The sequence below is a fragment of the Euphorbia lathyris genome, chromosome 8, assembly GCF_963576675.1.
Source record: "Euphorbia lathyris chromosome 8, ddEupLath1.1, whole genome shotgun sequence".
Taxonomy (NCBI): domain Eukaryota; kingdom Viridiplantae; phylum Streptophyta; class Magnoliopsida; order Malpighiales; family Euphorbiaceae; genus Euphorbia; species Euphorbia lathyris.
The window spans coordinates 14,982,740-15,054,828 of NC_088917.1; the positions used below are offsets into that span (position 1 = coordinate 14,982,740).

At 32.7% G+C, this 72,089-nt stretch overlaps 4 protein-coding genes and 1 long non-coding RNA gene across 7 annotated transcripts; 1 reads left to right on the forward strand and 4 right to left on the reverse strand.

Moving 5' to 3' along the window:
- Positions 1-22,005: 22,005 nt before the first annotated feature.
- Positions 22,006-23,909, reverse strand: LOC136203082 (uncharacterized). The gene is made up of 2 exons (XR_010674703.1): positions 23,316-23,909; positions 22,006-22,282 (listed from the first exon to the last, which is right to left on the reverse strand). It is a non-coding gene; the product is annotated as an uncharacterized lncRNA (long non-coding RNA).
- Positions 23,910-26,448: 2,539 nt separating this feature from the next.
- On the reverse strand, positions 26,449-29,566 carry LOC136202303 (protein TRIGALACTOSYLDIACYLGLYCEROL 1, chloroplastic-like). The gene is made up of 3 exons (XM_065992830.1): positions 29,398-29,566; positions 27,878-28,059; positions 26,449-27,754 (listed from the first exon to the last, which is right to left on the reverse strand). Exons 2-3 carry the CDS (start codon positions 27,925-27,927, stop codon positions 26,749-26,751), a joined length of 1,056 nt encoding a protein of 351 aa, XP_065848902.1. The 5' UTR covers positions 27,928-28,059; positions 29,398-29,566; the 3' UTR covers positions 26,449-26,748.
- A 3,570-nt stretch (positions 29,567-33,136) lies between these two features.
- LOC136202304 (uncharacterized) lies at positions 33,137-38,010 on the reverse strand. 2 transcript variants are annotated; one of them, XM_065992833.1, is made up of 6 exons: positions 37,541-38,010; positions 37,336-37,464; positions 34,737-34,996; positions 34,485-34,572; positions 33,965-34,031; positions 33,137-33,402 (listed from the first exon to the last, which is right to left on the reverse strand). In XM_065992833.1, the coding sequence occupies exons 2-6, from the start codon at positions 37,389-37,391 to the stop codon at positions 33,349-33,351; spliced, it is 525 nt and encodes a 174-aa protein (XP_065848905.1). In that variant the 5' UTR covers positions 37,392-37,464; positions 37,541-38,010; the 3' UTR covers positions 33,137-33,348. The 2 variants fall into 2 exon arrangements, with proteins under 2 accessions (XP_065848905.1, XP_065848903.1); XM_065992831.1 differs by having other exon boundaries at positions 37,662-38,009.
- Positions 38,011-42,584: 4,574 nt separating this feature from the next.
- LOC136202154 (phospholipase D alpha 1-like) lies at positions 42,585-48,887 on the reverse strand. Of its 2 annotated transcripts, XM_065992659.1 has the most exons (6): positions 48,877-48,887; positions 48,654-48,768; positions 47,498-47,560; positions 45,813-47,426; positions 44,723-44,966; positions 42,585-43,143 (listed from the first exon to the last, which is right to left on the reverse strand). In XM_065992659.1, exons 2-6 carry the CDS (start codon positions 48,741-48,743, stop codon positions 42,686-42,688), a joined length of 2,469 nt encoding a protein of 822 aa, XP_065848731.1. In that variant the 5' UTR covers positions 48,744-48,768; positions 48,877-48,887; the 3' UTR covers positions 42,585-42,685. The 2 variants fall into 2 exon arrangements, with proteins under 2 accessions (XP_065848731.1, XP_065848732.1); XM_065992660.1 differs by lacking the exon at positions 48,877-48,887 and having other exon boundaries at positions 47,498-47,575; positions 48,654-48,762.
- A 15,351-nt stretch (positions 48,888-64,238) lies between these two features.
- On the forward strand, positions 64,239-65,520 carry LOC136203094 (ethylene-responsive transcription factor SHINE 2-like). The gene is made up of 2 exons (XM_065994146.1): positions 64,239-64,460; positions 64,576-65,520. Exons 1-2 carry the CDS (start codon positions 64,381-64,383, stop codon positions 65,129-65,131), a joined length of 636 nt encoding a protein of 211 aa, XP_065850218.1. The 5' UTR covers positions 64,239-64,380; the 3' UTR covers positions 65,132-65,520.
- Positions 65,521-72,089: the final 6,569 nt, after the last annotated feature.

Below are 72,089 nucleotides of genomic sequence, written 5' to 3' on the forward strand. Positions count from 1 at the left end.
TGCGTTAAGACTAGGTATTCTTTCATTTTCTAACCTAGAGATATCCGGTCAGTTAGGACCAATTTCCTGTAAAAATCTCTCCTGTAGGGTCATTCACGTTTCTGCTTTTCACATGCACTATTCAAGTTTTTACTATTCACGTGCACTATTCATGTTGTTACTGTTCACGTGCATTAGCTAAGTTTTACTATTCATGTGCACTATTCAAGTTTTTACTATTCACGTGCATTAGCTAAGTTTTTACTACTCACGTTTTTTTACTATTCACATGCACTATTCACGTTTTACTATTCACGTGCACTATTCACGGCTTCGCTATTCACGTTGTTTTTACTGTTAGCATGCATAAATTCGTAGTGTCACTATTCACATGCATATAGCGCGCGTTCTTACAAAAAATAAATAGGTGCTACTTGTAAATAAAGGGACTCGTTTTTTTTTTTCTAGCTAAAGTCCTCTAAGGCAGTCTAGGGGTTAGCATGCAAATCATGTTCGAATAGGAACGCTAAAGCCTAGAGTTCGAATCAAATGAAAAGGAGAAATTACTTACCTCGTTGCAGCGTGTCCTGCTCAAATGCGTGGTAGGGTCGTGGAAGGTATCCACTCTATCCAGGTTTACGTAAACCTCGTCCATACCTCTAGTGCCATCCCATTCATCTAAATCCATCCCGAGAATAATCCAAATTGAAGTCTAGTGAGAGAAAGAAGAGAGAGAAGGTGTGGGGTTGAAATGAAACCCCACCACCTTATATAGGAAGAGTGAATGACATTCCCGTAAATAGTGAAAAAGGTACGATTTGACATGAAGATAAAAAGTAAATAATTAATTACTAGGGGTACAGACCTCCGATTTGCAGTCCGTTTCAGCCTGCATTTCTCCCAAACAGCGACCAACATTGTCAAGACATCAACTCCAGACGACAGTCAATTTTTACAGAACAGTGACACCAGTCAAAATACAGACGATAGTCAATAGAAAAACAATCATTAGTCTATATCATTTCAGACTAAAACACATTCCCATTGAACCTCCGAGATGACAGCTCCAGTAAGAAGATACAAACAATAGTGTTGTAAGAAAATCCAGAAATGATCCCCGCTTTTGAGCCATCTGACTCTCGGTCGCAGACCAGAATTGCTTTTGAGCCATCTGACTCTCGGTCGCAGACCAGAGTTGCTTTTGAGCCGTCTGACTCTCGATCGCAGACCGGAGTTGCTTTTGAGCCATCTGACTCTCGGTCGCAGACCGGAGTTGCTTTTGAGCCATCTGACTCTCGGTCGCAGACCGGAGTTGCTTTTGAGCCATCTGACTCTCGGTCGCAGACCGGAGTTGCTTCTGAGCCATCCGACTCTCGGTCGCAGACCGGAGTTGCTTTTGAGCCATCTGACTCTCGGTCGCAGACCGGAGTTGCTTCTGAGCCATCTGACTCTCGGTCGCAGACCGGAGTTGCTTTTGAGCCATCTGACTCTCAGTCGCAGATCGGAGTTGCTTTTGAGCCAATTTCCTTAAGATCGTAGACTAGGGTAGCTATTAAGCCATCATCCCCACGGTCATAGCCCAAATTGCTTTAGAGCCGTTCTCATCGCAGTCAGCCTGGGCCAGAGTCAAAAAGGGGGACATTCGCCAGCAGCCGGTTCAGAGGCAGCACGGTGTAACCCAAAACAGAGCCTGAAGGAATCAGAGAGCGACGCCAGAGCGCGCAGCGCGAAAGTCAGGTATGCTCTCTCCTACTCGTTACGTGTCTTTTACTTTTATATGTTTTACATTGCATGTGTTGCGTTAGCAAAAAAAAAAGTTTTCGAAACACACACATCACTGTCAAAATAGAAAAGTAGGAGCAACTGTAGACACCCAGTCGGAGGACCTGTGACGAAAACCTGAAAACAAGACGGTTGAAGCGATTGATTCCGGAAGTTTTTTTTGAAAAATATATAAAGAATAATAAACAAAGGAGTATTAACGCCACGACGCGGGTGCTTAGCGGCATCCGGCGCGCGCACGACAATGGTCGAACGCCCGCTCGATGGCACGGGACGTGCGCTCGGCGTCCGTCGGACGCCCCACGAGTCGCACGCTCTCGACGTCCGAGCAATGCCTGAGTTCGGTGGCACGGGACGCGCTCTCGTGGGCCGCTGAGTGTACGTGTCCGGTGGCGCGAGGCGCGCGTTCGGCGGTCGCGACGCGTAAGCGCCCGACGGCGCGGAACGCGTGATCGGCGGCCGCGGGGTACGCACGCCCGACGGCGCGAGGCACGCCCCGAGGGTCGTCGGACGGACGCCCAACCACGTCGGTCGAACGCCCAACGAGCGTTGGGCGAGCGCCCGACGAAGGTCGGGCGCGGGCGCCCAACCTTGCGTTGGGCGCTCGCCCAACAAATGTTGGGCGGCCGCCCAACAAGGTTGGGCGGTAGCCCAACACAAGGTTGGGCGGCCGCCCAACCCCAATGGGCGACGCCCAATTTCCGTTGGGCGTCGTCCATTGGTCCGGGGACCCGTTTGCCTATAAAAGGCACGGATCCCCATGCAAAAAAAAGGGAAGGAGGAAAGGAGAAGAAGGAAAGGAGGAAAGGGAGGGATTTTGGAGAGCTTTCTCACTCTAAACATTTTTAGAGAGAGAGAGTGAATATTTTTGAGAAAAATATTTTTTTTCTCAAAAATTCCGAAGTTCCTAAAGTTTAATTTTTACTAAATTTTCATAAAAAAAAACGGAAGCTCGCGGTTCGTGGAATCAATCGGCTTCGACTGTCAGATACCGAATTTAAGGTATTATCCGAGGACTAGACTCTTTTATTTCATTTAATTTATTTTCTTCTTCTAGTTATTTTTATATTATAGTTTTTATTTATTTAGTTATTCATTTATTTCGTCACGTTCTATTTAATTAGCGTATTTATTTAATTTTCGTTTCGTATTGAATAAAGTTCGGTTTTGTGTTAAAGTAAAAAACCTCGTTTTGATATCCGAATACGAACTGTGATCCGATAAGAAGGTAGTTCGGGTATCGAAAACGTTGTAATTATAAGTTTTTAATTTAAAAAGAAATTTTCAAATAATGTTTTAAAATAAAAACATCGTTTTAGGAATTTCCGTTTTCAACTATGATCCATTTTTGGTAGTTCGGAAATCCAAAACGATTGAATTAGATTTAATCAAAAGCTTTTGAATAAATCTGGAAAATATTGGATTGCTGCTGTAATTTGCCATTTCTGTCACTAAATGCTGTTTACCCACGGATTTTCCGTCGGTAAACCTGCTGGAATGTAAAAAATGCTGTTTTGGTCCCTGTTTCTTAACTTTTAAGCTTTTGGTCCTTTATATATATATATAGTTATGTAACATATATTTTTTTAAACTATTTTAGATATATAATGTACATAATTATTTAGAACATTTGTATATCATTTTTTATTCTATTTTCTAAATATAAGTATATGTATATATATATTTCCTTTTTTATTCATTTGAATTATATTAGATTTTACTTTGAAGGTTATTTATTTGGGTATTTTGGGAGATAATTAATAGTATATGTTATTTTTGATATTAAAAGCTATATTAGTTATGTATATATATAGTTTTGAGATATTTGGGTTATGTTATTAATTATTAAGTGAAACTATTTTGGACAAATGTTATTTTCTTAGTTATGAGATTTATTTACTATTTTCACATTTTTAAAGGTATAAATATATTGTATCTATTATTTTCATATACATATAATTTCTTTTAACTCTCATTTTCATATTCTCTTTTTGATTTAAATGTATATATATATGCTTAAACTATTTTCTTTATTCTCTTGGGCTATTCATGGGTCCATGTTTCGAATGGGCTTTATTTGAGTGTAAACATTAGTTTAAATGAGTTGATTATTGTAATTATAATAAGTAGAGAGTCCATTAAATAAGAGGGGAAAATAAATCACAAAAAAGAGAGTTTTCAATTGAATTATGTAAACTAATGAGTTTTTTTAAGAGGTTTCTAATGTAAATAAATAGAGTCATTTTTGTTAATATTTCAAATCGTTTTCAAAACACCACGTTTTAAAACCTTAATCCGTTCCAAAGGCGGATTAAAGGATCATTGTAATTAAAATCATTTTCTCTGCGAATAATAGATTTTTTTAAAAGATTTTGTACAAAATAAAATCGACTTGTATGTTTAACCACGTTTTCTCATTAAAAGGTTTTTATCTCAAACGTTTTCAAATACTCGAGTCGTTTCAACGGCGATTCGGGTAAACTCATCAAACGGGGTTTTGAAACGCACCTAAATCGTTCCAACGACGATTAAGGTGTGAACCATGTAAATAAACTCTTTTTGGGAAATAAGTTAGTGTAGAATAAACACACAACATAACATTTAAATACGGTTGTAAATAAATCACTTCTTTCTTCCCCCCTCTCTGTGTATGTATAACATAAATGGGTGATTCTTTATTAAGGTGGCTTTTCAATAATATATGCTCAAAACGGTTTCTAAAAAGAGAAAGAAAAGGGTTTCAAATGAATTTTAAACTTAAAGAAGTATACGATTAGTCCGTTATCGCCTAACATGCTGAGTAGGAGGCCGGTGGTTCATAACCGGGCGATGTCGGGGTGCCTAGTAGCCTTTCTCCGGAAAGGAACTAGCCTTCTCGGCTCGTACCTAAGTTTTCCGAACCCACACCGGTCTCCCGCAAGGGATCGGTGTTCATTTTCCCATTCGTGGGTGGCGACTCTTCCATATCTCCGAGCTCCGGTCCTGCCGAGCAGCTTGATTCCACGATTGGTTGCTTTCGGCGCCAATCACCGCTTACGTCGCCAATCACCGCTTACGTCGCCATGAGGTTGTCCACCCCCCGGTCCGCTCGGGAGATTAGGCCGCGACACCTCGTCTAACAATAGGCATATGGTTTTCTTCACAGTTTCGTTTCGTTTCTATTTGACCAATTATGTCTTGGTTGGTTAAAACTTCTTATAAATGAGGTAGTTTTGAATTATTTTGGTCGTTTCTTCCCTTGTCTTTAATTCTGCTGGTTAAATATTAAAATGTGTATTGTCTCTTTAACAAGTTGAGTTTTGTCTTATCTATTTGATAAGTTTTGCCTTTTGTCTTATGTCTTCATTTTTGTCTTACATTCCCATCATCACGAGTATCATGGCTTGGAACTGTCACGGGCTGGGCAACCCACATTCAGTTCGGGTTCTCTTGGATCTTATCCGGGTTAACAAACCAAGTATCATTTTTCCCATTCTTGCAAATTTTAGTGCCGAGAATTACTGTTTGTGGGTTATGGTTGTGTGGAATGTGTGGCTAAATAGAAACAATTCTATTTGGATTAATTCAAGGAATTCTGCAGATGTTTGTTTTTGTCTAGCAACATTAGGTTGAAGGAGTGGCAGGATGCTCAATTAAAGGGGATGAATGTTTGTGCCCAGGTTGTTCCAGATAGGGCAGGGTCTGCTCGGGATGCAATTTCCTAGTTACGACCTCCTTCAGCTCGCTTTAAACTGAATGTGGATGCCTCTATTATCTCGGGGTCAGGTTTGCTGGGTTTAAGGGCGGTGCTACGGGACTGCAATGACAAGTTTTGTGGAGCTTTTTCCAAACTTGTGTGGGGTGATTTCTTGCCTCGTGTAGGGGAAGCTATGGGCATTCGGTAAGCTCTAAGTTGGCTCAATAGAAAGGGCATGGATGGTTGTCTTGTTGAAACCGATGCAGAGATGGTGGTTTTAGATCTTAATCAACCTACCTCCAGGTCTTTTTAGGACCTTGTTCTTGATGATAATAATAGGTTGATTCATTCGTTTAATGATTTAGTATCATTTTTACTTGTCGTTCTGCGAATAGTATTGCCCATGAACTTGCAAGGGCATCCTATTCTATGCCAGGACTAATGGAGTGACATACTAGTCCTCCAGATTTCATTGTTCAAGCCTTGTATTCTGATTCTATTTAATATATGGTCTTTTCTTTTAAAAAAAAAAGTCCATAGGCATCTAAAAGGGTGAGGAGGCCTCTCACTTTGTTTTCCTTTACGTTCTCCCATATCTCACCATGAAAATGGGGATAAAACATCAGCTTCACTCCTGACCATAGTTTTTGTACATTGCTGTATGTCAAGTTAAGTTCAACTAGAATTTCTCCTGTAAAATTTGAAGGCATGGAGCTTAGTGGGTATTCTTCCCAATGAAGATAGCTCAATTTATCTGAGGTTATGCATGTTGGCAAAAGGCTTTGAGCTCAAATTCACTTCAGGAATTTTAGATGTATCTAAAAATATCCTTTCAACCTTTTCAGTTCCCTAAAGATCAAAGTAACAAATAAATAAGTTCCCTAAAGATCAAAGTAACAAATAAATAAGTTAAAGTTCCACATGCAATTCAAATTTTCAAAATTTATTTCAATTGTACTAGAAGAGGCATAACAAGTATAACAATAAGTATAGAGCTCCTTGTTTATGAGTAATACTAAGGCTATGATTGGATGGAAGGTTTTGAAGGGTAATTAAAGGGAGGGTATGGAATGGTTAGTGGAAACCCTTGTTTGGAAGATTAAAAAATAGGAGGGTAAGGGTTTTGAAGGGTTAATGAAGGGTTTTGAAGGGTTCAAAATCAATAGGTTTTTAATGGATTTTCAACCCACCAAATCGGAGGGTTTTGAAGGGTTTTAATGAACCCTTCCCTTTCTCCCAAACAAGGGTAAGGGTAATACCCTCTCTCCCCCTCCTTCCCCTTCCTTACCCTTCTCTACCCTCCCTTTAATTACCCTTCAAAACCTCTCATCCAATCAAAGCCTAAGCAGCATATTGAACCAAATTATGAAAAACCAAAACCACATACGTTGCATCCATTCATCAATATTCGAAATATTAAACATTTATAATTTAGAGCACCCTAATCAATTGAATAACTTGTATCTAGGATAAGATTCACAACTTTTGGGCCAAAATTAAAACTGTAAATTACAACTCTAAAACTAGGATATTCACTAACTCTAAGTTTAAACTTCACATAACGAGTATTCCATTTTCCACATCAACACAATTAGCTTTCAAAATCTTCTTCAATTGTGTTTCAACTGTAAAATTAATGCAAATAAGAGTTTTTTTTAATCTTTAATCAACAATATTAAGTAGTATTCATACAAACTAAACTCATATTCTATTGATTTTTAATCGTAACCAATTTTGGTGCGCTATTTGACTCCCAAATATGATAATCTAGAGAGGCGTTCAAATCAAAATCAAACTGAAGCCGCATCACTTGGTGTTCGCCAGATTTTGCTACCTTCTCAATTAGAGCTATCCACTGAAAAAACTAGCAGGGAACTGATTGCACTTGTAAATAGGATCCTTTTCTCCTCCATCTATATTTGAACCTTCTTCGATTTTAATCTTTACATCTGATATTGTTTGCACTTGTCCGCCAATAGCTCATAACTGGCAAATACTTCTTTACATTTTTGCATTAATAACTTTTGTTATCTTCTCCGACTAATTCTGTAAAGTTCTTCTTCTTATGCTTCATCATCATCATCATCATAGCCAAATTCTCCTTTTGTTTCTCCGATTTCACATCAAATTTTCTCTTCTTCACCCCATTGTTACAAATGGTATTTAAAACCTCCAACTTCTCATCTCCATCGATCCCATCATATAGAAGATACTAAAAACTTTCAATTTCGGTAGCAATCTTTTTATTCCATTGGAGCTTGTCTTTCAAAACCTCTAATGCTCTGTCTACACTACACCCCTTATCGACTTGTTCAAAAAAACTCATAACTTCTTCAACTAAGCTATCATTGGACTTGACTGGAACATAATCCTTAACCTTTTAAACTAAATCATTATCACTAGAACTAATTGGAAGGGAAACAGTTCTAGATCATTTTCTAGTTCTTCTCCAACGAAGCTCTGAGAAAATGAAAAAAAGATAAGGAAATAAGAGTCGCATATTCAACATCAAAATCATAATCATCATCATTGCAATTATGATAAGTGGGAGTTGAAATGGAAGAAAATGAACCAGACATGATTATAGTTTCATGAAGAGGAAAATAAGCCAAACGTGATAGAAAGGAATTTAATTCAATTGTTGTTAATAGTTGATACAACTTAATTAATTTTTTTTTTATAAAAATAATTGAATTTCCTTTTAAAATTGTTGTAGGTAGTTGTTTTTCCAATTCTAACTTAACTGGGATTTATATAACTCTTTATATATGTGAGACAATTCTCTTAGCAAGTTTTCCATTTTTCACATCAACACAATTAGCTTTCAAAATATTCTTCAGTTGTGTTTCAACTGCAAAATTAATGCAAATCAGAGTTTTTTTTTATGTTTAATCAGCAATAGTAAGTAGTATTCATACAAACTAAACTCATATTCAATTGATTTTTAATCACAACCAATTTTGGTGTGCTATTTGACTCCCAAATATGATCATCTAGAGAGACGTTCAAATCAAATCAAACTAAAACCTCATCAATTGTTGTTCGCCAGATTTTGCTTCCTTCTCAATTAGAGCTATCCAGTGAAAAAACTGGTACCGAACTGATTGCACTTGTAAATACATTCCTTTTCTCCTCCATCTCCATTTGAACCATCTTCGATTTTAATCTTTACATCTGATCTTGTTTGCCATTGTCCGCCAATAACTCAATAATCGACAAATACTTCTTTATATTCTTTGCATTCATAACTTCTGTTATCTTCTCCAACTAATTCTGTAAATTTATTCTGCTTCATCATCATCATCATCATCATCATCATCATCATCATCATCATCATCATCGTCGTCATCATCATCATCATCAGCAGTGCCAAATTCCTTCTGCTACTCCAATTTCACATCAATTTTTCTCTTCTTCACCCTATTGTTACAAATGACATTTAAAACCTCTAACATCTCATCTTCATCGAGCCTCTCAGATAGAAGATATTCCAAACTTTCAATTATGGCAACAATCTCTTTATTCCATTGGAAATTGTCTTTCAAACCCTCTAATGCTCTGTCTACACTACGCCCCTTATCGACTTGAAGATATTCGAAATAACTCATAACTTCTTCAACTAAGCTATCATTGGACTTGACTGGTATAGAATCCTTAACCTTTTAAACTAAACCATTATCACTAGAACTAATTGGAAGGGAAACAGTTCTAGATCGTTTTCTAGTTCTACTCCAACGAAGCTCTGAAAAATTTCTAAAAAAAGAAGAAGAAAATGAAAAAGAAGATAAGGAAATAAGAGTCTGAGCCGCATATTCAACATCAAAATCATAATCATCATCATTGCAACTATGATAAGTGTGAGTTGAAATGGACGAAAATGAACCAGACATGATTACAGTTTCATGAAGAGGAAAATAAGCCAAACGCGAGAGAAAAGAGTTTAATTCAATTGTTGTTGATAGCTGATACAACTTAATTAATTTTTTTTATATAAAAATAATTGAATTTCCTTTTAAAATTATCGTAGGTAGTTGTTTTTCAATTCTAACTTAATTAGGGAGTTATAGTACGCTTTATATATGTGAGATAATTTTCTTATTTCGTGTACACCCTTTAAGCTCAATATGCATTTGGACTAAGTTTCAGTTTTTCATTTTAAAAACCGATGGTTAACCAAAATTGAAAAGTAAACTAATTATGTATATATAAAAATATATCTGATGTGGGAAAATTTAGAGAGGGGCCGAGAACCAACGACCTCACTCTAATATCTAAATTAGCAAAGTGTCGAGGATGAATAAAATAGGGTGATAGAATTCTAAGGTAGAAGAATTATGTACATTGGTTGGGTAACTGTTAATTCTATTTATAGGGCTCTATGGATATTTTCAAAATGTATGCATTTCTTATGCCCTGATTGAAATTCACGACAGATGTGGGAAATATATCCTCTAGCGGGACTACTCAAATTTGGAATGTACCAACTCATAGTGACATATTTTGGAATCAACATGCTCATCTTATTGTCCCATATGTATCAAGTAATTATATATCTTCCATCATTGCATTTGATTGGGACATACATATTCATTGGTTCATATGACATTTCTATTTTAGTTCCTTATTATTATGTCTCCCTTTTCAGACTATCGAAGTTCTTTAGGATTTCGACCAAGTTTTACATTTTTGTGGTTTGGTGAACCAATGATATATTTCCAAAGTCTTTATTTCATAAGGGGCCAAAGCCCTGAGTTTATGTTGTGTTGGATGTCTTTAATATAAATATGATGAAATGATGGATTTGGGGAACAGTAGTGAGATGACATTTGATTCTTTGAAATCTTAGGAAGATAGACAGTTTTGGGTTGGCATGTGATGGCATGACATACGCTCTCAAATCAAATTGACATCATTGGAATGGTCGCCATATAACGACTCGGCCTGGTGTGGGTGGCACCGCGGTAGAAGGTCTAAGCAAGGAGCGACCTTAAAGGATGATAATGGGGATATAAATTAACTGAATCCCACATCGAAAATATAGAGGATGTGTCTGGGGCTTATTAGTAAGGTGAGAATCTAGTACATATATACGTTTTTTAAAGCCGTGAGGCTCAAGGTGTTGGATTTAGGCCAAATAGGGCGATATCTACATAGTATTAGACTAGGATGTTACATGTCCTTGAGTATGGCATCATTTTGAAGCTTTGACCACTTAAAAGTTTTTTATTTTATTTTTAATATGGTTTTTAATTAGGGTTTACGAGCGCCACTTTGGAGCAATTATGTCTTCTAGCCATTGTTTTAGTGTCCTAAGTTCACAGGCATATAAAAGGGTGAGGATGCCTCTCACTTTGTTTTCCTTTTATGTTCTCCCATATCTGCCTTTTCATTTTCTTCTTTAGGCTTTCCAGACTTCCATGTTCTTTCTTCCATTAGATTAGTAAGTATGTTTTTTGTCGCTTGTTCTTGTTCATTTTTATGTGTGTAACCTTTAGTTCGAAAGAATTCATGTAAATCGCGAACCCAATAACAAATTGAATAAGTGACCCTTAGTGATACAGAGTCATAAGATCATCATCAAAGCTAGTTCCATTTCAAACAATTAAATCCAAAGGTTTATAATCAACTTTACCTGATGTCAACATATGACATTCTAGGTTTATGCGGAAAAAATCTAGAACTTTAAAGAATCGTGTTCGTTCTTCCATCAAAAGGGTAATGCTCTCACATTGATCATGAGGGTCATCTAGTCGTCTTTGAACTATACTTAGAATAAGGAAAGAGGTTCCATCTCTCTTTTAACGTAGTAGATATATAAGGAATTCAATCCGTACCCTAGCCAAATTTCCGTTAATTCCTGGCTAGAAACGATGGCATGTGTTAAGACATCTAATGATCTAGACCTCTTATTAAACAGTGTCATGTTTCTCTCCTTCTAGCGTCCTACCAAAAGGGCAAGTGACAAGCTCTTCTACTGGGTGGTTAGTTTTCACTAAAAAAAATTCTAAGTAACAAAAATGACACCGTTAAAAACTTTAAACTCAAATGGTTTTTAATTGTAAAAAAAATGATGATAGATGTAAACTGAGCTGAAGACAGAAGCAAGACATCACAATCAAGTTCGCACCTCATACACACTAAACAAATCTATGCAATTTGTATCGCAAAATTTTTATGTGGGATTACATGCGATGGATGGAGTGACAATGTAGTCTCTCAATTTCCCCAATCTGATTCACAAATTTTATTTTTCATTCAATAAAATAATATTTTTTTTTTGGTTCATGTAGTTATGAGGTTCCTTTCTTAATTTATTATTATGAATTCCTTTTGACCAAGATAGGAAAAATGCAATGTCTCTATTCTCTTTCCTTAAAGCATAAAATAAAACTTTATAATTAATAAATAAATAATAATAACATAAAAAATTCCCATGACATCCATGAGCCCAATATTATATTTATATATATCAAAAAATTAATAATAAAGTATCCACCTCATTTTATCTCTCTAATGAAGAAAAACAACTCACCAAAATTTTGGGGAGGTGCATGCATATCTTACCCACTTGCATTTGATTTGATGATGCTTCATAACCACATTCTAAAATAGCTTTATTATTTCCTAATTGTAATTAACAATCATTAATTAGATGTCAATTATAAATAATTAATATTTATGTTATACATACCCATCAACTTGGACAACTTTCTATTGGATTATACATTATTGGCCCTTGAATTTGTTAAAAAAATTTGATTGGTCCTAAACTTTTAAAGTATCCTGATAGTTTCCTAAATTTACTTAAAATATTTCGACAATCCTTTTAATTTGCTTAAAATACGGCCAATTAATCATTCGGTTGCAAAGAATTAAGTTGCATATGGAAGATATGTTGCACATACCTTAGAAAAGTAAAAAGATCAATATCAGTATATGGGGGAAAGTTTTACATTTAAGAAAGTAAGAACTTCATTTTTTAATATGTTTTAATCTCGGTTTAATACATTATTTGCTTTTGGCTTAATACATCATTTGCTCCCTGAACTTGTCCAAAATGGTTGATTGGCCCCCTGAACTTTGAAAGTGTCTCGATAGCCCCCTGAACTTGCATAAAATATTCAGTTAGCCCCCTCAACTTGCGTAAAATGTAATCAATTAATCATTCGGTTGTAAAAAAATAAGTCAAATGCGGAAGATATGTTACACGTGCCTTAAAATGTTATTACATACTTCACAAAATAGATTAAAACATGTTAAAAAAGAATTTCTTACTTATTCAACTATAAAACATTTTCTTCTCTAATATTATAATCGCATACCCCGATCTTGGTCGTTTTACTTTTTTAAGATGTGTGCAACATATCTTCCGCATTTAACTTACCTTTTTACAACCGAGTGATTAATTGATTATATTTTACGCAAGTTCAGGGGGCTAAATGAACATTTTATGCAAGTTCAGGGGGCTATTGATACCCTTTGAAAGTTCAGGGGGCCAATCAACCATTTTGGACAAGTTCAGGAGGCAAATAATGTATTAAGCCTTTGCTTTTTGAACTTGTCTAAAAAGCTTGATTGACCACCTGAATTTTTAAAGTGTCTCGATAACACCCCAACTTGTATAAAATATCCAGATAGCCTCATCAACTTACGTAAAATATAACCAATTAATAATCTGATTGCAAAAAAATAAGCTGTATGTGAAAACTACATTGCACGCGTGTTAAAATGTTATTACATAATTTACAAAATGAATCAAAACATATATAAAAAAGAAGTTCTTACTTGCTCAACTCTAAAACTTATATTCTCTAATATTAGAACCAGATACCCCGAACTTGGTTGTTTTACTTTTCTAAGACGCGTCCAACACACTTTTCGCGGGTAACTTATTTTTTTACAACTGAGTGATTAATTGATTACATTTACGTAAATTCAGAGGGCTATATGAACATCTTATACAAATTGAGGGGGTTATCGAGATATTTTCAAAGTTCAGACCAATTTTTTGGACAAGTTGAGAGGACAAATGATGTATTAAGTCTTTACAGTAGTGCTCACTTGGACCCTGAATGACCAAATTAATTTGGTCATTCACTGTTAGATCCAAGCTTATTAGAATCATATGGTGGAGATTCAAACCATCCTAAGGTTTAGATTTAATAAGCTTGGATCTAACGGTGAATGACCAAATTCATTTGGCCATTCAGGGTCCAGGTGAGCACTACTGTAAGTCTTTAATCTATTATGTGAATGATGTAACAATATTTTAAGGTGCATGCAACACACCTTACGTATACAACTTTTACAATCGAATGATTCATTGATTATATTTTACTTAAGTTGATGGGCTATCGAGACATTTTAAATAAATTGAGAAGATTATTATGCTCTTTAAAAAAATTTAGAGACCAATCAAGTTTCTTAAACAAGTTTAAGAGTTAACCATTTTCTATTATTTTATGTTGTACTACTATATATGCATGCATTTACATAGAAAGATCTCATTCTTGGACTATTTCCACATGACAATGTACATTGAACTTTTTATTTTTTTATTTATAACATTGATTCATGGAATAGTCACAGTCTATGTCCTTATTGAATGATTAGTTTTCATACCTATATATATTTATACTAAAATAATTAATAAGGATGATGATATGAATCATATGATACAATGGATTTTCAATTACAAATTTGTAAAAATATTATATTTTTGAACTTTGGGTACTATGGATTGAACCCTCTATATCTTTTTTTTTTTTTGATACTTTTGAATTGTATAATATTTTAAAGCGTAAAATAATTTAGCTAAATTAGATTCAGTCAACAAGAATAAAGGTAACCTTATAAAAAAAACAAGAATAAAAGTAAGAAAATAAAATAAAATAAAAATAAAGGCTTATCTGTTTATTTTACAAAAAAAATAACAAATTTAATTTCAGAAAAAGTTGGTTCATAAAAAATACTTTTTTTATTATATCTGACAAAAAATTTCATGTGTTTTTATTATTTTCTATCAATCAATATTTTTTTTTTACTTATTTTTATGAAATTTAGGAAGAAAATAATTCAAAATATTATTAAATTTTCTTAATATGCAAGGAAGTTATAATTTATAAAAAAGGCTTAATAGACACCCAATCCCTTAAACTTGTAACTTTTTTTCACCTAGCCCCCTCAACTTAGGGGACAACCTCTCAACCCCCTCAACTTTCTAAAAACATCACATACAGCCCCTTACACCTCTATGTTCGGTCAAAATATTGACCCGTGTAGAAAATGCGTTTGACTGTTGACCACACCAATGCCACGTGTCATTTTTTTATTAAATTTTTCCAAGTGATTATTGTATGCGAGGTGTTGTCGTTGTTTGTCGTCGCAACCTTATCGAGGTGCTGAGGTTGGCGGTAGTGGTCGTCGAGGTGAAATCACTTGGAAAAATTTAATAAAAAGGTGACACATGGCATTGGTGTGGTCAACAGTCAAACACATTTTCTACACGGGTCAATATTTTGACCGAACATAGGGGTGTAAGGTGTTGTATGTGATGTTTTTGGAGAGTTGATGGGGTTGAGAGGTTGTCCCCTAAATTGAGGGGACCAGGTGAAAAAAAGTTACAAGTTTAGGAGGTTGGGTGCCTATTAAGCCTTGTAAAAAACTAAAATTAAAAACAATAAATAAGTATCAAGATCAGTTACAAAGGAAAACAAATTCTTTCTGTCACAAACTAACTAACATAAACTTGTAAGCTTGACTAAATTGAAACCTTATAAAAATGATCCGAAATTAAATGAAATTATGATGAATAGAATGAAATGTCATATGCCAACATCCTCCTCCTTCCCTCCCCTAAAAAAGATGCAAGTGATAAATCATGAAGATTCATCTTGGATAACACCTAAAACATATAGCAGTTGCGTTAATATGAATCCTGATGACCACGTAAATTTGGTCATTCACCGTTAGATCTAGGCGGATTAAAATTCTGAGGTGGAGATTCAAAACATCCTAAGGCTTATATTTAATTCGCCTAGATCTAACGGTGAATGACCAAATTTACGTGGTCATCGGGGTCCATGTGAACGCAACTGTGGCTGAAAGCTTTAGAACAAATGTCTACAATCTGTATATGAGTTGAAGCATGAGTCCATTTGATGAAACCTTGGTAGTTTCATGGAAAATATGATTTTTTGCTATAATAGTAAGTGTTTGACCAACAATGTTTGACAATCACATGAAACCAAGGTAGGATGTTGAAAGTGGAAAATCAAAATATGAAAGGGAAGTAAGATGTCTTCTTAAGATCACCACATGTAAAAGCTAAACTTCAATATTATTCTTCAGTAGAAGAACGACTAACAACAATTTATTTCTTTGTCTTCTATAAAGTTAAGAGGAACCAAGGAAAATACAAAATCATGTAAGTGATTTCCTTGTAGTTTTGCACCCACTTGAATGCGAATCGTAATAGGTTTGAGTTATAGATACAGTATAATGAGAATAAAACAAACTCGAGTGCGTATCTTAACACATGTATTGAAATGCCCTTGCACCTTTTAGAAAGTGTTCGTGCTTACATTCCACTACATGTTTTGTTGTGTTATTTAAGAACAACTTCTATGATGAATAATGCCTTTTGTTCTAAATAAGTCACTATGTTGTTTGTTGACAAACTATCCACCATTATCCCTTCTTATTGTTTTAACAAAAGCGTCATCTTGTGTTTGAATCATTAGCAGAAATATTTCAATTGCTTTCAAGAATTGTGTTTTATGTTGTAACAAAACAATCTAAGTCACACGAGTATAATTATCCATGATGGTAAGGAAATACTGAGCTGCGGAAATAACAGATGTATTATAAGATTCCCAAACATCTAAGTGAAGTAACTGAAATCTCTGTGTTGTTTTGATTTCACTTCTTACAAAAGAAAACCTATGCATTTTTTCACAAGGACAGACTTCACAACCAATAAAATTACATTGCAAATCAATACCATCTACATGACTTAAAGAATAAAAAGAAGCATGACCTAAACGTAAATGGCATAAATCAACATTATCATGCGTCTGTTGTACTGCTAAAGCCTTATTGATATTACATTTCTGTAATTTCTCAATGATTTTTGAAAAGAAAGAAGAATGATCTAGTAGATACAATCCATCTATTATCCATTCCACTACAATCATTTTGTGTGTCTCATATTCTTGCAGGCAACAACAGTTATTATAAAAAATGATTTCAACTGTGAACTGATTTAACAACTACCCTACCGAGAGTAAATTGTATTGAAATCCAAGTATAAACAAGACATTCTGAAGCACTAAATCCTTGTGTAGAACTACTGAACTAGTGTGACTAACAAACTACAAAGATCTTTTGTTGTTAGCACATGAACCATAACATTGCTCCATGACAAGTCATTATTGCTTGTTAAAGTAATATTAATCAGCACCAAACTAGGATTCATGAATGCATTTGAATGATTCAAATATGAGACTCTGAACTTTCTTCTTCAATTTCTTCAGTATGATTATCAGAATATCCATTATCTTGACGAATGTGGTATGCTCCAGTTCTTTTTTTTTGCTTTCTTGCCATTGTATATCTAAATCCACAATCAAAGTTTACAACCTAGTTCTCTTATACCATATGAAACTTATAAAGAAAATAATTCTATAATAACATTGAATTATCTTAATAAGTAAGAAAGTTGTATACCTATTGATACGGTAGTAAATGAATGGGCCTGAAATACTTGTACAGTAATCTAAGGCCCGAATCTGGAATTTGGGCTTAAGTTTAATAAGCCCATAGAGAGTTGAAGTAAGAAGACTTAATATCGAAGAAAGCTTCTTTGGGAGTTGTCTAGGCAGGCACGTGGACAATAATTGTCCCAGATCCCAAAGGCATGCTCCCAGCTCCCATTTAATGCGAAACAAGAGGAAGGATAGGGTCTGAACCCAATAAGCAGTTGCCATGTGTAAAGAACACAAACTCTGTGTAAGTAATTGAATTGCCTATAAATATCTTGGGAATCAGGGCCTCACGTATGTCATTTTGAATAATCTCTCTCTTATTCAACTACTTTCAAGCTCATTTCGTACTTTTAGAAGTAACATTCTGACTTAGGTATCGAAGAGGATTCCTCGAAACTCTGGCCCTGATTCCCAAGCTATCATCTCAGGTCACCGGAGTCAGTTAGGAAGTAGAATTCAATAATGAAGACATCATTTGGTGTGGTGAGCATGGACACTTTTCATAATAATAGTTCATGTTCGTAGTTCAGTCGTTCGCCCTGTGATTCAACCTATGATTCAACATGTGATTCAACCTATGGTTCTGAAGATATGCCAAGTTCATCAGCTACACATAATCATGGCTTAGTGGATTCGAGCAACCATCCAATAACACCGTTGTTCGTTACTCCAGCCTTAGATCAAAGGATTGAAGCCTATTTAGGATTATTGGATCCGAAATAATGTGTCTTCCTGGATGGTTTGACGAAACAAATGATTTAGAATATTCAAGAATCTATGAACATCCTTCGGGCTGAACATGCTTCAGAAATGGAGGTTATGCATTTGGAGTTAAAGGAAGCAAGGGATGCTGGCAGATATGGAGAAAGGAAGGGATCAGTTTCCTGCTCTACTGGACATCATGTAGCTTAAACATATCCTAGAAAATGAGATTTCTCTGAAGAATCCTAACGAGAGTTGTTCAGGAGGGGTCAAAGGAGAGGTCTACCAGCCCCCATACTAAAGAGGTCTACCAACCCTCCATACCGAAGATGTGTCCTAGAAAGCTTCTTTGAGAGCTGCCTGGGCAGACACGTGGACCCATATTCTCATATCCCAAAGACACGCTCCCAACTCCCACTTAATGCGGAACAAGATGAAATATAGGGTCCGAACCCAATAAGCAGATGCCACGTTTAAAGAACACAAACTCTGTGTAAGTAATTGAATTGCCCATAAATAGTTTGGGAATCAATGCCTCAGGTACGTCATTTTGAATACTCTCTCTCTCTCTCTCTCATAACTGCTTTCAAGCTCATTTCGTACTTTCTCAAGTACCATTATGACTTAGGTATCAAAGAGGGTTCGGTGGAATATCAGTCTCATTTTCTGACCGTTTACTGTCATCTCAGGTCACCAGAGGCAGTGAAAAAGCAGAATTCATTAACGAAGATATCACCTATTTATAACAAACTAAAAACAAAAAAGAGACATCAAGATCAATTACAAAGGAAGACGGAAATTTTGTTACAAACTAACTAACAGAAACTTGTGAGCTAGCACCTTCTGGAAGAAATATAATATTAAAGGGTAATTAATTTATTAGTCCCTGTATTTTGACAAAACACACTGTTTAGTCCCTGTATTTTTAAAAGCACACGGTAAAGTCCCTAACGTTTTTCTCGGTGAACTGTTTAGTCATGCCGTTAGACTCCCATGAAGATTCTGTTAGTCAATTTGGATTTGCGTTCTTCTTTTCTTTTATTTTACCAGATTCCCCTTTTCCTTTTTACTCAAAGTACTCAAATTTATAAAAAATTATAAGTCTTTATTTTATAGAATATTATAACATATGTTTCTCTGAATCGACATCTTTCTCTTTCCAATCCTATTGATCTTCTTGCTTGTAAACTAGATGTTCCCACAAAAAAATGGGTACTCTCGGGTCGGGTGAAATAATAGACGTCTGTTGCCATTCCAGCCTTCCTTTCAAACATTGAAATACCATTATTTCGAAACTATGATTCGTTTGTGTTCATGTTGGCGATTTCTGATGTGAATTCGGCCCCTGGCTCCTCTAGACGAGTACAACAGAGAGTCTCGCGAACGGCTACTTAGGGCAGAAGCAACATATTTAGCATGTATCGTTATAGTAATAACACTATCAGAATCTCTTTCACATCATGGTGTTTTCCTCGATATCCCATATTTCTAGTACCATCTTGATAGGGCCACTAGTACCATATTTCTAGTACCATATAACTCTAATGCATCTGAAATCAATTTTGAGTGTTCTTCTTCTTGATTTTCTTCTTAATCGTTCAAATTCGTAAGCATTGGGTCTGTTCTTTTTCTTGTTCTCTATACAAATAGCTTCTTCTTCTAAATTGGATTTTCTCTTCTGAAGTTTGAAGGTAAATAGTAAAGGGTAATTTAGTCATTTCCGAAGTCATACACGGTAAAAAATCTAACAAACAGACGGAATGACTAAACAGTTCACTGAGAAAAAGGTTAGGGACCTTACCATGTGTTTTTGAAAATACAGGGACTAAACAGTGTGTTTTGTCAAAGTATAGGGACTAGTAAATTAATTACCCAAAATTAAATGAAATAAAATGAAATTAACTCAAATTCTCATGAATTGGAAGGAAATGTCATATCCCAACAGTTTTCTTATGGAATTTTAAATATTAAATATAAAAAAAATATGTTTTCATGAAACTTTAATACCAATAATATATATATATTTGTAAAAAAATTATAATATGTTGAAATGGAGCCTCTTTTATAATTAAATAAAATAAAAGTTAGGTGATGTTAGTCATTGAAAAATAAAATAAAAAACATATAGTAGAATAGCACTAAATTCTCAATTTGTATTTTTTTTCTTTCTCTATATGAAAATTCAAAAAGAAATATATAAAATAAAATAAAGTAATTAATAGGAATAGAATGTGGGGGATAATGGGGGCTAAGGTAGGCCCATTTTCTCTTTCAATCTTTATCACCCAACATTTCTTACCCCACTCCCACTTCTATTGTTGGATGGAGGAGGACCTTCTCTTTTTTTTAGACATGATTGCTTTCCAATTCAATGTTTCTCTTATTTTCTCATTATAATTTTATAATATAATGTTTAATTGTCACTCAATTTTGAATAAGACATTTCAAGAAATTACTTTTGATTCACATTCAACATTCATGTACTAAAGACTGAAAAAATAATTATATTTGATAAAATTAAGTGGTGAAAAAATAAGTATTTAATTTTAAGTGTTTAGTATTATAATGTCGAAAGTATTAGATGGTATAATTCTTTAATAGATATTAAAATTAAGTATTAAATTTAAAATATTAATTGATAATATTAAACATATTGTTATCGAGAGTGATTCAATGTTAATTGTCCGATTGCTAAATAGAAGATGCGGGAACTCCAGCGTATGCAGCAACCTGATACTCGCTTACATTGAGCTTATTGATATAGACTGGATAGTCAGTATTCTCCACACAAAGCAACCAGTGACAGACACGCTTGCCAACTTTGCTCTGATTATTCCAAGAGACCTTTATATATATGATCAATGTCATTCTTGTGCTTATTTGAAGTTCTTAGATGATGCTGGTGGTGTCTCGTGATCCACGAATGTGATCCTTAATTAAGTTCCCTCGACCTTACCTATAATTTATATCTGTTTTTTGTTTTTGCTTTTCTGAAGCTCTTGCATCGAAAAAACTTGTAAGTTAAATATCTTGACTAATAAATGCTAGATTTTTCAAGTGATGTTAACAAATGAACACTTTTTTTTAAGAGAAATAAACTCTTAATATATTGGGTTTAAGTATTTAAGACACGTTTGATTTACTTGATTTTCGTTGTTGGAAAAGACTACTTCACAGATTCTTTACTTTTATAAAAAAAAAATTACTTTTCAACTATAAAAGACAAACATGAAATGTCTAATCAAACAAATCAAACCTAATGAAAAAAAAGTAACCAAACGCCCTTAAGATTAAGGATTGATTTTTTAAATTGACATGTTTAACCTTCCATTAATTATATTTGCACATGTTACTTAGTCTTTAGTGGCATAAAAAAAATCTAACTTTAAACATAAATCTTAATTAATAGAAATTATACTTATTTTATTTTGTTTTAAAATTTGTATTTTTAACAATTTAAAAATATATATTTTTTATATATTTGATATAATTATAGGAAAATACATAACTAGTGCTCTTTTAATTTAATGTTTATAATTACATTTATAATTAAGACAAAAGCTTAGTGTATCAAAATGAAATATAAAAAAACTTAGTCAATAAAAAATCAACAAAATCAAGAAATAAAAAAGTTTCTTAAAATTTCTAACTTTTTCAAGCACTACAATTTTGCATTTAATTTTTGGGAAATTTATACAGAAATTCAGTTTTAAAAAACTATTTACAACTATGTCAAATCATAATTTTGAATTATATCAAACTAATAAAATCATTATTTTTAAACATTAAAGTTTATAAATTAGGGATCTAGAATATATTGTCAAGAGTTTGGAATTTATAAATTAGGGTTTAAACTTTTTAAATTAGGTGTAAAATCATATTTAATTTGGTATATATAGATAAAAAAATGACATATTGAAAATTAAATTTGATGATATAATTTAGTTGTAATTTTGTAAAACACCTAATTTTTGTCTTTTTCTCTTTCAAAACGTTATGGTGGCCCAGAATTAATAGTTCGGCCTCTAACCTAACTTCAAAGCATATATTATACGTCAACGTTTCATAGCTATCCGATTATGCATAATTTACATTTAATAATAAGAGAAATCAAATATCAAAATGCATTTATATATCGTTAGATAACTGAATAGATATTTTGTCAAACCCGACCCTAGACGACCTCAATCGGCATCGAGCGTGAAATCGAAAGATTGTAATCAACACTTAGGAGTCTCCAATTTATCCCAATATCATAATATCATATTATATTACAATTGAAATACCAAAGTTCTAACCATAATTCTAATAATAAGCAACAACTTCTGATTCTCGACTAATTGGTCGGTAACCTTCTCTCTATCTTGTACGTTCTCACCTAAAAACATTAAAACATTTAAAAACGTGAGACAAAAATTTCAGTAAGAAACTATCAGCTATAAAAATCAGTTTTTCTTAACATAACTACATATATACCTTTAGAAAGGGATTTAATCAAAACGTTATAAAATATACTCAAAAACTAAAGTTCATAATAGGATCAAGGTGTTAAACCAAAAATATATAATCTTGTATCGATTCTTGAGTTCAAAACCTTATAAAATATTATAATCAAATAAGCGTTTTATCAAACCAAATCGTAATCAATCAAACGTGATATCCTTATATCAAAATCAATCATAACGTAAAACATAATCCAAATGAACTTAAAACATTGTATCCATCCTCGAGTTTCTCCCCTTAAGTATCAATCCATAACCACATATATAATCGAGACGTCTCTTAACATTGCCTATCCCATATGGTCTTACCCAACACTTCGCTGCCGTACCCAATAGGTCTTCACACTGTGTACACAGGCCATGTCCCTCACTGAACATGGTCTTCAAATATAAAACCACCGATCCGGATAACTCTCGATGGATATAAAATCATAAAATCATAACGTGCTCAAATATCATTTCACAATCAAATTTCAAACTATTGCATAACAAAAAATCATATTTGGCTTCAATTAGCCATTTTGTATCATAAAAATCATATTTGGACTTCAATCCAAAATAATAATAATAACCGCAACAGATTTCTCAATCCAAACACAATTCGTAAGAAATCATCAAATTCATTTTGTTCAATATAGATATATATTGAAACCAAAAACATATACGTATATATGTAAATCACTCAAATCAAACCTTAAATCAACATAATCAAGTAAAATAGGAAATTCATATAGAATCATAATCATTAGGTTCATTTGAACCGTAATTTCACAATAAAAAGCAAAATCGTGGAAAACCCCAAGTTTACAAAATACCCGTAGAAACCCTGAAATATCAATTTCTGTAAATTCTGTGATTATATATATATTTATATACATCAAACTCAAAATATAGTTGATAGTTACTTACCTTGGCTATTAATTGAAAACCACAAACCCGTTCAATTCGCCTCTCAACTCTGTCTAAGCCATTTCCCTCCAAACATTTCCGAAACTCAAAAACTCTTCGGCTAGAACTTAGATCTATGCATAAGGATGCTATACTTTAAATTTCAAATAATTCGAACGGTCGAATATCCGTAAATCAAAGAAACAGTGGAGAACTGATAATGAATAAAAAAGAAAAAGAAAATGAAAATGAAAAGAAAGAAGATGATATATATAAAGAAGATGATCACGCCGCCTGAACTGAGATTTATATATCTCAAATATGAAAATATCAGGTTTGGTCCTTCGTCTTTCTATAATCTTTTAAAACTAACTCTAAATATTTAATTTATACCTAAAACCATCAAAGTAACTCCAAATTTTTCCTATAATACCAAATTAACTTCACAAACTCAATAATTATTAGACACGGACGTGACATATTTCATTACAGTTAAACCTCGATAAATAAATATTCGATAAAGTAATAACCTCAATAAATAAATATGCTTAACTTTTTATAGTGCAAACACAACTTCTGATATATTTTGTTCATGTTGTAGCAAGTAGTTGTTTAAGGTAACCATTGCTTGAAATGCCACTTTTGACGATACATTTGTGACAACGCAACTATCATTTGGCTCTAAATCATTTCCATCATCATTGTTCATTATTGACTAGATAATTTTTTTGTCTGTAGGCGATTCCATAATTGCATCATTCTTGCTAGGATGGTTCAAAAGATGTTCGACATCGCATTTTATAATGAAAAATTATCTATAAAATAATAAATATTTGATTTATCGATAAATAAATAATCTCGCTTAATGAACATTTTTTTCCAGTTCCAAGGATATGTATTTATCGAGGTTTTACTGTATATTGTGTCGTGTCCATTTAGTCCCTTTTACTTATTATTATTTTAGTTCCTGCAGTAAAATACATGTATTAGGTAAAGCCCATTGTGCTCAGTTCGAGCCTGACACAGTCTGATCCATAAATAGATCTAGTTAGAATAGAAAAACAACCGTTGATTATTATTTTAGAAAAAAAAAATAAGCTAATATCTACTAATTATTAATAACAATAAACATATACGGATAATAAATTATTAATATTAACAACAACAACTGAATCAAATATGGCTTTCTTTAACAAAATTAACACATTGATAGAAATAACAAATTGTTAAATCTAACTATTCCAAAAGTATAAGTAGATTATATTTTAGAATGTATGAAAAATAATTATGATAAAATAGATGGAACATGTAATTATTTAAATAAGTAATTTTAATTCAACTATGTATTTGAATGGACTTTTGTAAGATATTAAAATAATGAGCTAAAATCATAATAATAGAGCATATCAAACACATGACTAAACGTATACACTCACATGGGCTGGTGGTCCAGTTAGGCATAGGGTAGGGGCTATTCTCTTTCCAACCTGTCTATTTTTAATGGATCAATTACATGAATATCATAATTAAGTACAAATTACAATTAAGTCAAATCACAAAACTTAATTCTTAATTTATCATTATTTTCTATATATTATGATTTTACATCCTAATTTAAATATTGTAGACTCCAATTCAAACCGTAGAAAATATATTCTAGACTTTTAATTTATAAATTCTAATCCTTAAAATATATTAAAAGTACTGATTTTACTAGTTTGACATAAATCAAAATTATAACTTGACATAGTTGTAAATAATTGTTAGAATATGAATTTCTGTGTAATTTTCCCATTTTTAATTTGGCAAAAGTCATAAATCCCTCGATGAATTATTTTTCACATTTTTCCCGATTCGTTATGAATCCAATCTTTATTTAAATTTTTTTTATCGAATTTGAATAGCAAATATCATTAGGACAATTCGACTTGTTAATATAAATAAATAAAAAATAGTTTCTTAACTATGAGAGATAGAAAGTAAAAAATAAAAGAAAATTACAGAAATAAATTTCTAGTAGATTTTTTCAAACTCGATATTCTTCTTTTCCATTTTGCGATTTCCAACTTGAAAACACCTGTTGAAAAGCGATTTCTGTAATTTATTTTTACTTTTACTCTATTTTCCTAGTCAATAAACTTATTTTTCTATCTGTCCATGAGTCAGTGAAAATGTCCATATCAACAAACCGAATCCCTTAACAACACATGTCGTCTTAACTCAATGAAAAAGTTAAATAAAAGTCAAATCCATAATAAAACTAATGATTAAGAACTAAATGTGAAAAAATAATTGATAAAACTTAATTCTTAAAACAAGCAAAATTCGCGTGCTTAATTATGAGCTTTTAATTTTTGTAAATTCACATTTCAAATTCTAAAAAATTCAAAAATCTACCCCAATTGCAAACTTTACCATGCATTAAGTCAACTAGAAAAAAATTACACTGTACCACTAAATTTTAAAATTCAACATTATATTACATAAGATTTCATTTTATTTTTTATTTTTTTCGTACCACTTTTTATTATCTTATTCGATAAATTTTTCAATTACTAATAATCTAAAATTTGACATTTTTAGCTCAAATAATTCAAAATCACAACACATGTATAAATCAGAAATAATAATAATAAAAATAGCATTTTAAGGTTGCTGATCTTTTCAATTATTATTAATTAAATTATCTGGTATTTCAATTTAACATATTAGCCACAAACCAATTATAATTAAACACATTAACCTCTAGTTAATAGAAAAATTAGGTTAAATTTACTTATTTTTATGTATTTGAATTGAAATTATAATTTAACAATGTAAAAATTGCTTATATGTCTTGTGTGTCTAAATTTAAGAGGCATGTAAAATAAGTCCTGCGTTTTTAACCAAGTTAGAAATTTACAGCTAAATATTTTGTTAAATAAAGACTCAGTATAAACGACTATAAATGACGAAAAATTCAGTGTTGAAAGATCAAAAAATTAATCAATAGAGCCTCTGCTAATTTGTCAAATTAACACAACTTATGTTTACAGAGAACCCTACTGACACGACACATTTGACATATTTATCATTTCCGCTGCATTTATATTCGAAATATATATAAATAACACAACAATTGGGTATATAATTCCTGTGTTTATATATTTATAAATGAACCATAGTAATTCAGATCATACTTTATTTGTTGACTGCTACATTATCAAAAGTCATTTTGTACATTTTTTTCTAAATTTCCACCCTCCAGATTATGAACCATGTTATGGGCAGCCATCCAAAGTATTAAAAGAACTGCACAGGGCAAAATAATGACAGTGCATATTGGCAGAGAGTTGATACCTATTATTCGGTATGAGAGTTGAACTGATCGGATCGGATTCCGCGTTATCGATCTACTCCGGTGGCAACCCTTATTCAACTATTGTGTCATCTCTTGCTAGAAGGGCTACAATAATCACATAGCATTCTTCAGAGAATCTCCCACTCCCTGGAAGAAGAAGTATGAGAGTGCAAAATCAGCTATAAAGATACCGACAAGAGATATAACAACAGCCGAAGTTGTTGATTCCCCAACACCTTTCGCGCCTCCTGAAGTAGTAACTCCCCAAGCACAACTTACAATAGATATTATAGCACCAAAAACCTGAGATTTGATCATTGCGCTAATTATATCCCATGGTCTAAGTACTCTCTGGGCTGAATCCAATATGATGTTTATGCTAATTCCGAACACACCATCTGATAGTAAAGCACTGGATGCCATGCCAACGGTGAAGCACATCAATGTCAACAATGGCAGAGCAAGGCAGGAAGCAATGACTCTAGGAGTCACCAAATAATCAACTGGACTTGTGCCAAGAACTCTCAATGTATCCGTTTGCTCAGAAACCTGCATTGTTCCCAACTCAGCTGCAAATGCACTCCCGATCCTCCCTGCAACCACAATGGCAGTGACCACAGGACTCAATTCCCTTGAAAAGGCTAGTGCTAATACACCACCGACAGATCGTTGCAATCCAAGTTTGGTGAACTCCCTCACGAATTGAATGGTAAATGCCATGCCGACAAATGCAGCAGTCAAGAGACAAACCCCGACTGACTTTGGCCCAACTCTTTCTAGTTGTTGAAGAGTGTTTCTCCAATGGATTTTTCCCTTTAAAATCCTGATAGTTACCTGCCCTGCCATGATAAAAACCGACAATCCCCTCCAAAGGTGCCCAGGAGGCGACCATTTGCTGAAGAGTGTATCTGCTTTCACACTAGGTGCATGGTTGGTATTTGTTTCTTCATCTACAAAGGAGATAGCTTGGTGCCCATCATTTGCATTAGGAACCACAAACAATTTGGTTTGTCGCTCAAGTAACACAGGTACATGACTGTGAGCTTCACCAGCAAAGCTAAACTGACTCAAATTCAAGGTTTTCTTGTTAATGCTCCCATTTGGCTTGCCAGTTGTTTTTCTGCAATTTGTTCAAAAATTTAAACCAATTGTATCTTATTTTGTTCTATTTACAAAGAGGGAGAAAAGTGAAGCTAAAGTGCTCTAACTTGACTGTGAAAACACATACATGATGTTCCATTACCTGATGGAAATGTTCAGAATTGGATGAAGATGATGAGTAACTGCTTGCATGTTTTATTGTCTTCAACTTTCTGAAACTAAATTGATTTCCGATGTTTGTGCAGAAATGCAAAACAAATCTCAAGGAGAGTCAGTAACTTCTGCTACGGAATTCCAAGCAATTGAATGCATCAACATTAGGCACTGCCACAGTGAAAGAGGCTAAATGAGAAGTATACTCATTTAACAAACAATGAAGTTTCGTTCTGTGCAAAGAGCTTCAAATTCACACTATGGGCGACTATCAATTTATGATTGGCATTGCGCTACATGAGGGGGGAAAGAAGTAGCTTCTGGCTGGTTTCACCAAAAAAAAAAATTGAAAATCCACAGAACCAGAATCTCACAGTTCTAAATTATTAATACATCCATAACAAATGATGAAAATAATCAGCGTGGAAATCATTTGAGTTGAAATAAATAATTATATTCCACTTACTATGTTCAGATTCAAAACATTATTCATGGTTAAAGGAATTACATTAGACCAGACAATTTGTTTTGGCACATGGAAATTTAGACATGACTTGAACACAACACATTTCATGAATGCCATTAACACTTGTATACTAAATGTGTAACACGACACGACACAACACGATTAATCCATTTAGCTAACATTTGACACGACCTATTTAACGGCACTCTTGAATATACAACACATAAATTAATCTAAATGTGCCAAATTTATCCGAATACAAATTGACATCCAAACTTAATCAAATAACTCCTGCAAATTAAATGCAAAGTAAAATTAAACCATATTTTTGTACTTAATCCAACTGAACCACAATCAAATTATTGAGCAACTCAACATATCTATAAGGTAGACAAGCTTCATGATTGACATGATTTTAATTGCACATTATCAACAATTGAACTCTCAAGTATAAACACCTCCACTGACATTTGACTACATTAGATTAGAGCAAAAATGAACAAAAGATAAAACAGTTTTTGGTCAAGAGAGGAACACAAAAAATGGGGAAAGAAATCTAAATTTAGCATAAAAAATAGGCTCGTATCTAAAAACTGAAAATGTGTGACAACAATCTCAATGTAAAATGTGAAGAAAGCAGTATATCAAACTTATGACCAATTCAGATTCACAAACATAGTAATAAAATGTAAGAAAGATGAACTTGAACGCCATACTTGATCCAAAATCCAGATAGTCATAGAAAAAATGTATATTCACTGTTAAGAAAGTAAGAAACACGATTTAATGGTAATCAATCCAATTGTATATCAAGCAATAATATATGATAGAATGAAGCAAAATCCAGAAATGACAGTCCAAACAACTACACTATCCAAAGCAAAATATATGCAAACAGATGAAAATATGTAGACAGAGGCAGTCAATTTGAGTTCGTTCAATGCGTAAGCCACACAAAAGTAAATAAAATGAAGAAAAATGGAACTGGATAAAGAAAAGAGAGATAATCGCGAATCTATGGAAGAGGGGATTAGGAGCGGAACTGTTGAGCTATGGCGAGAACGGCGAGAAATGGTGCAGAACTCTTGAACTCTGTGAGAAGGGATCCGCGGTAGAAAATTGAGGTTTCACCCCTGGCGAAAATGGAGAATTTAGGAAGCAGAAATGGAGATTGGATTTTCCCTGGAGAAAAATAGTGAATGAGGAAAGGAAATCATCCAATTCTTTACAGGCTAGGGTTTCTGGAGAAAACTGCGTCGTTTCGTTCATGCGACATATGATTTTTTTTTTTTTTTTGGCTTAATACATTAGTTGCCTCTGAACCTGTCAACAAAAACTTAATTGACTCCTTAAATTTACAGGGTGTTTCATTAGAGTATCTCCAACAGACTCTTAGTGAACTCTCTAAAAATAATATAAACAATTGACTCTTAGTGATTTATGAGTGGCTAAGATATATCATCTCCAATAATGCTCTTTATATTCACTCCTTATTTATTATTTTATTATTAAAATTATTATTTATTGTTACATTACCAATAGTGTGAGGAGAGAGACTCATCAATAATAAATTATTAATAAAAAAAGAAGTTAGGAGGCACTAAGAGGTGGAGAGAGGCTCTCTATTAATAGAGAGGATGAGGAGACTCTTAGTGATTTGAGGAGCCACATCCTCTCTATTAATAGAGAGCCTCTCTCCACCTCTTAGTGCCTCATAACTTCATATTTTACTAATAATTTATTATTGACGAGTCCCTCTCCTCATACTATTGGTAATATAACAATAAATAATAATTTTAATAATAAAATAATAAATAAAGAGTGAATATAAGGAGCATTGTTGGAGATGATATGTCTTAGTCACTCTTAAATCACTAAGAGTCAATTATTTATATTATTTATAGAGAGTTCACTAAGAGTCTCTTGGAGATGCTCTAAGTACCTAAATATATAAAAACGTTAAATATACAAAATAGAAAGTTAATTTGTTTTAAAGTCTTAGAAGGGTAATATGTCAATTTAAACAAATTGCAATGTAGATCACTTTAAACAAGTTTAGAGGACAAATGGATCATTGTACACAAATTTAGGGGGGAGCATCTCTAACAGCCTTTTAAGTTGGGTCTTAAGTTAAAATTTGAGGAGCGAGAATGAAAAATTAGCCCCAATAGCCTCTTAGTGGCTCCTCAAATTATTAAGAGCCTCTTCATCCTCTCTATTAATAGAGAACATCTCTCCACCTCTTAGTATCTCTTAATTCATTTTTTATTAATAATTTATTATTGAAAAGTCTCTCTCCTCTCACTATTGGTAAATATAACAACAATTAATACTTTTAATAATAAAATAATAAATAAAGAGTGAATATAAAGAGTATTGTTGGAGATGGTATATCTTAGTCACTCTTAAATCACTAAGAGTCAATTATTTATATTATATTTAGAGAGTGCACTAAGACTCTCTTGGAGATGTTCTAATAGGTCAATTTAAACAAATTCAGCTTATCAATAAGTTATTTTAAGCAAATTGATGAGCTAACGAGACATCATGTAAGTTCAGGGAGTCAATCATGTTTCTTGGATAAGTTCAAGAGGTTTTTGATGTATTAAGTTTTTTTTTTATGTACTTAATTCCGCTTACATTAAACAATGATGTTACAACGAGCTCTTGTCCTGTTGACAAGTTTTTCTCTCTTGTCCTTTTGACAAGTTTTTGACTTATTGCGTTCTATCAAAATTAATTTGTTCTGACCATGAGTCTCTTAGCTTGGAACTACCGTGGGATGGGCAACCCACGAGCAGTTAGGATGATCCTGGATTTAGCCCGTAGTTATAAGCCTAATTTAATTTTTTTTAGTGAAACAAAAATTAAAGAAAGCAAATTAGAAGTTTTAAAAAAGAAGTTGGGTTTCGCTGGTTGCTTAAGTGTGGACTGCATAGGTAGAAGCGGTGGCCTGAGCCTATTGTGGCAGGATATTGGGATGGTCCAAATATTAAACTCTAGTAAATATTATTTTTCTTTGGTCTGTGCAGCCTTGGAGATTTATTGGTTACTATGGTAATCCAGACAGATCTAGAAGATAAGAGTCTTGAAATATTTTTCATGATCTTGCTTCTCTATCAGATTATCCCTGATGTTGCATGAGTGATTTTAATGACCTAGTCGGTCCTGAGGAAAAGAGGGTATTAATCCTCACCCTTAAACAAGCAATTGAGGACTATGGTTTGGTTGATCTGGATTCTTCAAGTATGTTCTGTACATGAGAGCGTGGTCGTGGTACATCTGCTTGGGTGGAGGAACGCCTTGATAAGGGGCTGGCCACAATTTCTTGGCTGGACAAATTTCCACAAGCTCATGTACGTGTTATACCGTATAGTTCATCTGACCATCTTCCTCTTCTTCTGTCCTTACACCCGAGAAAACGTAAAGTCTAGGTCAAACATTTTCGCTGGTTGAAGGAGAATGAATGCCATTTAATTATTTAAAAAGTTTGGAAGGATAGTTCTTTTATAAATTTACAAACTAAGATACGAGAGTGTGGACGGGCTCTCTCAAATTGGAGAGAAAATTATATTTCCAAGATTAAAAAAGAAATTACAGCAATTAAGCATGAGTTGAATTTTCTGCATAATCGTAGGTGTGACTTTGTTCAAGAAAACAGAGGTTCGCTATTTCGAGTTGCTTGGGTCCATGGAAATTTTCTCGAAACAACGTGCAAAAGCTCACTAGCTTAATTCTAGAGATGAAATACAAGTAGGAAAAAACATAACAAAATTGAGAGTTTTCGTGGGTCTGATGGTCAATGGCATGACTGGGATGGGGATTTGGGGGACATTATGATACACTGTTTTAAGGAGATGTTTCAGTCTTCAAATTCTTTCTCTGAAATTCTTGAATACATAAATCCAGTTATTTCTCTTGAGCAGAATGAGAAGCTTATGTAAGAAATCACTGCTGATGAGATAAAGAAATCAGCTTTTAACATGGATTCAGATAAGGCATCGGGACCGGATGGAATGAATCTAGCATTTTTCCGATCTTATTAGTCTATAATAGGCGTGGATGTGGTAAAAAAATATGCAACGATTTTTTTTTAATCAGGCTACCTTCCTCAAGAGCTAAATAGTATTAGTATTGTACTCATACTAAAGAAAAATCAGTCTGAAGTTATGAGGGACCTTAGACCCATATCACTATGTAATATAGCTTATAAAATCTTAGCCAAAGTAATTGCTAATAGATTAAACCTATTACTTAATGCGTTGGTTTCAGAGTCTCAAAGTGCATTTGTGCCTGGGAAAACGATAACGGATAGCATTTTAATTGCGTTCGAAACAACACACTTTTTGAGAAGAAAAACACAAGGAAAGGAGAGCTTCGATGCGCTTAAGATCGATATGAGTAAAGCATACAACCAGCTAGAATGGGGTTTTATCAAATCTATTTTTCAGCGATTTGGTTTTAGTGAGAGGTGGATTAAAACCGCATCGTACATAAGCCCATGCCATTGAAACGCTTGCAGAGATGTCATCGCAACAATCATGGAAAACAACGCTCGTAGTGACAACACAGTTCACCATCTTTCTAGTCCCGACAAACATGCTCTCACACACTCGAACCCTTCTTAGAAGATCAAGGTCGATCGGCGGTGCAACCCTCAAGGGGATCCCGCCAGTCAATTTCCTTGCGCCTCACGGTTTACTCATAGGCTATTATAAGTTATAACCATCATTAATTTAATCCCTTAAACAACATACAACAATAAACTTGGCAAATTAATAATAAACAATGAATCAACTTCATTCATGAATATAAATGAATCATTGTAAGTGAAGATGAAGTGGTATATTAGTCAAATTACAACAAAATAATAAATATGTTACAATTATCTGCCTCAACCATCAACAACAAGGTTTCAAAAAGAAGGAGAAGAACAACAATGGAAATCAATTCTACTTATTAACAAAGAAAGCACTTGTAAAAAAAAGACCTTTTCAATCATAAAAGCCTTCCTGTTCCCAAATATCTACAAGAAAATCTACCATTTCCTGCCATTGACATTCCCACAAGAAATCAAGAACTTGAAAATTACAAGAATAATATAAAATTAGTCGTATTGTATCGTTGTCCGTCAATAACAATTTTACCTCTAACATTATGAACGGTGCAATTGAGAGTCTAATGTTAACAAACTGAACCAATTTCAGACATTGTTACAGAAACTCAAATGTTCTATTTTACATGTTCTGTACTAGTTGCATATCAGTTAGTTCAGAAAGCAAAAAAATTACGCCTTTTTTGTGATTTCAGCTTTAACGTAAAGCAAAATTTGTGGGGTTTTTTGAAGTTTTTTTTTTTATATTACACTTATAGAACACGTTATAAGAGTTCGACAAGATGAGACCCACACAATACCGTCGTTTGTCTTTGATAATATGGGTACAAGTGAATGAAATAGCGAGATTGATTACTAAGGAGAGAGCTTGCTAATAATGTCTGAAATTGGCCTAACTTGCTAATGTTAAACCCTCAATTATATCATTTAAGGCATTGGAGGTTAAATTGCTTTTGACTGGCAATGATGGTATAAAAATAGAAAGAACAACTTACAGGCAGAGGTATAGGTTGAGGGAAACGCTTGCTTGTACCGAGTAAAGTCTCGTAACTAGCATTCCAACTGCAATACAACCAACAAAATAGAAGTTCAGAAAAGACCATACTAAAGTTTTGTCTGCTTGGCAAACATACGTCCTGACTTTTGACGAAAATTAGACTCGAGACCAAATGAGGTACCAAATTCGTTCATAGAGACCAATATTTAGTTCCATAGACAAAAGTTCACTGTCGAGACAAAAGGTTTTGTCCCCTTAACCAAAAACGCGTCACCAATACTAAAGTTTCGTCAACTTGATCAAAATATGTATAGGAGTCTAAAATTTGGTCCTTTTGACCAAAACTAGTGCTTGAAACAAAATTCGTCCTAAAGACCAACATTTACTTACATAGACAAAAGTTCATCACCTAGATAAAAAAAAGTTGTTCCTTAACCAAAATTCGGCAATGATACTAAATTTTCGATGCCTTGATCAAAATATCTTTCAAAGAAAGAGGTAAGGAAGGGATATTTAACCTTATTGTAGGTTCACGAACTCGTTTCTTTTGGCGAGGCTTTTTATTTGCGGCCCATTGCTGCCTTGTTTGCCTCCAAAGGTGAAAACCTGCACCATTTCTTAGATGCATCAGCAAACTGAAAAAAGCGCATTGCAATGATTGCAGACAACAAAGTAGTCGATTCTAAATCCACAGACTCGAGCAAAACGAGCACAGGCAAATATTCTAACAGACGAGTTAGCAAATAAATATAACAGTTAGAAAATCTTGCCATGATTTACAAACTCTGGAGGATTGCTTGTGGTGGCAGCACCAGTTAATGGATCTAAGGGCTGATTCACTACGCTAGTTGATGAAGGACTACTTCTTCGGGATTTTAATCCGTTAGTGTCCATTTCGATGGGACTCGCGCTCCAAAAATCGTCTGATGTGCTTTCTTGTTTCGTTGTTTGATCCTTATTTCTCAGTCTCTTTGAGGTGTTACCAATTGTGATAGTTGTTGCAGGTCTATTGCAGCATCCAAAACAACCTCTGCTCTGTTACAAATTATGTTTCGCCATTAAAACGATTAGTACCAATAATCCATTATATAATTCTCATTTTTAAGTCATACAGCTCCAATAATAACGGAAACACGAAAAAGGAAAAATTATGTTCCAAGAATGAAAATTGAGCAATCTGGCAAAGAAACAGCATCGATGATATTGTGATCAATAAGCCCGTTATTGAACAAGGCGTCCTGGTGCACTACGAGGGTCCGGGGAGGGGTCCCACCACAAGGGTGTATTGGGGGCAAGCCTTCCCCGACCAATTTTTTGGCAAGAGGCCACTCCTAAGACTCGAACCTGTGACCTCTCAGTCACATGACAACAACGTTTACTGTTGCGCCAAATCTAGAATACAAAAAAAAAAAAAAGAACAGAAGTAGACAAGATGCATCTCCTATGTTGCACATAAACGGAAACAGACACCGAGAAACATGATTCTAAAACATAGTCTTCAAAACATAGTCACGAAACAGATACAAATGTGGGGAAACGCTACTGAAGAGGAGTTTTCGTGCAACATAGTGGAACAAAAGTACATTCTATCAAAACTACTCCTACAAGGGTTAGTAAATCGTAAACATATTCGTCACAGAATATAATACAGAGATTGTCCACTGAATTCTGCAAAAACTATTATCGGCGAGTCTATGAAGAAACAGCCAGTTAAATTGCAACACATTAGCTATTCTAGGGGTGTCAAAACGGGTTACCGTGTCATAATCATGTTATGTGATCCATATACTCCACATGATTATATATGATATAAATGACACGGAAATGATAATAATGTCGTGTCTAGACATATTTGAACCCATGAAACCAAAACAAAAGATTCTCCGTTTATCAAACAAACTTAAAAAACGGAGAACGTATTAAACAAAAATCCTCACACTGAAAAGACCCTTGCATCTATTCTTTAATGATTCCATAGCAGCAAAAACAAGAGCCCGGAAACAAGCACCGGAAAACAATAGGAACGAACAGCAAGGTTTCTCAAAGCATTTCTCGGTGTGGGTTTGCAAACAACAACTAGAAAACATGGTTTCAACAAAAAATTATGCCAAAGAATAACCAAATCTAGAGGTTATTAGATTAACCATTGCTTGAAGGAAAGAATGAGTAAAAAACAACATAAAAAGTGACATCTTGTTTCTCTGTTCAATCAAGCTTACTGAATAAGCAAGCAATCACCAAAACATAAGATTCCAAACCAAGTAATAAAGTTAAGAACTTTGAGTGAATAAATAAACAAATAGAGCTGTTTTTATTCTGATGAACCAAACAGAATTAGAGGTGACAATTGTATACGTGACCTGAAAACATGACACGGATTTCGTGGGTTTGTGATTTATTAAAAAGGTAATGAGTCATTTTTGGGTTGGCATGAAACTGACATGTGTGTCATTTTTGGATTGGGTTGGGGTTAACATGTTAACTCAAAAATGACACGAATATTTAAAATTACTATTATTATGATAAACTCTTATGTTTTTACATGTCCACCGGGCTGTAAATGAGTCAAGCCACTCATGAGCGGCTCGGCTTTCGGCTCGACAAAAGCTCGGCCGTATTCGGCTCAATTTATAAATGAGTCGAGTTTGAGCACGACGAAACTTGGGTAGAAAGCTCGCAAGCAAGCTCGGTTATAGGTTCATGAACAAGCTCGATTATAATGTTCATGAACACGCACGTGGGCAAGCTTGGTTTGATTATATTTTTTTTAATAATAGTACTTCTACAAAAGGGGAAATGTAAAATAACCGTAGTTTTGTGTTAAAGAAATTTCAAATGGACATAATTAATGAGTTGTCCGCGAACGAAATTCATGAACAAAATTAACGAGCTACTCCCAAGCAAAACTCGTGAACAAGTTCGTGAGATTCTCACAAATTGAACTCGTCAATTTTCTGAAGAGCCAAGCATGAGCAGGTCAAAGCTCGGCTCGATTACACCCTTAACCTTAATAGAAGTAATAAAATTACACGTTGCCCGCGAACATGACTGAACCTTCCATATTTTAGGAAACATTATTTCTAAAACATAACCTTCATCAAATAGCCTTCAAACGAAATAGTCTATCAAAGGCTACTAAAAAGGATTGTTCAAGCAACATAGGTTAACACCATTACCCATTACCATTAAAATTACATATGATCCGCGAATACAACACGAAAATGATACTAACAGATTAAGTTGACATGAATATCACACAATTTTTTTTGGATTGGATTGAGATTGACTCATTTGAAACTAATCCAATAATTGACACCACAATTTACAGCACTAAACAGAATGATGCAGAAAAAGAAGGGAAAAACTCACCCCATACAGGCAATCAATTGATAGATCCAAAGAGGAAGAAGTCTACGGAGATGCATCTACAAGCCCAAAGCCAGATATGCTTGTTCTAAAACTGAAACCCTAAATCCAGGAAGGAGAGAACTGACAATCCTGCACCAAATTAAACAAAATCAGATCAAATCAACGAATCATTCAGGTAAAAGAGAGGGAAAAAAAAGACATCTACCAAAAGTTTTTCCTCAGAATCGATTCAGATGCCAAATTAAAATCAAGGTAAGAAAAAAAGAGGCATGTCCATCCTTTATCGTAAGGTTAAAGAAAAATTGGGGGAATCAATAAAAAAGAACCTTAAAAATTGCATGATTGAAGAAAAGGAAACGACAGGTTAATAATCTCTCCTTCCTGCTTTGGCTTGGCTTTGCTTGGCCCTTGGTTAGAAAATTAACCAAAGGGCTAAGTAACCCCTTTTCCCTCTTTTCCTCTGTGTTCTGTTCTGCTCTGTTGGGTTCTTTTTTTTATAATATAAAATGTGAAAAATTGAGACTTTATAGTGATGGTGGGAAGCCTAAAAAAAGGGTCATTGGAGGAGGAGAGTGGTGGTTTTTTTTTATGTGTGTTTGTCTATGTATAGGAATAGGAAGATGGTGGAAGAATTCTGTTTTGGTGTACCTGTTTGTTTCCTACTTTGTAACAACTGCAACTTGTTTGGCTCCATGATTGGATTTTGATTGTTCATCTTTATTGTGTGCTCCATTATTGTAGGACGGAGCTCTATTTTATATATATATATATATATAAATCCATTAGCTCTTAAACTTTAAGGTGTCTTGTTAATTTTTTTAATTAGCTTAATGGTTAATTATAAAAATGGGTGAAATGGGAAGCCCATTTACATATTTAACCTATTTGCTCAACCTACTACATATCTAGACTGTCTTTATGTGACTTTCCCATAATACCTCCAATCTTTCATCTCCCTCTTCCTCTTCCTCTTCCTTACGGTTTCCTCTTCACCCAAAATGGCTCATCCTCCTTCCACAGGGATCTAACCTGCAAAATCCGTTGTTGTTTGACGGCGTTCTCTAGCAACTCCTACTCCGGTGAAAGAAAAGGGGAAGCGAACGGCGGTAGAGGAAAAACGAGAGGGCGATTTTAGGACGAACGACGGTGAGAGAAGGTGAACGACGGTAGAAGAAGGTGAACAGTGAGAGAAAAGACGAGGAAGAAGGCGAACAACAGAGAAAAGGGAAGAAAGAGGGCGATTTTAGAGCGAACGACAACCTCGTTCCGTGAGGCGGAAGATTAGGAAACGCAGAGAAAATGCCTAATTCTATAAATCTCACTGAATTATTGTTAGTGTATTCATTTATGTTCTGATTTTTTTTGTTAAATAATTTTTGAATCCGTTGTTGTTTGTCATTTTTGTTATATACCACTTAGCGAATTTTGTTAAAAACACATCCAGACTTCGCTTATGCTAACTAAAATCATCAACTAAACCAAACATTCGCTTCGCAGGCTTCGCATATGCTAATTAAAATCATCAACTAAACCAAATATTAGCTTCGCAGGCTTCGCATATGCTAACTAAAATCATCAACTAAACCAAACATTAGCTTCGCAGACTTCGCAATGCTAACTAAAATCATCAACTAAACCAAACATTAGTTTCGCAGGCTTCGCATATTTAGCTTCGCAGGGTTTGCATATGCTAACCTCTGCGAAGTCAGACGGGAAGAAGACAGCCGCGCGTAAATATTGAAGGTATTATGGAAAAGTCACACAAAATCAGTCTAGATATGTAGTAGGTTGAGTAAATAGGTTAAATATGTAAATGAGCCTCCCATTTGACCCATTTTTGTAATTAACCCTTAGCTTAAAGTGATATGGTTAATCTGTTGTGCTACGTGTCAAAGTAAGAGAAGATTGAGATAAAATTAAAGCGCTTATCAATTTAAGCAAGTTTAGACCGTCAAATGTCATTTTATATAAATTTAAAAGGTAATAGATAACATGTTCATGAATTCGTTGAACATGTTCATAATCTTGGATATGTATATTTAAAAATTAGTCTAATTCGGCTCGGTCCCATTCCAACCGGCGCATAGAATGGTTTAGATATGGAATCTGTCTCAAAAGCTCCGCACCACCCTTATATTATATATATGTTTTTATTAACTTTATTTAATTTTATTACTTTGTTAAATGTATTTTAATTATATAAAATTGTTTTTATTGAATGGTTAACTAATTTTTTAATTGGTAACATTTTTAATGGTTGATATTTATAGTTTACTTTAATTTTAATTATTTTTTTAAGTACAATATATATTAGTAAGCTGAACTAGGTTTGAGCTACTTTAGTACGGAAGTTCAATGTAAATATAATGTGAACTAGGTTTGATTTGGACAAAATAATTTAGTGTAAAATATGATTAAGCCCAACTTGATTTAACCTATAAATGGTCTAATAGTAGATTACTTAAAGTAAATTTAGGGGATCAGTAGGTCACTTAAAGTAAGTTTAGGTACTAATAAAAAAATCTCCAAAATTTAAGAGACAATCGATTATTGAATTAAGTATAGAACTTTCGGAGATTCTCCATCCTCATTAAGACGAATCCCCAACGGGAACAGAGATCCTTTCTCGTTTACAATCCTAGGAGCACTATTCTACCCAATCTTAGATGTTGTGTCCTATTTACCTAATTTCGAGCGTCTCTGAAAGCTGGAGGATTAACAGATCTCATGACCTCCTTTTGCCTTAAATGTCAATATAAGCACTTTCTCATCGTCTCTTAACAATCATAAATCTTATATTAATCTCTGACACTCCACACACACAAATATCTCCTGGGTTTGCAACGTGTACAACACAAGCTCATCCCACCATGTGTATTTAACTCCATAAATTAATGAGATTGTCAGTGCATTTGTTTTGGTCCAAGATATAAGATCTACGATTGGATAACACATGTCAATTTTTATAGTTTCTCCTTTTGAGTTGGAAGACTCAATGCCACCGTAAAACCTCATATTTAGACATATCCTACTTTTATAGATGACATGGTAGAAATGTTAAGTCGAGAATTTTAATATACGTCTGTCACACCACATCATCCGTGTGCCAGACCAATAATTTAATATCCCATTACACCTCAATCAATAATAAAATGTTAACATATAATTAATTAGTTAATCATATATATTATATTCTAGATCCTAAAAAAAACAAATTTTACATCCCCAAATTATATGGCATGATATTAAATAATTAATCTGGCGCACAAATGACGTGGTATATATATATATACACTATGCACATAGTAAAATATCTCCACTAAACTACAATTTTATTTAAAGGCTTAATACATCATTTGCCCCTGAACTTGTCCAAGTAATTAGTAAAGCTAATTTGATAGGGCCACTGCTTTTAGGGCAAAGCTATTAGCCCAAACCATCTCGCTCACTATCTAAGTAAGGTTCCCAAACTATCTCGTATGCACATTCTTCTTTCACTTCGTGATCAAACTTCGACTTTCATGTGTTAAGCAAATCAATTGCTACTTTCTCAAGCGATCAGTACGTTACTAGCACGCACTCTTTACTCTGCCTTTCGGGGACCGGCTTCGCGGGTTTCTAAACCACTCAAGGCTAGGCTCTCTGGGCGAAAGGTTTTCTAGAATGGGTAAGCAGGGACAAATCCCTCGATCAAGCTTTTCTTCTCTTATAATATTTCAAGCTTCTATTTCAACTAGGTCAGACGCGGAAAGAAGTCATTCTATTCTAGCAGGTCGAATTATGGCATTGGGCGAGGGGTACTTTCTTTTTTGTCATATCCGTGGACAAGTGAGCAGAGGTTAGAGCTATGTGAACCATCTTCAGGATGACGGGTAGGAAAAGATGCCAGAGGCTGACTGAAAGCCCTCCTAGGGTGTAACCCTGAACTTTCAAAGTGTTCTGATAGCCCCCTAAACTTGCATAAAATGTTCAGTTAGCCCCCTGAACTTGCGTAAAATATAATCAGTTGATCACTCGGTCTTTAAAAAGTAAGTTAAATGCGGAAAATATATTCCACGAGTATTAGAAAAAGTAAAACGACCAAAATCGGCGTATACGATTCTAATATGAGATAAGACAAGTTGTATAGTTGAACAAGGAATAACTTCATTTTTAATCTATTTTTTAATTATGTAATAACATTCTAAGATGCACGGAATACATCTTCCGCATTTAACTTACTTTTTTACGACCGAGTGATCAATTGATTACATTTTACGTAAGTTCAAGGGGCTAATTGAACATTTTATGCAAGTTCAGGGGGCTATCGGAACACTTTGAAAGTTCAGGGAGCCAATCAAGCTTTTTGGACAAGTTCAGGGGGCAAATGATGTATTAAGCCTTATTTAAAATCACTTCCTTTCCAACGTGTATGAGAGTATTTGTGTGTGGAGGTGTGTTAGAGATTAATATAAGATTTATGATTGGATAACACATGTCAATTTTTATAGTTTCTCCTTGGAAGACTCAATGCCACTGTAAAACTTTATATTTAGATATATCCTACTTTTATGGATGACATGGTAGAAATGTTAAGTCGGGAATTTTAATATACGCCTGGCACACCACATCATCTGTGTACCAGACCAATAATTTAATATCACATTACACCTCAATCAATAAAATATTAACATTATATAATTAATTAGTTACATATTTTTTAATTAATTATATATATTATATTCTAGATCCTTAAAAAGAACAAATTTTACACCCCCAAATTATAGATGGTATATCCTAAATCATATGAGATGATATTAAATAATTAATTTGACGCACAAATAACGTGGTATATATGTATATATATATCGTACGTATGGTAAAATATCTCCATCAAGCCACAATTTTATTTAAAATCACTTCTTTTCCAATGTGTTTGCTGAATTGTCATATAATCTACGTCTTTTGTGATAATTAGATAATAAAAAAGTTAATTTATAAAATAAATAAATATAAAGATAAAAGTAGCTTTTTACCATCTGACTTTTGACTTTTTTAAGATCGTTAGTCAGTTTAGACTGTACTTGCTAATGGAATGAACCACAAATTACCAGTTTGCAAACTTTTAAACCACGTAGTTTATGTTTGAAAATGATCCAAACCACGTGATTTATTTTTGTACTTTTTCTATTTTTTTTTGTAAAAACACTAAAAATATCAATTTAGCACCCATAAATCACAACAGAAACTGAATCATGTACCATTATCAACATATATAACTTTATTAAAAATAATACGTAAAGTTCAATAATTTCATTAAAAGAATCGAAGTTCAACAACCTTAATAAAACAGACCCGAAACTTCAGTAACCTAAGTAGTAAGAATTGGAGGAAGATACTCAGATTTATTCCCCAAAATGTGAGCTTTAGTATCAGGAAAGAACTGAATTCCACCCAAGGTTGTAATACCTCCATTGTTACTAACCTGGATAGGATATCTCAACATATGACCAATTAAATCTTGATTAAAAGCTTCAGTCGCATAACTATCCCATAAATCATCTGCAATTTGGTTAACTCTTTGGATACACTGAACAGATTGAGGATGTTGAAAAACAGGTTCCAAACAGCCTAAATGTTCATACCATAAAGCCATTCTGAATCCATAAATCTGACCTCTAGCTTCTGATGTTGCTGTTGTTGTTTCATCATCTGATGATGTTAAATGATGTGGCTGAAACCCTCCCATTGCTATCTCTGTGTCTCTTCCTCCATCCATTGATCTCTGGTTTATGTTTGCTGATCCTATTATTATGTACTCGTCGTCCACTGTAATAAATAAACAAACACATGGTTCAGGTGGTTAAGATACTGGATCAATTTAATTATTGAATTCTGGACATGTAAATGCAGCCGTGGTTAAAATACTTAATAGGAGAGTTCCGTCACTCTCTAGAGACCTATCAACTGGAATTTGGATAAGTAACTATCAGCCTAGTATACCAGATAGTTAGACGAATATATATATATATATATATATATATATATATATATATATATATGGTAATTTTAGTATTACCCTTGATTTTAGAGTTGTTGTTTTTATAGGTAGATACAGTTTGAGGTTGATTAGACACTTTTTAAACGTAAAATAATGTTTTTAAGAAAGTTTAGAAGATTAATGAGATATTTTATAAATTAAAAGCAACAATGGATTAATGAGATAAATGTTCATACCATAAAGCCATTATGAATCTGCTGATTTTTTTTTCTTGATATTTTATTTAGACACATTAAGTCTTTGATTATTTATTTTTGATCGCAAGTTCTTACTTATCAAATTAGTTAGTTGTGAACGAGAATTTCTACAGTGGACCCGACCAATGAAAAAAGAGAATCATGCTAATGCTACCTCATTGGGAGATGATTGGTATAAGGAAAAAAAAAAGTACACAATTATCACGTTTCTATTGGTAAGGTCCAATGGAGCGGGACCATAATAGAATTTCTCGTTGTGAACATATAATTCAGTTAAAAACGTGTTATAAAATATTTACAATTTGAAATAAGATTTTATTATTGTTTTCCTATAGCTTCATTACACATCAAAAATTTCTTTTAAATTGTGAGAAATACGAATTTCGAAAACATGTGAAATGAATAACACTTTGTTAATCTGAGTTTTATGTTCAAAACTAATGTTTTTGGTCATCGGAAACTTAATGAGACCGAAAATAAAAGATTAAAGACTTAATGTGTCAATAAAATATCAAGAACATAACGAATAAAAAAATGAAAAATTAGGACCTCGGGATACTTTTTCCTTTGTTTCATATGCATAACGATTTTGTTTATTAAAAGCTAAATCTCACCAGAAATTAAAGTTAAATCTCACTCAATCAAAGTTTAGGGGCGAAATTCAACAAAACGTCCAATTAAAGGGCCATAATATTGTTTTGTCCATCCGGATAAAATACATCCATGATCCCTCAATTTTAGCGTTTCTAACACGATGATTTCTAAACTTCAAAACTTTTTACGCCTAAACTTTGACATGTACTGACATAAAAGTCTAAATAATCATTGACTAGTATAAATACCGGTAGAACACTTGCAATGCCGTAAATTACACTCTTAGTAACATAAAGTTGAGGAATCATGGACATATATTACCGATGTAATTTACTGGAATTTCACATGTCAAACCCATTTTTACGCATCTCAAAGTTCAGATATTTTTGTATCCGATTTTGAAGTTCAGAACATCATGTTAATAACACCAAAGTTGAAAGTCATTGGTGCGTTTTACCCGTTTTAGACCCGTTCTCTCTTATTAAAACCTGACACATACGCTAAGAATCGAACTCGAGACCTAACTTAATCAATCATTTATGCATCGTAAACTTACCGATCATCACCTTGGAATGAACATAAATCATGAATCTTCTTGAATGCTGAGCTCTAGCATAATCAGAATCAAGTTCAGGTGTCTCCAATGGTACATATTCCCCAAACTTCTTAGTCTCCCTATTTCCAAGGCAAAAAAATGACAAATACTCTCTAGGATCTGCCTGAATCCCATTCCTTTCAAGCGCTTCACAAATATCCGAATACATCATTTCCATCGTTCTCCGTTGCCAGTCCAAAATCGCCTGAACAAAACGAGTTATCATATCATAATCACATCAAACAGGTTGATTCTGTAAATCATGTTATCTTATCGGAAATTGCCAGAACGAGGTATCGTGTCATAATCATGGGGTAAACTACACCAATGGTACCTGAACTTTACTTAGTTTACACTTTGGTACCTAGATTACATTTTGTCCCAAAAATATACCTGAAGTAATGATGACCGGATAATTTAATATATTTTACCAGTTAATGACCGGTCAACGTGAGTTTCATGAGTTAATTACATCAATGGTACGTGAATTTTACCATAATTCACACCTCGGTACCTGGATTTTATTTTATCCTAAAAACATAACACAAGTAAAAGTGACTGAAAAAATTTAGTTCATTTGATCGGTTAGTGACTGGGTAACATAAACTAAACATTGGAACTCACCATACACTCAATTAACGATGACAGTATTGTAATTTTATGTTAATTGAGTGTATGATGAGTCTAAATTTTTAATTTAAAATAGTCAAACTCACATTGACCGATCACTGATCGGTCAAATGTACAAAAATGTTGAGTCATTTTTATTTAAAGTGTATTTTTTGGACAAAATGAAATCTAGGTACCAAAATGCGAATTAGAGTAATGTTCATGTACTATCAGTGTAATTTACTTATCAAAATCGCATTGACTAGCCATTGACCGGTAAAATATACTAAATTGTCCGGTCATCGTTATTTCGACAAAATGTAATTTAAGTACCAAAGTGTGAATTAGGGTAAAGTTCAGATACCATTGGCGTAATTTACTCCATAATCATGTCAGAAAAACAGGTTAGCTCTGTAAATCGTGTTATCGTATCAGAAATTACCTGAACAGAACCGCTCTCAGGTATCCCTTCCGGCCACATTGGAATCACAATGTAAACACTAAACCTCTCTTTTGCATCAATCTTGCTCACAATCTTCAAAGATAGCTCTTTAGGGATCAAATGTAAAACATTAATATCTTCTACTTTGATATCTTTTGATTTCCAACCAAATGAGCTTCCTAAAAAGTATTGATTCTCAATGTAGATGAAGTTTTTCGCTCGTCGAATCGCGGTTATATACGCATCCTGAATGCTTCTATCAATGATGTTATCTTTACCACTTACAAGTCCAACTGCTGCTGCTTCCTCAGGTTTCTCCGGAAACCCGGACACCGCGCCCCCATCGATGGAACGGAATAGCTGAACGTTCCATACTTCGGGGTCCGTTGATTGTAGCACGGGTAGTGGTCTAACGGTGATTTGTTCGAGATTGTATTGCGAGATTATGAACTTCTCCCCGACTTGCTTCTTCCACCGCTGCTCGAAATTGTAGAGCACATCCCAAGCTATAGGCCCTTCTAGCTTGCAATGTATGTCGTGCCAAGGCTCCCTCGGGCCGCCTTTTTGGACCGAGGAGCCTTGGAAGTTCGGCTGGTGGAAATCATCGTGGTGGATGGTGTCAAGTGTTTTGAATAACGGGTGATCTTGTGTGTCGTACCGCCCGTCACAAAGATCTATCCCCCCTACGAAACTCACTATTCGCCTTTTCGTTGACGCATTATCAGGCATTTCGAAATCCACTATCACTGACTTCTGATGGTGAGTGAACATAGTTGAAATCTCAAACCCCTGAACTATGCTGCCCCCGTTGTCAGGATTTCGGGGGCACAACACGCAATGTACCTTCGAGTTTTTAAAATATTGTTCGGTTTCTTGATCGTGCGTCGCCATAAGTCCGTCCTTCTTGAATTCGACAACCGAAGTTCTGTCATCCCAAACCAGCATCAGAACATTCACACCTTCCTCAGCTTTCCTCTTGAGTAGCTCCCCGAGCTTAAGCTCCCCGTCTCTTTTCGGCCTAAACGGGTCCCGTACCAACGTTATCTCGGTATAAACTGACCACCCCGTAACGTAAACAAGGTGTTTCGCGTTGGAAATAGCATCGAAAACATCCTCCCAACACCGTTGAGCTTCGTACGTTTTCCCATCTTGCAACAAGATTTTCGGGATGAAATTGTCCGGGACATGAGCGTCTTGATATAGCGTAACGCGACAACCTTGTCGTTGATTGAAAAAAGTGTACGGAACACCGTTGTAATTCGGAGCCTTGATGCCTCTAGACCAACTAGAATCATGAACAACATTAACAAAATGTAGCTTGACATGAATCTTGGAACCGATAGGATTACGAGATTCGTCGAGTATTTCGATCCACCGATCGATTATATACCCTTTGATCACTTCTTCGACGGGTAAATACGCTCTACCGATTAATGATGCTCCAACAATTTGAGCATCCTTGACAGTGAAAACAACATTTGAGATCTTATGAGCAGAGTAGATGTGGAATGACTGGTACCATTGCGGGTTTTCGGGTTGATTTTCGATCATTCGAGTCCTTCCAACCCGCGCTTTGTCGAGATCAACGGTTGCGTAGAGCTTACAAGCAGCAATCTGCAGAATAAGATTAAGTGTTCATATGAATTTATTGCAGGAAAATTAAGTAAAAATAAATAATTTTGTACCTGAGGTCTGCATAGCACCATTTTCTTCAATTTGGATAGTAAACTTTTCCCAAAATTTTGATTCTGATCAAGTTATGACTAAAGAGTAATTAGTAATTTGGAGATAAACAATCATTGTACTTTGTAAAAAATTCAATTAAACATTCAAAATAGGAAAAATTTTAAAAAAAAACATGGTTTCCCCTTTTGACATTTTGAGGACCGTGATTTTTTTTCTTTGATAAAATTGTAACGTGGTTTTCGAGGTTACATACAAAAATGACCCCACTTAACTAAAATAATATATTGTATGAGTAAGGAGGACTCGCACAATTTTTTTTGTGTGTCAGGAACATAGAAAAGGATATAAAATTAAAAACATCGTATTGTTTTTACCCGGAAAATTTCTAACTTCAACCGTGTTACTTTCTTCAAAAAAATAAATTTAACACTGTTACAAATTTTTTTTACTATCATAAAAAACTAGTCAGAAGACAATATTTTATCGCTGCTATTATTTTGAAATTTCTATTGTTCTTTTTTTTCTAAAAAAATGAACGTAATAGAAGATTGATAACTCCAACACTGATAGTGAAAATACCCTAACTTTTACAATGGTACTAATTTTTTTTTTTTTTTTTTGCTAACACCGAAAACCATAGACATGCAATATTTTGTCACAAAATTCATAGTCCTCAAACCGACAAAACCACTTTTTTTTTTTTTTAAGTTTTTTCAAAAATCAATTGAACATTCAAAATATTGAGATTTTTTTTATCAAATAAAGAGAATCAATAACAAACTTTTTCTAATTTGTTCTGAAATTTTTATTAGGATTGAGGATGAAGAAAAATGTATTTTTCCGCGGTAGGTTACTTTAGCGGTTTGGCCGATTACTCGGGGATGACTCTATATTAATTACCCATTTTTTTTGAAATAGACCAATTTTATATAATTTTTCAATTCAAATTAGCAAAAGCAATGTCTCATCGCATAATATGGACATAATCGAAAAAGAAACATGGGTTCGATTCCCGATATCACCTGTTGATTTAGTTGTTATTGGAGCTACAAAACACTATCTAAATTGATCCTTTTCTACCTAAAACATAAAATTTTACGCGGTATCTGCGGTATCTATTTTATCGGTCTAGAATTCCTCTATAAAAAAACTTACCTTACTGAAGAATTTAAATCCACACCCATTTTGTAATGTGTCAACTTCAAAAATTGTGACAGAAAGAGTTCCATGAAGCAGATGTGGCATTATCCTTTTTCACCTCTGAAATCACCTTAAGAAAAATAAAATAATAAAAAAATAAGTGAAAACATGCATCAAGAAATTAATAATTATATATGAACATTAATGGAAAAAAGGAAAAAAAATAAATAAATTTTACTTGAAGGTGATGATTCAGAAAAATGATATATAGATGCAACTATGAAGATGTTTATATTTATAAATATGGAGAAAAAGAAGATGAGAATCTTAAACATTGCTATTAACAAGTAAGAGATCAATTTTTATTTGGATTTTCGAATTTCATTTAGAATCAATTCTTGCCAAAGCTATTCTCATGCACTTGTCAAAAAAAAATATGGATTTCTCTGAACTTTTAAAGTGTTCTATAAATCTTTAGAGCCCGTTTGTTTTACCTACTGTTTGCTGTTACAGTTTGGTGTTTGCTATTGGAAAAAGCTGTTTTTCCAAAAAGCAGAGATTTTCTGCTTTTGTGTAAAGCTGTTTTTCAGGTGTGAAAGGCAAACAGAAGGTTACTAACCAAACACCTAATGCTGCTTTTCAGATTTAAAAGACAAACATGAGGTCACTAATAAATTAATTACCCTTATTAATAAATTGACATATAAAGTAATTGAATATCCACAATATTTCGAACACTAGTTAAAATAATATTGATACATATCAGTGTTCGAAATATTGTGGATATTCAATTACTTTTAATTTGCATATATTACATGAGCAATGAAATTTAGTAGTCATGGAATCATTGATGAAAAACAAATATAAAATTTTAATGGACAAGAATACTAATTAATTATATTATAATAAATAAGAATATACAGTAGAACTAAATAAAAAGATAACATATAAAGTTAATAGGGAAAGAATATAATATGATTAATTTAATTATGACGTTTAGCTTAAATTATATATATTTTGTAAACGTTAAGCTTAAATTCGTATTATTTTGTAAACGTTAAGTCTATTTTGGTGTTATTTTGTACGTGGGGCCTAAATTGATGCTATATTTTAAACGTTAAGCCTAAATTGATATTATGTTGTAAATATTAAGCCTATATTGGTGCTATTTTGAACGTTAAGCCTAAATTGGTACTTTCACAAAAACCTTAGACCTATTTTGGTATCTTATCCATATTTTTATCCTTATCCTTATCTCAACCTTTATCCTTGTCCCTATCCCAATAAAATACCAAACGTCCTTTTAAAACTCTCCATTTTGAAATGAAAAGGCAAAAAGGAGCATTAAAAAGAGCAAACAAACACCCCTTTAATTTGTTTAAATTATAGTCAATTAATTCTCCGATTATAAAAATAAAAAAATAAATTGCATAATAAAGGTGTGTTACACGTGTCTTGAAAAAGTTAAATGAATAGACACGTGAGCGACACGTTGGACTTGGAGTGATATGTAGGAGAAAAAAAAATGGTTAATTAATTTTTGTTCACAGTGAAATCCAATATTCTTGTTACTGAGTAGAGTTTTGTTCATTGCTCTAATTGTAACAACCCTTCCTCATAGTGTACCAGATTATTAAAAACACAGCCGAAAGCTCATAAAGTTAGGGTTTTTATGGTGAAAAAATTAATAATTAACCTCCTTTATTTTTTTTCTACGTGTCAGTCCAACTCTAACGGGTCGGTTATCTGTCAGTCCAACTCTAACAGGTCGTTTCAGTTAGATCTGGAAATTATCGTGTTCGTGTTAAAATAAGTAAACCCAAACCCAATTCAAAAACTTTCCTGTCACAGTCGTGTTAACCTGTTATTAGTATCGTGTTTTCGGGTTACATGTAATTTTATTAATAATGATAATTTTTAAAAATATAAGAGGATATAGTACTATTTTTAAATACTTTATGTCATTTTTAGATTAATATGTTAACACTAACCATCTAAAAGTCCGATAATATCATGTTAGAAGATCATGTGTGTTTATAACAATTTAGGAGGTTGAAATCATATTTGCAGTTATAATTTTGTTATCTTTATTAATATGATAATTAATTTATTAGTCTCTATATTTTGACAAAACACACTGTTTAGTCCATGTATTTTCAAACAAACATGGTAAGGTCCCTAACGTTTTTCTCAGTGGACTGTTTAGTCCTTCTGTCTGTTTGTTAGATTTTTTACCGTTTATGATTTCGGAAATGACTAAATTACTCTTTACTATTTACCTTCAAACTTCAGAAGAGGAGATTCAATTTAAAAAAAGAAACTATTTGTATGGAGAATAAGAAAAAGAACAAACCCAATGCTTACGAATTTGAACGATTAAGAAGAAAATCAAGAAAAAGAACACTCAAAGTTGATTTCAGATTCATTAGAGTTTAAAGGAAAAGAAAATAAAGGAAAAGAAGAACGCAAATCCAAATTGACTAACAGAATCTTCATGAGAATCTAATGGTAGGGACTAAATAGTTCACCGAGAAAAACATTAGGGACTAAACAGTTCACCGAGAAACACATTAGGGACTTTACAATGTGTTTTTGAAAATACAGGGATTAAACAGTGTGTTTTATCAAAATATAGAGACTAATAAATTAATTACCCTTATTAATAAATTGACATATAAAAACATGAGAGAATATAACAATAATTTTAAATATCCGTGTCGTTTTCGGGTTAGCTTATCAACCCTAACCCAACACAAAAAATTTGCGTGTCAGTTTCTTGTCAACCAAAAAATGATACATACCTACTAAGTTAAACCCAAACACTAAAATTACGTATCGATTTCGTATCGTGTAATCGTGTCGTGTGTACTTTTGTCATCTCTAGCTTCAGTGGCCATAATATTAAAAAGAGCAATGTTCAGTGGCCATGGGTGTAATTTACCCATAAATTGAGTAATGGATGAGAATGTTGGAAATATTCAATTTTATATATATTGAATTCATTCTCCCAAATTCTAAACACCTACCTTTATTCCATTTTTATATGGAATAAATAATTTCTTATATATTATATACACGAATATCTTAAAGTTTCCTTCATTATTAAGTTTTGAATCAATTATTATGGGAAAATTACACAGAAATTCATTTTTAATAACTATTTACAACTATATCAAGTCATAATTTTGGATTATGTCAAACTAGTAAAATCAGTACTTTTAATATATTTTAAATATTGTAAATTAGAAGTCTATAATATAATTTTTAGGGTTTATGATTTATGAATTGGAGTCTATCATTTTTAAACTATGGTGTAAAATCATAATATATAGAAAATAATGACATATCAAGAATTAAATTTGGTGATATGACTTAGTTGTAATTTTGTACTTAATTATAATATTCATGTATTTGACCCAATTATCTACTCCTATCTTGGCTTGGATCGGGCTGAATGGGCTCACGGACTTACACGTAAAAATAGGGTCAAATACATGAATATCATAATTAAGTACAAATTTACAATTAAGTCATATCATCAAACTTAATTCTTAATATGTCATTATTCTCTATATATTATGATTTTATATTATAATTTAAAAATTCTAGACTCTAATTTATAAATCATAAACCATAAACCGTAGAAAATATATTCTAGACTTTTAATTTATAAATTCTAATCCTTAAAATATATTAAAAGTACCAATTTTACTAGTTTAATATAATTCAAAATTATGTTTTGAAATAATTATAAATAGTTTTTAAAAGATGAATTTCTGTGTAATTTTCCCTTAAAAATACTCAACGAAAGCTAAATCCAACTTGTTGTTAGTTTAACCGAATTCGGACCAAATTTGAACTTTAAAATCAAATTCCAAACCGAACGCAAATGGTTCACATCCATATTTATTTTTTATTTTTAAATTATATTGCGTAAAATATATTCATATAATAAAATATCTTAATAATGTTATATATATTTATGAATTTCAACTCTGGCTCATGAACAACACACCTAGTTTTATAGGAATTTTCAAATTAATTCTAGCTTTTCTTTAACACATTCTTTTACAGAAAAAAGAAGAAGAAGAGTGTTTTTCTAAACTGGGCTTTTGTACATAGATCCAAAACTGGGCTTTTCAGATAATGAATGGGCCCAATTCATATATATCAAAGATCAAGGCGAATCTTCTAATTGATGGGCTTAACCTTAATTAGGAAGTATGCTTTTTTTTTTTTTTTTTTTTATAGGCTATAATCGAAACGAGTAGAGCTAAGCCGAACCAAATTTTGACATGTTCATGCTATGTTTATTAGAAAATTGATGAGTTCGGGTTTAATATACTATTCATGAGCTGCTTAAGAGTTGTTCGTAAACGGTTCGTTTATTTGTTCACGAGCGTTGCTCGCAAGCAACTCATTAATTCTGTTCATAAATGTTGCTCACAAATTAATGTTTAGTTTTTAAATTTATTTAACACAAAATTACGTATTTGAAACCTACAAAACCAAGTTTCACATAAAACTATATAGTTTTACGTTTCTCCCTTTATAGAAGTATTATTATTAAAAACCTAATCGAATCAAATTTTCTCACGAGCTTGTTCACGAACATTATAATCAAGTTTATTTAAGAACCTATAACTGAGTGTGCTCACCAGTTTCCGAGTCGAGTTTCGTTGTGCTTAATCTCGACTCGTTTGTAAATCGAACCGGACACGATCGGGTTTTTATCGAGCCAAACATCAAGCTGCTCATGAGCAGCTCGACGTATATAGAGCCCTTCTTTTACATGGAAATCACTGTTCATTTTTGTTGTTTTCACTCGGATTAATGATTAATTAATTAGTCTCAAGTTTAGGAAAAATTGATTGGTTAAGACTAAATTACCCTTATTTTAAATCTCAAAATTATTTAATACGCAAGCAAGCTGAAATCAAATTAGTTCTCAAAGTAGAAAACCAACAATATTAAAATAGTTACCCAACTGAAAAAAATAAAAGGAAGATTAAAAAAATAGGAGTCTGTGTTTTGACGGATTTACACACACAACCTTATTTAAAAGCTTATAAATAGGAGTTTGTACTTTTTGCATTTTAAAAAACCAGTTATGCATTTAAGTACTGTTCAAAACAAAAGCCACTTAGGCGCTCGAAATCGAGAATCTGACCTTATTTTTTCCGATTAGTCTCTCTAAGTGTTTTGGTGGTTCCTAAATGATAATTAACCGCCTAGGCTCCGTCTAGACCGCCTCCTAAGCAACGATGAATAAAAGTATTTTTTATTATGATTTTTTTATTATAATTCATTTTTGAGTTGTTTCAATGATATTGTTGTTGAAATGTTGATGTTTGCTAATTTGTAAAGATATATATTACAAATATACGTGTTTGTTTGTATTAAATAATTTTATATTATTATTTTTAGATAATATAATAAATATTTTAATTGAATTTATGTAAATTAACAAATACAAAATACAAAAATATAAATCCAATTAATCTTTGACTAATCCCCGATTAATCATTGAGGGCCCTGTTCGTCCGACTAGTGTCTGGTGTTTTTTACAACCTTGCCTTCAAACATTATTATCGTGACTACTTACCTCAAAAGTGAGCGATTCAGAGCAACTAAAAAGACCGACTTTGAAAATTATTCAAAATACACGATCTAACTTTACAAATTAGCTAAACTACAAGTATTATTTAACTGAACAATTTACTTTAATTGTAAACTTTTAAATCATATGGACTGTTTTTGCAAATCGATCAAATCACAATTTTTTTTTATTTTTTATTTTTTTTGTGTAGTTTTCAATTTTAAGGCACATCATTTATTATTTTTAATAGAAAAATTAATAGACTAAGTCCTCTTGCACAAATTCAACAAATGAGAGAAATGTGATACTTTATTTTGGACTTATATAGTTAGTTTAGGTCCATATTCAACTTCCAACAGAACCTTGACCTTTTATTTCTCTATATTTATTCTGTTAGCATTGGTTAGGCCACCTATAATTTAATTTCTTTTGCTTATGTCATTAATTAAATAACTAATATTAGGTTGTATTCAATTAAGTATAGGACATGTAATTTCAAGGTTAGTGTTTATTTAATTTGGAGTTTTCATAAAATCATGATATTTTATATGATGTTTGAGGTTATCATATATATATGAAAGAAAAAATAAACATTTTAGGTATACCATATTTTCAAAATTTGTTGATTAAATTTTAATGTTTTAAATTGATATGTTAAACTCTTGATAATTATAATTATATATATTTAGCTTTTATTATCATAAAATCAATTGTGAATATTAAATTTAATCATTTCATTTTCATCTAAAAATTATATTTTTTTTATATATTTCATGTTGAATTTATATGCATTTAGATTCGAACAAATAAAACGAGTAATCAGATTCATCTTGTAGCCGAAATTATCCACGAGTATTGCAGTGCAAAAAAAAAAAAACTGTGACCTTATATTACTAGTTGACATCACGCAAATATAACATTAAGAGATGCAAGAACGTGTGGCATAAGGAGATCCTTCAAATCAAATTATGTCAGGACGAGAAACCGTCAAGATACGTGGACCAATGTGAGGTGTTCTGAAATGATTCTGGAATAAGTCCTTAAATTTACTCCTAGAATTCAGGGAATATAGTTTTGCCAAAGAAAAATTGCCTCCACTACAGCGGGCATCCATCATTCAGAGGCTCACCGTTGTCGTCAAAAGAAGTTAGGACAAACATCTTAAATCGACTACCGGAACTACCCCTAACACTTTATATGTTAGTGTATTCTATAGTACTGAGACATTGTATTTGACATGTTATCCATTAGTAAAAGACAATAATTTATTCTATTATTTTCTTGTACAAATCAACTTAATAGAGTATCCAAGAATATGTGTTTGTTCATGTTTGTTGGATGCCTAATCTGGTAGCAAAACCTGAAGCATATAAAAGCACTATTCTAAATATCCATAGTCTGTTATCGTCGTCATAACGTTGATGAACTAAAGACTGGTATCTCCCTCGTGAGATGGTGGTGTTTTACTGATCATGAACATAGGATGTCACTCAAGGACATATGTACTCATAAAAGTTATGGAGTACTGGATTGATCTGCTAATGAGAACATCAAATGGTCGTGGGTCATAAGTGTATCTCATATAATACTTATATGTGAATCCTTAGACCAAAATTACTATAGATTATAGATGAGACATAGTATACTTTGACGTACGTCTAACGAGCTCGTAACTAGGTGCCAAGTATGAGTATGGCTGGATATATTGTGAATCATGGTGAGGAACATGAGGGAATTGATAATCTCTTTAAAGGAGATTAGATATCACCATCCACTTGATTAATGAAACTGAGAAGTGTGTGATCACATTCAAATTAGATAATAAGAGTTATTACTCATTGATCTAATCAGTCCATTTAGAGATCAAGGAATGTCAAATCACTTTGGAAGAAGATGCGATAGATCCACGAACTAATAACAACTTGAAAGAGAAGAGAGAACAACAAAACTTGGGCGGTTAGGATTTAGGTGTGACACTGATATTACTTTTTTTAACAGAGGGAAGGGCACTAGGCCCCGAAAAAAAGAAAAAAAAAGAGACTCAGGGGGGATCCCGAGCTCTTCTAAGAATTCCAGTACCAAATTTATCAGAAATAAGGATGTCCCTAAGGCCTGTAGGGGGATCATCATACCCGTGATGCCCTAAGCTCATTGATCCTGCAAAATTTACCAAAAAATCCACTGCTCTATTCCCTTCGCGAATGGTGTGAACAACTTTGACCTACCAATCATATCCTGACCGCTTCCGACACTCTTCTATCAACCAGTAGGATGGGAACTCTGTGCTTCCTCACTAATCATACTGACAGCCAGCTGTGAATCCGTTTCAAAGACGACTTTCTTCCATCCCATCCTCCAAGCCAATTCCATCCCGTAGTAGATGCCCCATAATTTTAGTGTCTTATTTATAGAGATAAATTAAATTTCAACCTAATTACATGAGATATAAAAAAAATCATTTTCAAATGATTAAAAAATAGATTTTTTTATCGTATTAAAAACAAAATTTTAAATGAATAATATTATTTTAAATAAATTTTATGCTTATAATTAATTTTTATGATAACAAGAAGTTTAATATGATTATAATTGAAAATTTAGTATTTTAAATTAAAATATTATAAATTTAAATCAATGTAATTGAAAATATAAGGGGGGCTCGTGATGTCTTTTTCTTCTATATATGATAGATTTTGTAGAAGGTAGGTTGAAAATTAAATTCCAATAACGCATCAATAAATTGAAAATGACATATATTTATTTATTTATTTCCAAAAATATATAAATATAAATGAGATCAAAGTTTGTCTATAAGACTAGGCAATAGTTTAAATTGAGAAAAAGAAAGAGAAATTACAAAGAAAACAAAAGTTTAGGGTAGAAAATGTGGGACCAATTATTTGCTTTTGAAATTAATGCAAATAAATGTTTAACACAAGATGAGATATTATGAATTGTGGCATCCTCCTACCTTTCATAATATTTTCCACTTTAATTTATAATATAGGGAAATAAGAAAAAAAAATTAATAATTTAATTTTTAAGTCATATTAAAAAAAAAATTGTGCACAATACACTTATATTAAAAAAGAAAGAAAAATCTTCACCAGACCCGGATGTGATTAGAACCCATAACCTCCCAAGACATAGGTAAGCTCTCAACCACTAGGCTAATTCGCAATATCCTTAGTCGGAAGAGTAGTTGAAGGTTGCGCAGAGATGAATACAAAATTGGTCTGTTGGGATAAATTTTAAACATAAGTGCGTAAAAATGTTTTTGCTAAATCGAACTTGTTCAATTTTTATATGTATATATACATGTTATTATCTGAGTGGTCTAGAACCAAATTTTACATACAAATATAAAACTTCTCTAAAGTAAGCTAGATTTGAACTATAAAAGTAAGATTGAGTCGTTTCGAACAAACTTAGGCAAATTTATCGCTGTTATATAATAATCAAGTTGGATTTTATAAATAACTACAAACTCAATGAGTTAATTAACCACCTTGAACCTTAATTTATGGGAAACAAAGGGCCGAAACCATCTATAATAAGGATAATTTCAACAGCTGGAGAGGGGAGGAAGAGGCAAAATCATCCACGATAGAGATCATTCCGGTGGGCAGGGGTCTGGCTCCTCCAGACCCCCTTTGTCTTCGCTAGAGATGGCAATGGGTAGCGTATCCACAGATAGTGTCAATTTCAAAATCTTACCCGGTTATTTTTAATTATTCGTACCCGTCTCATTATCCTAATCGGTATCCTTTTTGCATCTCATATTCGTCCCATTTAATTTACGGTTACCCGTTAAAAATTAATACATAAAACAAAAAATATTATGAATTTAATAAAGCATAAATTTAATAAATCATCCATCTAAAACATGAATAAACATCCCAAATTCAAAAATTCTAAAGCACGTCAATTATCAAGAAATTAAAATACATTAAAAATAAGTAGTTCATTTTAATAATCTTCATTTTCCCTCCATTTTGTGTCAGCTTTATCAAGAGAAAATCTGATGTCCCCATTTCCGTATCCTCTTCCATATTTCTCTCACAAAAAGTGGTCCCCTTTAATCATGTTAATATATTTTATGAGCAAAGGGGACCCACATGATTAAAAGGACCTACTTTTTATGAGTGGGACATGGAAGGAGACACCAAAATAGGGACAACAGATTTTCTCCCAGCTTTATCAACCTTCAAGAGAATAAAATATACAAATTAATAAGTTATATATTACCCATTACCTGTCAAATATATATCGAGTATCGGGTATCCTGGAGGTGTTCCACATACACGTCACATACCTGTTACAAATAATATTTTTATCCCAAATATCCTTTTATATAAGGTACAAACAGTTCTAATAGAATCGGATTATATCGAGTACCTGCAGATACAGTACCGTTGCCATCCCTAGTCTCTGCCCGTGTCCGAGGGCACTAGGATCTAAGGGTGCACACAAAAATCCGTAAAACCGAAAAACCAAACCGAAAATAAGATTAACCGAAATCGATGGACTAGTGTACGATTTTTAATTTTAAAAATAGTGGTTAATGGTTAAGGTTACGGTTTAGGATGCGATCCAAAGCTTTTTTATTCATTTATTATATTAGTTTTGGTTTCAGTTTTGCCTTGGTCTGAGGGTGCCAACCTAGTTGGGATTCGCTGTTGGATCTACTAATTTCCAGGTTTCATATATATATATATATATATATATATATATATATATATATATATATGGGCGAGATCCAATGTGACAATGAGTTAGGGTGTGACAATGAGCTTATTGTGTGACATAACAAAACTACTTAGTTTTGATAATAATTGAAAAGGACATGGTGGCAAATTTGTAAATAAAAGGAAAGAGATGATAGAGAATATTGTTTTATTTTTATTTTTAAAATAATTTTTCCCGACATTTCTAATCTCGTTTTTCAAAAATTTTTATACTATTAGACTCGTCTAAATTAGGCGGTCATTTTAAAATCCCTGAAGCTCAAATAAAAAAATTTCGGTGAACGAAATCTGGGTAGGCGTTTTCTGACGAAAAAAAAGTGCCCAGAAAATTCTCAAAAAATTCCAGAAAATGTAAAACATTATTCTGAGAAACTTTAATTCTTGGGACGAAACGAGATTTCTTACGGTTTAGTCACAATAAAACTTGTTCCTTAATTTTATCAATTTTACATGCTTCAACAATTTGTTGGGTCAAAACCGTAAGGAATCTCGTTTTGAGCCAAAAATTAAAGTTTCTTAAAATGATGTCTTACATATTTTGAAATTTTTTGATAATTTTCTGGGCACATTTTTTGTCCTACTTACATTGATCCGACAGTGTACGAAATTGTTCCAAATCAGTGTACTATTTGTTCCAACATAATACTTATATTGTTCCAACAGAATAAATCAGCGTACCAATTTTTCCAACAAAATAGTTCTATTATTCCAGTATAATACTTATATTGTTCCAACATAATAAATCAGTTTACCAATTGTTCCAAATCAATTTTATTATATATGTCTTCAATTTCATTTTTGTTTCTTAGTATTAATATATTATCTTCAAATTTATATTAGTTATATTATTTAGAAAATAATTCTAATTCTTATATTCTTCCAACAGAATAATTATATTGTTCCAACAGAATAGTTATATTGTTCCAACAGAATACTTATATTGTTCCAACAGAATTGTTATATTGTTCCAACAAAATATTGCAACACATAGTGCTGAAAGGTAAGACCAAAAAATGCCCAGAAAATTATCAAAAAATTCTAAAATATGTAAAACATCATTTTAACAAACTTTAATTCTTTGCTCAAAATGATATTTCTTACAGTTTTGACCCAATAAATTGTTGAAGCATGTAAAATAGATAAAATTAAGGAAATTGTTTTATTGGGACTAAACCATAAGAAATCCTCATTCGACCCAAAAATTAAAGTTTATCAAAATAATGTTTTACATTTTCTGGAGATTTTTGAGAATTTTCTGGGTACTTTCTGTTTTCTCGCCGGAAAACGCCCACCTAATCGCCGGATTCCGTTGATTTGGGACTAAACCGTAAGGAATCTCATTTTGAGTCAAGAATTAAAGTTTCTCAGAATTATGTTTTACATTTTTTGGAATTTTTTAAAAATTTTCTAGACATTTTTTCTCACAGAAAAACAAATCGCCGGATTCTATTCACCGGAATCTTTTTTACTTGAGCTTCTTGGATCTTAAAATGACCGTCTAATTAAGACGAGTCCAACGGTATAATTTTTTTTTTGAAAAATGAGGTTGGAAAAGTCGGGAAAATGCATTTTAAAGAAAAGAAATAAAACAATTTTCTCTTTCCTTTTATTTACAAATTTGCCACCTTCCCCTTGTTAATTACAAAATTGGTCCTTATCACACAATAAGGCTTGTCACACCATAAGAAATGTGTCACACCTGATCTCATATATATATATATATATAGGTGAGATCCAGTGTGACAAGGGGTTACGGTGTGACAATGAGCTTATTGTGTGACATAACAAAACTACATAGTTTGATAATAATTGAAAAGAGCAATGTGACAAATTTATAAATAAAAGGAAATAGATGAGTGATAAAATTGTTTTATTTCTTTTTGTTTAAAATACATTTTCCCGACATTTCTAACCTCGTTTTTTGAAATTTTTTATACTATTAGACTCGTCTAAATTAGACGGTCATTTTAAGATCCCTGAAGCTCAAGTAAAAAAAATTCCGGTGAACGGAATCCGGGTGGGCGTTTTCTGGCAAAAAAAAAGTGCCTAGAAAATTCTCAAAAAATTTCAGAAAATGTAAAACATTATTCTGAGAAACTTTAATTCTTGGGACAAAGCGAGATTTCTTACGGTTTAGTCCCAATAAAACTTGTTCCTTAATTTTATCCATTTTATATGCTTCAACAATTTGTTGGGTAAAAACCGTAAGGAATCTCATTTTGAGCCAAGAATTGAAGTTTCTTAAAATGATGTTTTACATGTTTTAGAATTTTTTGATAATTTTCTGGGCACGCTTTTTTGTCTTATTTACATTGTTGCGACTGTGTACGAAATTGTTCCAAATCAGTGTACCATTTGTTCCAACATAATACTTATATTGTTCCAACAGAATAAATCAGCGTACCAATTTTTCCAACAAAATAGTTCTATTATTTCAGCATAATACTTATATTGTTCCAACATAATAAATCAGTTTACTAATTGTTACAAATCAATTTTATTATCCATGTCTTCAATTTTATTTTTGTTTCTTAGTATTTATTATAGTATCTTCAAATTTATATTAGTTATATTATTTAGAAAATAATTCTAATTCTTATATTCTTCCAACAGAATAATTATATTGTTCCAACAGAATAGTTATCTTGTTCCAACAAAATATTGCAACAAATAATGCTGAAAGGTAAGACCAAAAATTGCCCAGAAAATTATCAAAAAATTCTAAAATATGTAAAATATTATTTTAAGAAACTTTAATTCTTGGCTCAAAATGATATTTCTTAAGGTTTTGACCCAATAAATTATTGAAGCATGTAAAATGGATAAAATTAAGGAAATTGTTTTATTGGGACTAAACTGTAAGCAATCTTGCTTCGACCCAAGAATTAAAGTTTCTCAAAATAATGTTTTGCATTTTCTGAAATTTTTTGAGAATTTTCTGGATACTTTCTGTTTTCTCGCCGGAAACGCCCACCTAATCCACGGATTCCGTTGATTTGGGACTAAACCGTGAGGAATATCACTTTGAGTCAAGAATTAAAGTTTCTCAGAATGATGTTTTATATTTTCTGAAAATTTTCTGGGCATTGTTTTTCTTACAGAAAAACAAATCGCCGGATTTTTTTTTACTTGAGCTTCTGGGTTCTTAAAATGACCGTCTAATTAAGACGAGTCCAATGGTATAAAAGTTTTTGAAAAACGAGGTTGGAAAAGTCGGAAAAATGCATTTTAAAGAAAAGAAATAAAACAATTTTTTCTTTCATTTTATTTACAAATTTGCCACCTTTCCCTGGTTAATTACAAAAGTGATACTTGTCACACAATAAAACTTGTCACGCCATAAGAAATGTGTCACACCTGATCTCTTTTTTTTATATATATATATATATATATATATATATATATATAGACATAATTGTGACACATGTTGAAATTCCCTACAATTTACTTTACTAGAATGACCATATATTTTTTTAAAAAAATAGTATGAAATTTGTTTTTAATTTAAAGAGTGGCTGCTTTAGTTTTTTTTTTTTTTTGAAATAAATGGCTGCTTTAGTTTATTAAACTTAAAATATGTAATACTTTATCAATATGTCTATTTCTAATGCTTTTATTAACTCTTTATTATTATTTTTTTATTTGTTAGAAATGTAATGTCACACGCAAATAAATATGATTTGTGTATTTTTAACTGCATTTAGGGTCCGTTTGGCTATTTGCTGTTTGATGTTCCTGTTTGCTGGTTCCTAATTCTGTTTGTTGTTTGCCTTTCGAAAAACCTGCTTTTCCAAAAAGCAGGGATTTCCTGCTTTTGTAAAAAGCTACTTTTCAGTTGTAAAAGGTAAACAGTAGGTGTCCAACCAAACACCTCAAACTCTAATGAAAATGCAAATAGGAGATGAAAAGTAGGTAACCAAACACCCTCTTAATGTTAATAATTAATCATTTTTTAACTATTGACTTTAATGTATATAACCAATTAAAATTAAATATGCCAAAACTTTCAAGTCAATCTTTCTGTCAACAACCATTTTAACCAAAAAAAATAGTTAAAATTGAATAATATTTTTTTATTATAATTTTTACATATATACTGAGCCTTATAAGTAAGGTAGATTTCTAATATATGTAGATGTGTTTTAAACCTACGATGTTTAAAGTATTAGATTTGGATCAAAGAGGACAATATCTACATGATATTGGACAAAATTGTTACATAAAGTTAAAGTAAGTTGAAGCAGTAGAAAAGTCGTTGTAAGCAAATTAAGTAGTGATTTTAAAAATAAAATTAAATATTGATCGTTTTAAACAAATTAAGATATATATAGTGATATCATGCGAATAACATCAAGCTACATGTATCCTCATTTTAGTCAATATGGATGTCCAGAACAAGGAAAACCGTCAAATCGAAGTAAACATGAATAAATATCCCTCAAAACATGTGGACCAATTTGATACACACCAAATCCTCTTCAGACCAGGACCCCTAATTCACGTCTAGGATTAACGAATCTCAGTTTTGGTGTATTGCTAACTACTTAAAATACGTCCACCAGTTGGAAGCCAACACATGTCCTCCAAGGACTCTAGGGTGAATATTGACGCCGACTACCGATTTTACCTCTGTCTCTCTCTAAATAGAGTATGACTTCACATTCAAGGTACATACATATTGTAATTTATTCTCAATTGTTTAGTGCTCTCATTCTAAACTCCATCAACTTAAGCATCAAAATGAATTTATCGATCAACGGTCTTGCCTTAATCCTTTTGCTGTCTTACTTCAGACATTAAAGAAGTTCTAATTGGTATCGGAATACTCTCACAGAGGAAAGATTCTACTGTGTATCGGGACTAATAATGGTCCCTCCACTCAGATGATGTCATTTCATCCTAACTGCTGATATAGCATGTGGAAACATGAGAAATTTTACAGTACTCCATAAGTAATATTCCTGACCAATAAAAATCGTTTTGACTACCACTATATGAGCATGATTGATGGAAAGAAAAAATATACACGTGTCGTGAATTGATTGGTCAGCTGCGGAAACATAAATTCAGTGTTTATATTCAAATTGGGAGGGACTAAGTATATATTCAAACCTTATTTATTTATACATTATTAGTATATAATTTAACAGTGCATGTTATCATTTATTAAATCTAGTTGTTATAAGGACTTCATTTCATTTTTTTTTTATGATATAGTTTGGTGTAGGTGAAAATCTTTATTGCAATTTAGACTTTTTCCCATCCATTTCACCGACAATTACTTCTCTCTCTCTAAAACTTTCTCACTCCTCCACTTATAATTACAATCATCATCATCTTCTAATCATAATTATAAATAATCTCTGCAAATTTTTCTGACACTCAAAAAAACATCATGGTACAATCCAAGAAATTCAGAGGAGTCAGGCAACGCCAGTGGGGCTCTTGGGTCTCCGAAATTCGTCACCCCTTACTGTAATTCCCCCCTCTCTATTTATTACTCACGAGACGTGGTGCGTCTGGCGTATAGTATAGTTTTTCGGTTTGTATACTCTCATTGTTCTTATTCTATCTTCTATATGTTTTTCAGGAAGAGGAGGATATGGTTGGGGACATTCGAGACAGCCGAAGCTGCAGCGAGAGCGTATGACGAAGCAGCCATTTTGATGAATGGGCAAAACGCCAAGACAAATTTCGCCGCGGATGAGAAAAACGGTAGTGGGTTGACTATTAGCGACAAATTGAGTTCGTCGGTGATATCGCCGTTGGGGTTCTCTAAAAGTAGTAAGAGTCTCGCGGAGGTGTTGAATGGGAAGTTGAGGAAGAGTTGTAAAGACTCGTCGCCGGCTTCGTTGACGTGTTTGAGGCTGGATAACGATAATTCGCATATTGGCGTGTGGCAGAAAGGAGGGGGAGGTGGATCGAGGTCGAGTTCTAATTGGGTAATGAGAGTTGAGCTTGGAAATAAGAAGATACAACAAGTGACTGAGGAGGACAGGTCGTCGCTATCACCATCGTCGATATCTTCATTGTCGCCATCATCGTCTTCGTCATCATTAGCGACAAACGATGCGGGAGTTGGGAGTGTGGATGAAGAAGATAGAATTGCTATGCAAATGATAGAAGAACTACTTCATTGGAATTGACTTGTTACATATCAACTTCGTGATCATGGTAGGGTTGATTAATTAGTTTACTTATCAAAATAAATGTATAAATTCATAAGAGTGTTCACGGAGATTGCAACTCATCATGAAGTACTAAAGTAATCATGGTCGGAATGCTAAACCAACCTCCTATTTCAACAAGATCTCGGATACCAATGGCGTCCGAGACAGCCCTTCATGCCCATAGAGGCTAGAATTGCTAGTAAATTGAAAGATATATAGTATTTAGCTCTTATTAAACTTGTAGATGTTTTATATTTTAACTTTGATACAGTGATACTTAGGTGTTGTTAGATAAAACTGAAAAAATAAATACTGAATTTTAAGTGTTGAATATTAAAAGTGCTGAAATTATTAAATGATGTAACTGTTTGATAAATATTAGAAATAAATATTGAAGTTAAAAATATTAGTTGATAATTTTCAACTTAAAATTTTAAGTTAAATATTTTAATCTACAATAATAAATGAATTTTAACTTAATTGAATAATTCAAGTAATGGAGAAGTAACAGTTATCAAACATACTTACATTAAATAAGTGCTTAATATTTTAGTTAAAGTCATTAAGAGGGTGTTTGTTTCAGCTTTTCGGAGGAGCGTTTAGCGTTTCACTTCAAACCGCAGGAAATATAGCGTTTGGTTAGGTTTATATAACCGCAACGTTTAGCGTTTTCTCTGGAAACTGCAGCGTTTTGGAGCGTTTCACGAAAAGCTCATATTTGAAGCTTTTCATAAACAGCTGTTTGTAGTTATATGTTATTGACAAAATTATCCTTCTACAACATAATTACCGGAAGAACAAGGTTTTGTTGCGTTCAATAAATTTTTTATTTTTTATATAGATTATTTTTATTAATTTGTGTAACACATTTTTTATTTTATAATAGGATAAAGTGCAAAAATACCTCTAACATTTATAGCTAGGAGCAATTGGTGTAGAATAAGAAACAAAATATCTATGTTTTCTAATAATATCTGAAATTGACCTAACTTGTCAGTGTTAGGGGTAAAATTGTTTTTAGCTGCCAGTATTATGGATAAAATTGCACCATTTTAGGCGTTAAGAGTAAAATTATTCCTAGTTGTAAACATTATGAGTATTTTTTCACATTTTGTCTTTTATAATTTCACCGTTGATTAATTTAAAACATGTCCATTTTAGATATTTTAAACCGAACAGCAACAGTTCCATATAATTTTACCAAACACTAGTAATTAAATAGCTAATAACAAACAACTAACAACAACAACTAACAACTTACTGCAACTGCAAACAGCTAACAGCAACCGCAACAGCTATTAGCTAACAGCTGAACCAAACAAGCTCTAAGTGATTTATCAAACCGAGCGTCAGTCTATATACTTTTATTATTATTAAACTTTACCTTCTTATTAATATTATTAGCAGACATACATTATATGATTAGAATTTCTATTATACTTAATAGTAATACATTCAATCAATAGAAAATAGATTCACTGGCGAATACATGATTGTTCAGTTGGGGGGCCGATTTTATACGTGGTGTGTAAAAAAAAAATTTGTTAAATCGAACTTGTTCAATTTTTTTTCCGTATATATATGTATTACAATCAGAGTGGTCAATAACCAATTTTTAAGTATAATGTACAATTTTTTAAAATTAAGCTATATTATATTTAAGATTCTTAACATGTAAAAAAAGTTGTGTCTAATTCAGTACCCGATCTAAATTTCTTAAAAACATGGGGCCAGAACCACCACAGCCTCAAATTTTATGGAGACAATGGGGCCGAAACTACTCGTGGTCATGGTGGTTTCGCCGGCCGGAGAGACCCGGACCCCCTTTTGTCTCCGTCCCTGAATAGATTTATATAATTTCATAAGAAATGACCGATCTTAAAAAATAAATATGTACAAGTGTCATCTATTCATTATTTAGTTGTATTACTCTAAAACTATAAGTATGATAGAATATCTTAAAGGATAAGGGATTAAATTGTAATAATAATTAAAATACATAAGCTAATGTCATGAAATTAAAAGATAGGGACTAGATGTTGAAATTTGGATAAGAATCAAAGTTGTAGTTTGTGCCTTGTTGTATAAATATATGCTTCTACCTATATATACATAATTTTGATGTACTTTATATCAAATCTACAAGTCTTTTCATGCCATATAGTTGCAGATTTTTTTTGGGGATTTAATTAATTCTATTGTGATTGGTGACTGAAATTTGCATATATGTGTATATGTATTATTGTACCTTATGTATATATGTATTATTGAGCATTTAATTCAATTCAAATTTTTTAATACGGGTGAGCGAGGATTCAAATTTCTTAAAATGAGAAAAAATCGATTAAGGTGATTTGGCCATCTAAGACGAAGAGCGCTTGATGCGCCGGTTAGAATGATTGAAGAGTGTCAAATGGATGGAAAGGTGAGGGACAGAGGAAGATCTAAGCAAACTTGGAAGAGGGTGATTGAAAGTGATATGAATTTATTGGGGATTGAGGAAAATATGGTAGTGGATGGAGAGAATTTATGTTGCTGACACGACTTGATTTCACGGTTTCATATGACGTTTCATGTAAGCTGACCCCGAATCATTTCAGGACTAAAGTTTTGTTGTTGTTGTTGTTGAGTGGATAGGGATTCAAATTTTGGTGATCTCAATTTAGTGATGAAATTTAAACATATAGAAAGATAAGTATATATTGTATATGTTTTAAACAGAGTGAACATTAGCATGCGGATGTGTGCCATAAATTAATAAGAAAAACTATTATTGGAACTTATTATAAGAGTAAATTTCATCAATGATATACAGTCTTTGTCCAATTTCACATTTTCGTGTACAACATTTAATTTGTCTCATTAATATGTACGACCTTATAGGTGACCTTTCACTATGATGTACACCAGATAAAAATGACCGGTCAACGCGCAAGTCAGCATTTTTTAACTCCTAAAAAGTTGAATTGTGAGACCACCAATCTTACCCCTTATTGCTTCCTAGATGGTTCTATCTAACTTCTCAAAGAAAAAGCTTACGTGACATCGACCAGAATCATTGATGTGCATCTAACTGAAACGATCATGCTCAACCTCCTCGATTACAATAAACTGGGAATGAATCATGGAAAGAATTCCTATCTCTAGTAAGACAAGACCAAGAGGCTAATTGAACATTTTATACAAGTTGAAGGGACTATCGAAAGACTTTGAAAGTTCAGAGGCCAATCAATTTTTTTTTTTTTTTTTTTTTAACAAGTTGGGATATTAAGCCTAATATATTATATGGAATTACGTGATGCTGATGTACGGACATTGATTGTTTGATGAAATTTTAGAAGAATATACCGTCTGAAATTTAGATTCTTGAATTTGCTAGTAATTGTTTTTTTTAGTATGAGAATGAGAATGATTGGTGTAAGTTGTAACAAGTATTCATGTATCCCTCCTTATCTTGTAGTTATATACAATGTTATCGGAACCGGACCGGACATCAAACCGGATTGGTGACTGGATCATGGGTCACTTGGTCGGACCGGATGGCTCGGATTGGTCGAACCGGATGACGTAATAAATAAATAAATAATATTTATATATATTAAATATATATAATTATTTTAAAATTATTTTTATAAATTATATATATCCAAAAAAAATTATAAACAACTTTTGATTTGTTATGTTTTGTCAACTTGAGACTTAAATATATAACGGATAAATAGAATTTAGAATAACTTGAAATATGTAAATGTATTTTATGACATGCGATCTTTTTAACGGTACATTATAAATTCAAAACGGACAAGTGATGAATGAGAAATTAACGCTTAAAGTGAACTACTTGAAATGCTTTATAATAAACTAAGCATTATTATCCCACATAGGAAAGAAATAAGAATGTTAACTAGTTTATAAGTAAATGGTCTTCACAAGCCTTTAAGTAATTACTAAGGGAAATGCTCTCTCACGCGCAGGGGGTGCAGTCGTTCCACCATCGGGTTAGTGGCGCACCCGCACGATATGGGCGACGCGAATGCTGCCCCGAAATTGGCACTCTTAGCCCACCCTCCTTTTACTAAATTTTTCCTTACTTCATTGCATAAAAAACAAACCAGTTTTTGCTAAATTTTTTCATCCATCCCGCCTAAAAAACTGCCCAGCCCAAAATTCAGGGTCTCACCGGTTTTTTGCGCCTCCAAAAAACCGCACAGGCTCAGACCGGCTTCCTCGCCGGTTCCCAGTTCGACCGGCCGGTCCGATCCGAGCCTGATAACATTGGTTATATAACATTTAATAAATTGTCGGAAATTTTATAGCTTTTTAACGATTTCATTTAAATTAAGAGAAAATTAAAAAAATAAATCTTGTGTTTGTCCGGTATGTAAATCCAGTTTTCCAGTATTTTTCACATGGACCCTGATGATCATGTGAGTTTAGTCATTCACCGTTAGATGTAGACTGATTAAATCTAAGCATTATGATGTTTTGAATCTACACCTTAGGATTTTAATCAGCCTACATTTAATGGTGAATGACCACATTCACCGTGGTCATTAGGGTCCATGTGAACACTACTGCCAGTTCTCATAGTTTAAAAGTTTACTAATAGGGGTCTGCGCTTTATGAATTTTGCAGTTAAAACATAATGTGAGTAATTTTTCGACCAAACAATAATTATGCTTAGTTAATTTGCAAAGTTATGCCTTGAATTTTGAATAATTTGTAAAGTCAGATTTTTTAATTGCTTCAAATCGTTTTCTTTTGGAGTACATAGTCACAACAATAATTTTTAAAGGAATGATTGAGTTTTTGTACAGTAGTGCTCATCTGGACCCTGAATGACCAAATGAATTTGATCATTAACCGTTAGATCTAGGTTCATTATAATCGTGCGGTGGATATCCAAAACATCCTAAGATGTAGATTTAGTGATCTTAGATCTAACGGTAAATGACCAAATGTATTTGGTCATTCAGAGTCCAGGTGAGTGGTACTAGTTTTTGTAAACTCTAAAAAAGACGGACTCCTATTTGCAAACTCTTAAATCACGTGGGTTGTTTCTGCAAATCGGCGAAATCACAAGGTTTATTTTTATACTTTTCCCATAAATTAATTTGTTAAAAATACTTATTTATTGTTTTTTTCAAATCGGTAAAACAACAAGGTTTGTTTTTGTACTTTTCGTTTAAATTAATTTGTTGAAAATTACTTTTATATATATGTTTACTTTGTTTTTGACAAAGTAAGCATTACTTTATTTTTTCATCATTGGATAGTGGAGTGTAAAATTCATCAAATGGTGAAAACACTTAAAGTAAGACTTACTTTATCAAAAAAAAAGTAAACATAGTCTATATATACTCGTATATTTATTCTATTAAAGAAAAGATACAACAGAAGATAAATATTTCACAAAAAAAAAATTAAAACTAAAACTAGTATAATTTTTTTTTCAAAAAAAAAAACACAGTAACCATTATTTTGTTTTTTTCCACCATTAAATTCATTACTTTGTTTTTTACCATTGGATTAATTTTCTACATCATCATCCAATGGTGGAAAAAATAAAATAATGGTTATTTTGTCAAAAACAAAGTAACCATAGTGTCTACCAAGAGGTTAATAAAAAATTAAAATAAAATAAATATAAATGAGGTTATAGTATAAAAATAATATATGTGATTTGTCTAATTTTCAAATACAGATTTGTAATTTTAATCTTATGTTTAAGTTTGCTTGAATCAACTTTTCAGTTAAACAGTACTTTTTTTTGTTTGAAAGCAGTTAAACAGTACTTATGGTTTAATTACTTTGCAAAGTTAAATTTCATACGTGATAATTTACAAAATCAATCTTTTTATTGTTACAAATCAATCCATTTGAAAGTATTAGAGCCACAAAAACAATTTTTTTTTTACATAATGTTCAAATTTGCAATCTGCTTAACCTATTAATCCTTTCTATTTGTAAACTTTTAAACCACGAAACTGTTTTTACATATCATCTAAATTATAGGTTTTATTAAGTGAAAAATAATGTTTGACGTGCTAGTCAATTTTAAGAATTGAAACTGTGATAAAGTAGCTCTCGTCGAAATTTAGCTGGTCACTTTTAGAGGTCACACAGCGTGCGAGCTTATATTGGCGAGTATTGTATTTTTCTTACACGATGTATCTATGAATTATAATGTAAGTTCGATGGTGATCTTACTAAGGGAAATAATTGCAATAATAGTTAAAATATATAAGCTAAATGTCATCAAATTCAGAAATAGGGACTATAGGTTAAAATTTGGATAAGAGTCAAAGTTGTAGTTTGTATAAATATATGTTTCCACCTATATATACACATGTGTAGATATATATACATAACTTTCATGTACTTTATATCAAATCTGCAAGTCTTTTCATACTATATAGTTGCTTATTTTTTGGGGAATGATTTAATTTATATTTGCAACTTAACTATAAGTTTTGAGTTGTTTCAAAAAACTATAAGTTTTGAAATTTTAATTTAATTCGTTATTTAATATGGTATTAAAGCCTCTTAAAATTAAGTGGACGAAAATGCCAATCTCGGTGATTTTAATATACTAATGAAATTTCAATATATACGTGTTGTACGTGGCTTCAAATTAAGGGGTATTAATATATGGATGTATGTCAAAAATTAATAATAAAGTTATTATTAGATTTAGTTATTAACTTAAAATTTTATTTCAATTAGTTTTTTTTATTGTGTTATCACAAAGTGTACGAAATTATTGTTCAAGACACTAGTTTTAGAAGTAAAAAAATTGATAATTGCATTATCGAGTTCAGTGAGAGATATCAGGTGTCAATATTGATACACTTCTAACATCAGATCCCAGTGTTTAAAATACGAGTGTCAATTGATTAGACAATTATTATCATTTATACAGTTGTAATAGTAT

Excerpts from the sequence above, each read along its gene's own strand:
- LOC136202303 (XM_065992830.1), bottom strand. The coding sequence starts at position 27,927 with ATGCAAGCAGTTACTCATCATCTTCATCCAATTCTGAACATTTCCATC. Across the intron at positions 27,755-27,877 it reads ATTCTGAACATTTCCATCAG|AAAAACAACTGGCAAGCCAA; the intron begins GTAATGGAACAT and ends AACAAATTGCAG.
- LOC136202304 (XM_065992833.1), bottom strand. The coding sequence starts at position 37,391 with ATGCATCTCCGTAGACTTCTTCCTCTTTGGATCTATCAATTGATTGCC. Across the intron at positions 34,997-37,335 it reads CAATTGATTGCCTGTATGGG|AGGTTGTTTTGGATGCTGCA; the intron begins GTGAGTTTTTCC and ends GTAACAGAGCAG. Across the intron at positions 34,032-34,484 it reads GTTCGTGAACCTACAATAAG|TTGGAATGCTAGTTACGAGA; the intron begins GTTAAATATCCC and ends GTTGTATTGCAG.
- LOC136202154 (XM_065992659.1), bottom strand. The coding sequence starts at position 48,743 with ATGCCACATCTGCTTCATGGAACTCTTTCTGTCACAATTTTTGAAGTT. Across the intron at positions 47,561-48,653 it reads GATTTAAATTCTTCAGTAAG|AATCAAAATTTTGGGAAAAG; the intron begins GTAAGTTTTTTT and ends TAACTTGATCAG. Across the intron at positions 47,427-47,497 it reads TGGTGCTATGCAGACCTCAG|ATTGCTGCTTGTAAGCTCTA; the intron begins GTACAAAATTAT and ends CTTATTCTGCAG.
- LOC136203094 (XM_065994146.1), top strand. The coding sequence starts at position 64,381 with ATGGTACAATCCAAGAAATTCAGAGGAGTCAGGCAACGCCAGTGGGGC. Across the intron at positions 64,461-64,575 it reads GAAATTCGTCACCCCTTACT|GAAGAGGAGGATATGGTTGG; the intron begins GTAATTCCCCCC and ends TATGTTTTTCAG.